A 71801-nucleotide genomic window follows, 5' to 3' on the forward strand; every position below is an offset into this window, starting at 1 on the left:
AAAATTCGTTTTGTGGTTGCTCAAAATCTTTTGGAGAGAGTCTCTAGAACTATGTTAGGCGTTCCTCATTATAATCATTCCTCGGTGTGACGACCTTGAGGCTCAAACATTCAAGAACACACTTTGCAATGTTAGGAAACATGGAAATAAGGTGTTTATATATGGTAATTGCTCAAATTCTTGGGGAGAGCCTCTAGATCTCGGTTAGGCTTTCCCCATATCATTCCTTGGTCTGACTGGCTTCTGGTTCGAACGTTCAAGGACACAATGCAATGTTACTGTTATGAAACAAGGAGATATGGCATGTATACGGAACTTATCTCACGATGGAGATGTCTTTTAACTTACGTGTCCCATCTGGTCCATGTGATTGTTCGTCAGTTTCATCTTCTGAAAAGAAACGACCTGCCTCATCCATTGAGAACCTGTTCCCGGCGAGTCTGGATGAACAAAGATTCTTGTGGGCATTAATGGCTCTGCTTTGCCGGTCACAGACCATTCTGAGTTGTGAAACTTGTACCTGTTATCGTCCGCTGGAATAATGTCCAAAACCAACACATACTCCTCCTTAGGATTTAAGCCGCTTATATTGACCCTGATCACGGGAAACATGCGTCTGTTTACGTAATAGAAAATTAAAATGTTTTTAGTGACGGGAAAATACCCCAAGAAAAGTTAAGTGACGTTGGAATGGATGTTCTTGGTGTTTTCATAACATTTACAGGTTGGATTTTTGTTGATGTTTTCTATTCCCGTCAAATTTCACGGGCGTATTTTCAGGCGAGAATCACGGAATAGTGCTAAACCACTGTGGGTGGGTCTAAACTGGTTTTCAATCAGCTGGGAGAGGGATCAAAGGGAACGTTTTTAAGATCGCGTTAGTTCATGGATGATCACGGTCTTGTTCTAATTCACTCTTTCATCGACTCATTTGCGTCGAATGATAGCAATTTTCTTTTTCCGGAGTTTTTCACATTTACGAGAAACCAAACGACCGAAACAAATATTTTTATAAACTGTGAAGTATCCTCGAAATCGGTCCCAGAATATTACAAAATGGCGTCGTGATTTATGGGTGAAGTTTGGACACGAACACTTTGTTAGAGCGCTTTTGGAGAGCTTGACAGCTACGTACATAAATCGAGTGTAGTTAAATGATGGCTGTTGAAACATGAACTCTTATCACACATGTTTTCTACGACAGCGCTGTCAAGGTTTACAAGTATAATTATTTGTTTGTCTCGACCTCCCATTACTGATTCTGTTTGTCCTGAGCGCGCACTGAAGAGGGAAATTGGAAAGACCATAGCTTTCCCTTAACTTCTAAAATTGTGGGGAGAAAAATTAGTTTTCCGAATGTTCTGCTCGGGAAAAATTGCGAAAGAAACATCAATACGGGAAGTGCTGTTTTATAGCTTTCGTTTGATTTGTTACACACTTTAAACTTTGTCGGTCCACAAACTTTAACGTTAGAGCACATAGAACGAAGGATTTACTCTAAGTTGTAGTTGGGCTCTAAAACGGTTTGCTTTAGTAATTGCGCCGAGGAATCTATCCTTTTTCTGTTGTTTCATACCGGAGAGATTTTTACTAGACATGACATCGGAAATTTGAACGCGCGTATAATACATGGTGCTCTTTCTCTTACCGCCCCGTTTTGGTGATAATCATCTCAGTTCCTATATTGTGAAACTTGTCCCATAGCTCTTTATTCTCGAGTTCCACCTCCATATTGTCCGATCTCAGCTGACCGTGCGGAAGAGACGAAGAAAAACCAAACGCCATAGTGTGTATTTGAGAATATCCCGGGTTAATCGGTTGACTGGGAATCGTAGCAGAACCATGCATGTCTTCGTAAAAGTTTGTTGGGCGGCTGTACGACATGAGGGAATCAACGTGACGATCTGGCGAAAGGAAAGATCATGGTGTCAGTGTTTAGATGGCTGGCCGCATATGCATGTGACTTAAGGTATGTTTGAGGTCTGGCGAGCCATTGTAATGCAACTTATAAGGAAGCCGAAGCCTCGTTACAATTTCCATTACGTCAGTTGACGAAGACAACGTCAAGGAAGCGGGTTGTACAGAGCTTAGCAAAGCCGAGAAATTACGGACGCAGATTAAAGTGGAAAGAATAAATTTTTCGCTTACCGAAGTCAAAATCCTGTCCCTGAAGCATTGAGCTGCTGCAACCAAGAGGCAAACCGGCACGTGGAGGTAACTGACCTTCCGGGCTTTCAACGGATGTCATCATCGCATAAGAAAACTTAGCAGCTCTCTACCTCTCAAGGGCTTCTGACTTTCAAATGCAATGGTTCAGTGACTTATTTTAGTCTTATATTGAACTGCGAACTTGATGTCCAGCAAATGAAGTGGCGGCCAAATCAACCAGCGTCGTTTGCAATGCCAGACAATTCAAATGGTTTGGCACGGTACTCCGGTGTGATTCAATTCAAACATAAACAGCACTCTACGGAGCTCTACGGTAAAGTTTTGCTTTTGCAATCAATCATTAAACGATTTTATTTATACACCATAGAGACTTAATGTCTCTCGGTAAAGGACATTCATAAATCACTTAGGCGTTCTGCTCAATTACAGTAATGAATCTATTAACGCTCTGATTGGATGACCAGCTGTCAAGTAGCCATCAAAGTTGTCTTTGGATAGCAATAAGCGGTGACGTTTTTGTCATTTCCTGTTGGCCTTTAAATAGCTATTGTGTAGACAATCAATTTGCCGTGTGAAGGAGGCGGACTTGGACAGCCCATAACAACGAACATTACACCAAAATTATCCGAGAAAGAATTACTCGGATATTTTACTCTGAAAAGAGAATTACACAATGAATTTGAATAAGAATGGAGGGTCACTCGAGCGCGCACACGACACAATACAGAGGCGAATTTACAAGCTCAACATAACCAAGTATTTCCGGCTCTGCGGAAGCTCACAAATTATGACAGATACAAAAATTCAATGAGCCCACTGGGAAAACGTCCATGCCTGATGTAAGGAGAAAAGAAAACAACGATCTTTCAATTTGTTTTGTACTCGAGTTGAAAAGAATTATGCACTCAGCCACAAGGCTTTGTGTAACTATGCAGACACGGCCATTGTTTCTTGTCAGCTTTCAAAATTTAATCAGTAAAACAGCATGGATTGAAAAGCGATTTTGTACTAAGAAGATAAATCAAACCCTTTTGAAAATAAACTGAAAAACAAATTAGTGGTAAAATGCAAGGCCGAGCGCCCAAAAATCGATTCAAGTCAGCTTTTGTCGTTGATTGACACATGCCTATTTAAACAGCCCAAAACCAACACAGATATCTAGAGACTCACGTAGACATCGTTTGGTACAATAAAATGAAATTTTTAGAGTCCAGTGCTAATCCATTTTGTGTATAAATGCCAATGGAAACCAGACTAAATTGATAGTTAAAACGCTTTGCTTCAGATCGTGTGAATTCAACACACGATGCTTAAAATATTAATTATAGCTCAGTACTCGCAATTTATTCTTTAAAAATACGTGGCGTTCACTTTTGCCAAAATCACGGTTATTGGATTCAGTTGTAACACTCCATTACACGCCGGCTCATATTTCCAAGAAGTGCCCCCTTCGACTCTGTATAAAATGTTCGCTAAAAACTCGGGGAAACGATAAATGTAAGATTATTTCGTACCGCTTTAAAACCACTAAGGAAAACTGACAATGGCAGATGTTTAAAAATAAAATAAATCTACCTCCTAGCTATTTCCACGGCTTGCAAAAGGATACTGTTTTCTTCCGTTCGGTAGGCAACGCGGGCGTTCTTTTTCCGGCTGGATTATCGCAAGCCAGGACTAGTCAGCCAGCAAATCACCTTGGTCAGATTTTTAGTTTTTGTTTTACACCCCGACAGACAGCCATTAGAAAAAGAAACTTTTATCTAGATGTCATTTAATAAGGACTGTAAAAGGAAAAAATTAAAAATTGTTTTAAAACGACCGCAGTTGTTCCATCGCGTTAACAGCTGGTATAAGTGGGAGTGAATCGGTATTAAGAACCTTTTGCAAGCTAAAAGCTTTTAACAGATTAATGAGACCAAGACTAAAGAACACGAAAATGGACGTAACGTAATGCGTGCGCCGTTCAAAACTTTTAAAACTGTCCATCATTAGTTGTTTATTTAGTCAGTATCGTCTTGTAATACACTGAACTGTTAATTGCCTGTTCAAAGCTGTTATAAAATAAAACTTTTTTATTCGGGGCTAGGGATTTCAATGCAGGTAGAAAACAATTCTCTAAAGTCTTTAGTATCGTGCTGCGAGCCTCCTCCTAAGATTCGACCATGACTTTTTGTTGATTTTGTGGTCTACGATTTTGTATCGTCCTTTCGGCACAGCCCACTTTCGACGGAAGCTTAGATGATCATCAAAATGTTTGCCATATTTCTATGCATTGTAGAATTAGTTTCTTTGTTGGTTTGTGTTTATCCAAGTTTCATTCTCAGACACGTACGCGACGACATTTAAGAATCGGTTGAGTCAAGAGCGTGCTTATCCAATTTTACCATCATTTTAATTAGACCATTTACTTCTAACCTTGGCCGGGTTCATACTTGAATAAATCCCCAAATCTCGTTGTTTCAAATATCAAGTCTTGTTTAACAACTCTGCATTCAACTTCAATCACTGAGCAACGCCACGGAAACTGTTTTTTTCTTTTTTGAATGGTCACACTTAAGTATTACATACACCAAGCTCTGGCAAATATTAAAGCCCTCTTGTCCATTTCGAAATATGCCACCACGTCAAACTTCCACAACGAAAAGCGTTGAGTTAAATGAACAATTTTAACTGAATAAACATTAAAACCATCACTGTTCTTTGTTTTTATTTATTTATATTAGAATTTTTGTAAGCAAAGAAAAACACAAAATTGACACTCGACGCGTGTTATGTGTTTTTAGAAACTGAATAACTTTTGAGTCAAGTTGACATTTGTTACGACATTCAGTCAATTTTTTATAACAGGAAGAATAACATTCCACAATTAGTCAAAAGAAAAAGTCCTTAATGAATCATTCAAAAAACGGAAATAACACACGAGCCTGGTATTTTACTTAATCCTTTCGATTTTTTCTCATAAATTTTACTTACGGATATGGCATTCTAGAACATTTCTACTAAGAACTTTTCATCGAAGCTGTAATTGTGTGCGACCGGAAACAATTATAATAAGACGTTTTTAATGCCCCTCTCCAACCCTCTACATGACCTTAAAAGTAATGAAAACAATAGCTACTCAAAAGTTTAGGAATAGCACTAATCCTAAAATCTTGGAAAACTGAGATAGTTTAAAATCAGTTTAGCTTAATTTCAAGTCAATTTATTGTAAGTGACCACTCAAAGATTCACATATTTGTATGTCCCCAGGCCGACTGGTTGTTCTATGATCATCTTGTTGTAACTTTTAAAGAACTTTCATTCGCGTTATTAATGTTTAATCCGGTTATGATAAGAATATTTTTTTACGAATAATTCTCTTTAAAATAACAGTTTTGTTGTTTTCTTTGTCATTAAAGTATTAATTCGTCACCATTGAGAATTGCTTTCTTTTCGAAAATTCTAAATAGTACATGATTTGGGTTCTTTTGTTTATGTGTTCCAAGTCTTGAGCTTTTCTATGGTAAAAAGCGAACCTCCATTCATGCTTCGGTGCTTAACGTCTTACTCCTAAAAATAAATATTTTTCAAGAGCGACTTCCATGCGGTCTCGTTTGTTTAGTGTTTTCTCAAGGGTGGGGCTTGAAAGAAAGCTTAGAAAACTACCCCTCGTATTCAAAAGAAGATTGATCATTTCTTATCAAGATTGTTTCATTTATCAGGAAAGGAAGCAGTAAGTCTTTTGTCAGCGGGCAGCAAAATCGCCACTCTCTCCTCTCCCCTCATACAAAAAGAGTCAGGAAAAAAATCCTTAATAGCGATAATGCGTTCACAGGAAGGCTACTGAATAGTTCTTTCCTGGCGGCAGATTTGACGGCACTCTAAAGAGGAAAAGGATTTCATGCTTATATCATAGAAAGGCAGTACCGGCATTTACCATAAATAGCCGGTTTGATACAGTAATCATATTTGATTATGAACACGTGGAATACATGACGCGGCACTTTCCCTGCTCATGCCTAGAACACATGAGGCGGCAACAGTAAACAAAGATCTAACGGTCAAATCTGTAAACAAAATGAAACTTAAGCAGTAGTACTCTTGTTTCATTCGATTTATTTTTCAGTATTTTATAAAATGAAATTTAGAATTTTCCGTGCATCTTTACCTCAGATCATGACTCAGGTAGTAAAGGTTAGACAAAAAAATACGTGGTGGCCACTCTCAGTCTTAAAAAAATGCTGAATCTGTTATTTACAGCGTCAGTTGATAATTGAAATAATGGCTTCCTCATTCCCATTGTAGTAAGTTATGGAGTTCAACTTTGAGGACTGTAAATTAATTCTTGCTTCATTCTTTCAATGAAAAACCTCTCTTTAATTCAGCAGTATTTTCCATTCTTGCCGTCTTTTTTTGTGTCTCTTAAATTCCGCCATTTTCAGCTTTTGTGTGACCTGAAGCTGTTAGAAGAGCTAACTCTATTAAACGCAGACGGAAACGCCACTGTCGCCTAGGTCGTCTAGTCATCCCTTTAAAACAAAAAGTCTCATGGAGTAATGCCAGTGAAGTGTTGGGGTATCAACACTAAAAGGCGACATTTTCAAGTACCAAGCAAGTAGTTATTCCAGTTAGTTTTGAAGGCGTTAAGATCAATAATTTTCCTGCGTAAACATATTTAATAAAAATCCTTTTAACCACTTGAGAAAACCTTTCATTTAAATTGCTGGATCGCTATTAAAATAAATCACTCGGGGAGGAAAGACAAAGCAAAAGCTAAAATTTTTGAAGAGTGATATGCTCTCTGGCCCACTAAATAGTAAAGATTTATGCCAACAGTCCAAACATTCGCCGCGTAAGTATTGCCTTGAGTTGGTTGTTAAACACCACTTGCATTAGTGGATTCAGTTGTAAATAAATCTGTACGTTTTTAGGTAACATCTTGCGAACATTAACCTTTGTCATAAGTAAAAGTCTCCCTGAGTTCAACTCAGGCTAAAAAATTCAATGGTACATATATTTCTATCGTGTGATCGCTTGCTCGATTTTTCGTTCGCTGGTCTATTCAAAGGGACTGATAGCAATTTCGATCATTTTTATTCGTCATCTTGCTCTATTGTAGTTTAGGGTCCTAATGAATACTGACGGCACCGTTAAGCAAGTGCCGGATCGCCGGCTTGGAAGAAAGCAAAGCAAAGTGTCGCGCTTACTACTTAATTGCAGTCACTTCAATTGTCGCATTTCTCTTATTAAAAAATCATCACATGAACAATGATTTTGGTCAAGTCCTCTGCAGAGCCTTTAAGATAAGCCGTCCCTGTTTATGAGTTAGGAAAAAGTTAGAGAGAGAAGAAACTGAGGAACAAAGGGAAGAGAGTTACAGATGGTGAAAGTGGTAACACCAAGAAGACGAGAAAGTTACTAAGAGGTAGACGAAAGGAGGTAGAAGATAAGAACTTTTAAAAATCCATAGAGAAGGAAAACTGTGCATGTAAAGGAGAAGCCTACGAATAAATTCTCTCTAAAATAAATCTTATATAAGTTTAGCTGCACCTAAAGCATCGTTTTATATGAGGTTGCTGTTTCTCATTAAGAGGGAAAGGGTTAGACACATATACCAAGGGAGGAAACGCACGTGTTTTGAATGCCTATACTTGAATGAAACTGAGGACAGTTACAATATCGAAACAAAACCGAGCTGATATCTGCGCTTTAATGTGCTACTGAAAAGTGCAAATATGATCGATCAAAGTTTCTGTGTTAGCCGATTGAACTAATAGACGTTAGCTTTATATTTCAGTTTGTGTTTGCTTTCCCGCTCTGTTTTTAGTTAAAAATGAAAATGCAAGTATCTTTTTGATACTATGGCTAATCTTCTTGATTTCAAAACGATCTCGCAAATCAAGATAGAAGAAAAAAAAGCGGCCAAAACTGGCGTTTCGGATCCTTATACCCGAGAAACCATTTGATTTGGTTCCCTTTTAGACACGCAACCACAAAGACATCAAGACATCATCATACTGTTACTTTGCCGGCCATAAGCGACTGAGGCAGTTATGTGTCAGTTATTGCAATAGCGAACATGTCAAACCGTTTTTGTCTTTTCAAATTGGAAATTATTTTGAGAAGACCAGCTTCAGTTCTTGTTCTGAATATTTTATTGATTTCATTTCAAGACCTTTTTTTTCAGTGCCAAACTACGAAAAAAATTGTTTCATTTTGGCTATTTAAATAAAGCTTAAAAATGGGTAAAACAAGGCCATTTAAATGGAGCCATATAGATTATCTATTACTTTATTGCGCTGAAACGATCGTTTTGGTTGTTTTAAATTTTCCTGCTCCACGCGAATCGAATCTGTGCTCGGAAAACATCTGTTTTCAATGCCTTAAAAGACTGAATTAAAACCTACCTGGAATATGATTGTTGCGATTTTCCTTTTTAACCTCTACGTCCTTTGGCGCGTATTGTCGTTATGCATTTCAGCATTCGAGAAGCCGTTTCACTAAAGCACCTGTTTGACAAGAGACACGCGTAGGCGCGCCGAGCCGGTTTGCCGTTACCAGCTATCTACTGGCCTTAATGAAAGTATCTGACTGATCAGAAATGGATTTAAAAGTCAAATTCAAGTTCATTTCAGGTTCATCTCAGTTCGTTTCCAATCAGCAACGTTACCGAACAAACAGCGAAGTTGCATTTATTTAATATTTGTGCGAAATATGCGGGTTGCTACGCAAGTAATCTATCAAGAATTTAAAGAGTTAAGTAAAGAACTCTGTTAAGTCTTTTGTTCTTTTCATCTCTGTGCTTTGTAGTTTGAGTTAGTAGTTTATTCCACAAAGAAGAAAACGGCTGGGATTCTTCTGGAGGCTTAAAGACTCGTTAACTGCATGTTGACTGAATTCATGTAACTGAAAGTTTTTAAGCCGGTTCTTGGCACGTGCTGTCTCTCTGTTTATTTTATGGACATTCGAGAAGCCTAAGCACCTGCTCATTTCTTATACATATGTCGGCATTCTTTGGAACGTGCCTTAGTTGGGTACTTAAGCATTCGAGAAACCACTCATAAAGCACCTGTTCAACGAACGGGCAAGGGCAAATAGCACACGTAAGCTAAAAAATATTTTAACTTCTTAATGCACTTTAACTTACAGTGAAGACTGATAACAACAAAAACCAAATCTGAGCAAAATATGGTTGCTATAGAGTGAAATGAAATGAGTTTCATCAATTTGTAGCATACTAAAATTGGTTTTATAATTGTTTTGGCTTTGAAAACGAACAACGACGAAAATATTGTTTCTTTGTTTGTTTGACAATAACGATTGAGAGTCTCTTTTTGTTTCTAGGATAATCTTAATTAATTAACCCTTACTGTTGCGAAAGAACTTCACAAGACTTCAATGGCTAATATTTGCACACTTTTAAACAGTCAGGCCTTTGAACGATTAGAGTGTCCTCTTATAAGGAGCTGGTTGTTTGGGGATATTATATGGCACCAAAGATAGAAAAAGTGCTGGTCGATAGAAAACATTTTGTAGTTTTCCGATTTATAAATAGCCTGCGAAAACAGCCGTTTCTCATCGCGAAACGTCCCCAGCGGCGAGGTGCTAGGAGAAAGGGCTGTTTTCGCAGGCTAGAGTTATAATTGCTGTCGGAAGCTACTGAAACACTATAAAACGCGTGTTGTGAGTGCGTGTTGCGCGTGCTACCTTATTAGGGACCTTAAGCAAAGACGTTTTTGAGCGACGCACGTCAACCGGAAGTGAGGCCTTCTCCCTTTTTATATGCCTTGACGCTAACAAACTTGTATTGCTGAGTTTCTTTTCTCTTTTAAAGACGATTTACCCGAGAGTTTCAACCAAACCGCTCCCCAATGATGCAAAAAGTCCACTTCCGGTTGACGTCCGTCGTTCAAAAACGCTGTTGCTTAAGCTCCCTATTAACTTTGAATAAAGGGACTGACTTAGTCCAAAATGTTGCCGCAAGCCACTTATCGCCGTGAAAAGCATTCTCTGAATCTACTTTAATTTGAGAGTGAAAGGAGGGGTATGGTAATTTTAAAAGATGGTCATGGTCTTACAATTACAGGCCAGGAGATTTTCTTAATTTCAGCGTGTACACCATCACCTGGACAGTTCAGGTCACACGTGGTTAGTGTGTGACCACGTGCCTGAGAATACCATGGTCGCACGAAATTCTTGTGGACTGAATAAAGGCTTACAATAGATATAGGAAAACTGCGAGGAGCACTCAAAACAATTCATGTCTAAGATAGCTCATCGTAGGCAGTCCTCCCTCACTTGAATTGATTTAAAAAATTGATTAAGAAAATGCCTGAAGGTTGTGTAATTGTGATCCCTTGATCCCTTGGGGCCGTCAGACTTCTTGTTGAATGTCCACCTGTGATTGGTACCCGGATGCAATGCGTTTTGGCTTGAATTAGCCTTTAAGACTTAAAAGCAAGGTGCCCCCTTTAGTAAAGTTAATTGTATCGAATAAATTAGTACGTATATTGATATTCCTTTTATCGTAACGTCCCGAGAGAGTCAGATCGGTTTCTCTTATCTAAAAGCCTTAACAGGATTTCTAAATAGCGGAAGAAAAGTATCCTAAGTACCCGTCAGAAACCAATTCAAACATCCGCAAAGAAAACGTGTAACAAAAGGCGGCGTCTTTAATTATGGAAGAATTTGTCCGCTTAGTCGTGCAAATTACGGATCCGTTGGTGTTCTATCCGACTAGTGAAGAATACAACAAAACTAACAGGTCTTTTTCGCCTTGGCGTTTCCTTTGCGGCTTCTTCTAGCATTCAGGCTGTTGCTGAGTTGGCCCAAGGGGTGTCGGCTTCATTAAGAGCAAATGCAGTAGCCACGTTAAACACAGCGGGTCCTGTCGCCTCATCTATCCTGTTGCTACAATAGCTTAAAGAATGTTCACATACGCCGCGTCAAATCAAACAAGCGGAGATTGTTTAATTTTTAATTATTCTGTTGTCCTATTTCATGGAGTGAACTAGCATCGTTACGTCCCTAAGCAGAGTAAACAATTATCAACAAAGTGTTGTAGCACCAATGCGACACCTCTGTTCCTGTACTTAGCTTTATAACACATTCTTGAGGGATATAAGTGTGAAATACTGATAAATTTCCCTTGGTTTGTGAGACGATTTAACTATTTTTCACATTTTATAGAAGTGTGAGGACTAAGTTAAGAGTGAAAACGGGGCACAGGGAAAAAGGAGACAGAATCCGTAGTTGTTAGAGTATTACACACAAATTTTAGACTGCTCAGCGCGAGGTAAGAAGCGCACGTGAGAAGCGCGGGGCGTGAGAGAAGCAAGGAGAGAAGAGAAGGATCCGCCCAAGCGAGAAAAGAGCGAGAGAGAGAGAAAGAGAATAGCAGAGAAGCCACGAAAATGTGTTTTTCTTTTGTTTGGTCGGTTGGTTGGTTTTTTATGCTCTCTGGGTTGCTTAAGTCTTTCTAGGGAAATGATTGCGGGCTACTTCAGGAAAATAAACTATCCGAAGTATTAAAAAACGAGTCCGAAATAGTGGCGAAACATTTTGAGCCTCTTAGTGTTCAAATTCTTTTATTTAATATGTCATAGCCAGGGCAGGTTGAACATGGCTCGTAAATAAACCTGTGAAGTACGTAGGAACATTCAAGTGAAAGCAACTGAGAGGCACAGAATATGTTTGTAAAATACTTTGCAAAGAGTTCATTTTTAGAATATGTACTGACAAAATCCTCAAACAGCGCAGAGCTATGCCCATTCAAATGCTAGCTATAAATACCAGGTATGTCAGATATAGTTCCATTTTGCAGTTCGTATTGAAACTTTAGCTTATACTTTTCATAGCTCTTTATAAACGTTCTTCTGGCCACTATGTCTGTTTGTTTATTTTTTTGCCTTACATTTTGACGTTCAGTCTAAAATTGTAGTCGCTCTGTGGATACACTATGTGCGTCCTTTCAAATACAACTAAATTATTGAAATGACTTTGATACTATTTATCATGTAGCCTGGCTTCAGCTTTTTAATCTGAGAGAACGTAATTATTAATTCCTAAGGGATTCCTATAGTGTAACCATTCAAACGAAGCTATTGACCATTTTCACCGAGACCATAATGCGTCTTAGTTTACCCCCCATTTTCTTCGGAGGGCGGGGGGGAGGGAGTGTAAACAAGGTGCATTATGGTCTCAATGAAAATGGTCAATTTAGCAAAACTACCGCTGACACGGTATTGTTATGTGGCTCTAGCTTTTGAGTCTGCGGGAGAGCTCCTAAGCCCATTCGAATCAGTGAAGACTTTTCAATAGTGCTTTTCCGTGACTGCTGTAAAATTAAAGATATGATTCTAAATTTGAGCCCGTGGATGAAATCCTCGAGTGCGATCATTCCGACCCTAGTCCATCGCTACTTTCTCTTCCTGGTGCTGACAAGTGGTTACAATTATCTAGTCTGTGGGTCTATGACCGGATTGTTCAAAGCAGGATTAAGATAACCCAGGATTAGCTATCCTGTTCCAGGCTCCGAGATAGTCAGGTCTGCGAAATTGAGAAGGCGCGAACATGAAGAAGAAAATGGGACCCCTTTTCCCGGATCTATAGCTGATATTTTCGCGTGCCTCTCACTTACGCGTTATCCCTACTATCTGAGAGCCTGGAACAGGCTAAAGATTAGAGCGAAAGTTGACTTAAAATCTACGTTAGGAACTTTTGGGTGGAGATGTGCCGCTGGGACACTGGAACCCTTATCCTATACCAGAGCTAGTTGCGCTGAATTTTGCTATCCTATACTAGACTAAACTCCCCAGAATTCCCTTATCCTATTGTAGCTGTTTTTCAGAAACTACGGAGGTCACTAGCACAGTCCAGCCAAAAAAAAACCGATTTGATTTTTTTGTATTTTTGAGTTTCAATTTCCGGTTTCCCGAGTTTAGACTAAAATCTTTAACCAATTGATCAGTTTCCTGGAAAATGACCCTAACTCTCTGATTCATACCAGAGTAAACTGCTTGAAAACCATACCCTTCACAGCGGCACATACCTATATAGCCCATATATGCCAGTTTCCCCTAGGCATAATATGGCCTCCTCTTTATTACGGACAGTTGATGGCCCTGACGACTACCGAACGTCAAATGACAATCCCTAACTCTATAATACAGACACCTCTATCATGGGGTCAGTTGTCTTTAACCCACAGATAAGCAAACTTCAAACATCCCTACCTTATGATATATATGGACACCTCTCATTTTTTGGCAGTTCTCTTGGTACCACAGATACCGAACCTCATATAATCTCTATAATACAGACACCTCTATCTTATGGACTATTGTCTTTAATCCACAGATAGCAAACTTCAAACGTCACCTTTATACCTTATAATACAGACACTTTTCAGTCTTTTGAACAGTTCTCTTGGTCCCACAGAAACCGAGCCTCATACGATCATATAACTCTATAATACAGACACCTCTATCTTATGGACAATTGTCTTTACCCCATAGATACCAAACTTCAAACAATCCTTACCTTATAATACAGACACCTGTTAGTTTTTTGGACGGCCCTCAAAGATACCAAGCTTCAAACAACGGCCTATCTCTGAAAGAGGGCCTCTTCGGTCTTAACTAAACTGCAGAATGAATTCCACAAGTAAAATATTCCTTTACTGTGTAGCAGTCGTCTTTATGTAACTCCACGACCTCACGTGCGAGGTTTTCCAATGACTAGAGAGCATTAGAAAAGAGTTTATTAACCAAACCGGCTCTCTGTTTGAGTTGGTGTAAAGGATCGCGACATCTCGGTCTTAGGTCCCGGTTACTCAAGTATTGGTAGCTTTATCAACCAGATAAATCACTGTCCAGTGGATAAGTCAATATTAGGCAAACCAATTGCGCTATCCGTTGAATATAGATTTATCAGGTGGATGGTGTCATCCAAGGGAAAAATACCAAATATTCGGATAAATATCAGTGATACACTTAATATGGGGCTACGGAGCTTATTCGCTTATGTATGAAAAATAACCTGATAAACTACGGGTAAGACGAAGACAGTTGGACATGACCTACTACTTACCCGTATTTCTTGTATTCCCTGATTATGGGGATCAGGGCTTGTGCATGAATGTGGATGGTGTTGTTGCAGTTTCGGTAACAAGATGTTGTTTTCCCGGGTGGGGTTGTTAGCATGACGCCCAATCCCCAACCTGGAGTACCAGGTACTACTTTAGTCTGTCTTCTCCCCTGTAACCTGCCCGCCTTGGTTGAACCTGTTAGGGGCTTAAGCCCCCGCCAGTATAGCTCACATATAGTCATTCCACATTAAAACACACCTGTTAATTTGTGTATGAAACAGTAGGCATAAACAGTTTAGCCCCAAGGCTTTCTCAGGCTCTTGCCCCGTCGTCCGCGCGGTGATTGGGAAGGGTTGGGCGAAAGAGCGCCTAGCAAATATCCCGGATTGTGATTTTAGTTCTCACCGAGTCTCTCTCGGTGACGTCACGGCTCATAGTGGGGTCCAGGTATGAGCAAGCTGAGATTATGCTCAGTATAACAAACAGTCAGCTGCGAAGTTAACTATATTTCTTACTAACACAAGGTACAAAGTAAGTGACCGGACAGAGGTGTCTTCGTCTTATGGTGCTCCGAACTGTCGTCTTAATGAGATTATATGTAAGACAACTAAGTGAATTTGGGCCGGTCCATCCTTTAAAAACTTTTTGGCGTAAAAAAGGTGTGCGCTACAGAGAATGTTGATACACTGATCCTGACACTGATAATGTAAGTGAATTTCGGCCCGAACTGTTTAAAGTTATAGCTGCCTTTAAAAGACATTTGATAATAGAAGTGGGATTTTCACTTAGAAATCGATAAAAATGTGGGTAGAACCCCCGATAAGCGTTGCTGTTACTAAAAATGACAAGGTTCGGTGGTCGGCTACGACAGGTTTCAGTTCATGGATGAAATACGTATAGGCATTTTATTTTGGTGGTCGCCCAGAATTCTAGAATAAGTGATTCATAAAGGTTCGGCTTTATTTACATTCAGTGAAGCCAAAATTAACTCAGACTAGCTAATTTCAGCATTGGTGAGATAAATAAGTGGTGCCCTGCATTGGCACAAGGCGCGAGCGAGAGCAGCAGTGAGCTTGGCTTGAATTCCACAGCTTAATTAAGTCGCCACACGTGGCTTTATGTAAAATTAAAGCTATTCAGTTGTTGTTTAAATGGGTCCTTTCCAGGTGGCCAGTCACGTAGTACAAAACCGCCATGTTGGCGAGCAAAAAAATAAAGTACTTGAACAACACAAATAGAGATCTTAGTTCATTTAAAATGGCCGTTGATTCTCTTTTTTTGTCGGTCTTGTTTCGATGTGTTTCTCGCTTTCCAGCATGGTACTTTGTACAACGTGTACTCAAACGAGACATGTCTCAAACGAGACATTGTGACAAACTGCCATCGAAGTCTCTCGAACAGGTAGCTATTGTTTCACCTGACATGTAACGCTGGCGTTTAACACAGAAGATCCTTCTTTATGCCTTCAAGTTCAAGTTCAATTTCATTTATTCACTCTTATTCAATTACAATACAACAACAATAAGAAAAAAAAGAAGTAAAAAACAGAGCTAACTATACATTGAAATAAACATAACAAAGGAAAAAAGTGCGTAGCAGCTAAAGGAGCCAAGCTTTCGACTTAGCTACTACCACAGAGCGGTGACAAGTGGGTGGAAGTTGTACAGTACATCCTCTGTTTATGACTGACTAAAAGCCATACCGCAATTGTATCGAACTAGACAACCAGTTTGTTTTTTCCTGGTACACGTGCTTGGTCTCACAATGAGACAACAAATTAAATAAGTTTGTCCATTCAATCGGCAACCTTCCGGTGGTACCAAGGTAAAAACGCTTTGCACAGAACAAAACACCAAAGTTTTTGCCAAAGACTGTGGGAATAATTAGAAGTAAATTATTTTAACAGAAATCTGTGAAGAACTTTCACCCTTTTAGAGACTTTGAATGGGAGGGCATTGCTTCTTTCAAAGGAGAGAGGGCTGGAGGCCAAACAAGATAAAGCGAACTGGACACGAAGGGTAGAAGCTAGATCACTCTTTTTTTATGGTTACATATATCGGAGAATTTATCACATGAGCGTGTTGTCTTTTCGTAGTTTTAAGAGAAATTTTACAAGGTTTTTATGAAGAAGTCAAACCCGAAGAATTATAACGCCAATTTTAACGAGGAGGCCCATATACCGAGCCAGGACTTCGAGCCGGGAGTCTAGCTAGGACTCGACAATTTTTCGCTTTCCCGCCATTTTCACCTCCTGCAAGTCACATGACCATTAAGGGGAGGGTTAGCGTTAGAGGTTAGGGTTAGGGTTAGGGTTAAGTCAGGGTTACTGCTAGGTTAGGGTGAAGGGTAGGGTAAGGTTAGAGGGTTAGGGTTAGGGTAAGGAGGTTACGAGTTTGGTTAGGAGTCCTTTTTGTTGCTTTTTGTTTTTGTTGATTAATTATTTTTATTTATTTATTTTTTGCTTACAGAAACATTAGAAAAGTCCTAACTGGAGTCCTGGCTTGAGTCTTAGCTCGAGTCCTAGCTAGAGTCCTGGAGCGAGTTCTAGCTAGAGTCCTGGCTCGAATCCTGGCGTTGATAACACTTCATACCGGCACTTAAGCACTTATAACTTAATTCCGCAGCTCAACTCCTAGCTGAGCGATTTTCTCTGCTGATGTTCTCGAACGTGCAAATTAAGTATGCTTAAAACAAAAAAAGGAAACGTAGAGGACCATCTATCATTGGGAATGTTTATTGATTTACTATATATAATAACGCTATGTACAATTTTTATGTTTCGAGCGAACAAAAACACCTTCTACGTCTTTAGTTGAATATTTTCCCTGGTGTTTTTCTAGTGGAACCTAAGAAAATGTGTTTTGATGGGCTTATTTAATAGTACAAGCTTATGCATGTGCACTAAGTTCTACCTATCAAATGCAAAGTCATATGAAATGTGATTCTACGAATGTAATGGTCATGCAACATAGCCATTGCAAAACCACTGCTATTAATAATAGTTCCTAACTGCAGCAATGTCATGAGAAATTTTGATAAATTATTTTGCAACCTACGAAATTATCTTGAAATTAAAGGAAAATGAATCATTAGCTTTGGCTACATAGGACAACACCAAAGAGGTAATACTGAGTCAACTACAAAGGATGAAGGATGATTTAGGATGGAGAGGTTTAACATGAATAGCAAGTTATTTAAAAAAAAATGCAGAAACCATGACCTAGCTCCTGTAAAACATTTATTACACACCCTGTATACAAAGAAACAAGGAAACATGAAAATTTTGTCCAAGCATGGTTCTGGCTTTAATCAAAAGACGGTCAAACCCAAAACCATAAATAAATATAACAATAAACTAAATAAAATTTCTCGTTTTGAAATCGACCAGCGACAGCTATTTTACAAGCATAATATATTATTTCCCTTTTTTTCTGGTTTTGTTTTCAATAGTCCTTTAAAAATAGCCATCACCATGACTTCGTATTTTCTTCAGGGACTTTGTGTAACCTCAGGCATACATACACGTACCTCCTTAGACTGAAATTAAATAACATGATCTTCAAGACAACAAATACCATTTTTCCATTTGAAGGAAGAACAGATATATCACCAGAAACAAAATCCCCAGAGAAAAAAAAGCCGAAGCTAAGTTTTGATATCACATCGTTACCACAAATAACAGAGCCAGTTTGATAAACAATGGTATTTGTTCTCTGTTCAAAGCTTATATACTAGTTTTCAACTCTTTCATAATCGCTACCAGGTTTTTAGAAAACGATAACAATATATAAAAATTACTTCCTTTAACTCACACAGAATGTGACTCGATCAGATGAAAAGTAAGCATATCTCCACAAATGTGTGGAATTGTGATGGTGTACTAAAGCAACAGTTATTTGTTTTATTACTTATAAGTACTACAGTTCACAGTGGTTTCTGCCCATTGTGTTACAATATATCCTAAATATTTCAAGCTACCTTAACTGTTAGAACTTTCACCAAGAATTTAGCTTTGAGCAACATACTTTGGTCGTAAAAGTATATTTAAAGAAATAAACTAATCTAAACATTTTTACAGATACTGTGAGAGTGTGCAATTGTTACGAAACCTATAGAACTTCATCCCGAATCGTCTCAACTAAATTATCATAAGTATATTGTATATTAATATAATTTTATTGTCTAAATCGAGCTTTGCAATACGATAAGACTTCACTGAGCTAAATGATTTAAATTTATTTGTAATTGATAAGTAACTAGATTCTAAGCAGCTTAAAGTTTTAGTACCACTGGAAATTGAATTTTAGATTTTGACAAAAAGAATCTACATAAAACGTCTTTAATTCCGCAAATCTACCTCCCCAACCAAAGTTGCTTGTGTTGCCGACCAGACTACCTGGGAAGAGTTGTTCAAAGGACGAGTAACTAAGTCTATTGTAAGTTTTCATGACATCTCATGAGTACTGATTGCAGTTACTACTGGCAGTGAAGGAACAACCCATCCCTTAACGGGACTGAAGAGGGGATAAACCTCTTGATTCTTTAGACAACGCTAGGGAAGAAATAGCTAAAGCAGGTCGCCCCACAGAACTTATTTTGACGCCTATTGCTGTGTGCTTGCCAGCATTTGTACACCAATCTACGATGGCCTTAAGATCATCATCACGCTTCAAGAACACAGAATTAAGACCATTTAACGCCTAGAAGAAGAAGTTGTGTTGAAATATTCGATTGGAACTCGCGTTCGAATTATGATAATACTTCTTTGCGGTGAATCTCTTTAGACGGACGTCCCGCTTTTAGTGTCATAAGAAGAACAAGTGGTAGTATAAATATGACTTATTATCATTTTTAAGTTTGATGTCGTGGTGCCCAATGACATGTGACCGGTCTTCTCCACAGGGGTACCACCTAAATCAAAGCTGTTGATGACTTCGCTCGATTGCTGAATTACACTGGACAGCCCAGCCTGCGTCTATTTTCTCGAACGGACATCTTGAGACAGATTGTCAAATTTATACATTGACAGTCGATGAAAATAAAAAATATTCTATGGTATGTAAGTCCTGGGTTGATATGTTACGTTATAGACTTTATATTTTTGTTAAGAATAAGGTCTCTTGTTATCTGAATCATTCATCTGATAAATTGTGAAACACTGAGATCGAAGGTGACCTCAGTGTGACGTTTCGTAAATTTTACACATGTACATGTATATAAAGCAAATACACAAAAAATAACTTAAGCGATACAATGCACGAGATATCCTTTGGCGTTGAAAGTCTGATAGTGCCACTACTTAGTCGATTTGAAGCCCTAGTTAATTCTGCATCAAATAGAATCATATCTCCGTCTAAATAACAAATTGCTTCTTTGACACTGTTCTGATCAGATCAACGCGACTTTTTGTTAAATAACTGATCGTCACCTTTTCATAAATAGAATATCTGCATACAGAGTAAACTGTCGGCATTTATGTCGTTCTGTGCTCCATTCCAGGAGTTCTGTCCACTGATCCCTGTAGGTCCAGGGCTGCTGGTAGCTCCGAAGTTGTACTACCGCTGGTCAGCTCGAGCATACTCGACGAGGTAACTGTTGCGGGGTAACCAAAGCTCTGTTGGTTCACAGTGCATGGTGGGTAGCTTTGACCTACTTGGCATGATGGGTAAGCAGCTTGTGGGACACTGTATGACGGGTACATGTGCCCATGCGTATGTGGAAGGAAGCTCGAAGGCATGCCACCCATTGGGTAGGCAGGTCTTGGATAAGGGCTATAGCGCATGTCCATGTGCATTGCCCGCGCACTTGAAAGTTTTAAGTGTGACTGGGACGAGTACGGAACACTTTCGCTGGAATTTGGTGGTAAAATCACTGGTTTGCTATCCTCTGGGATGTGTAGAGTGGACGGACGCGAAAAGTCGCTAAACGGTTGACTATGATGTAAGATATCTGGTGCAGGAAGCGCTTTTTGTATAGGAGAGGGAGAGTGACTCAGAGTGTTCGCACAGGAGCGACCTTTGTCGACTTGTATCACTGGTTTAATGTCCTCAGGTGATGAAGGAAGACCCACTACGGAGTTTTCTGTTGCCGAGGAACCTGCAAAAAGGCGGGGCATTGATAAGCGTTAGTGTTTATTTGAAGGTCAAAGATAATTGCTAAGAATATTAGTCGTTTGGTAAACAGCAAATGGCATAAACTGAACCACAATAATTAGTGCGATGTAGTTTTTATTGCTATTTAACATTTATTAGCACTTTTCTTTTAAACTTTTGGCAAACAGCACAAAGGTAGGCACTGCTGAATAAACCCTTTGATTAAATTCACGCCCTGGAGTAAACAGAGGCAGAGGAAAGTCTATTCAGGAACAGTCGAAGATGCAAATCCTCTCCCACACAATGTAACAGACACAATTATGCTCTGTCAGTTTGTAGAGGCAGAATTCTCCAGTAGTCTTTATATGAATTGCTCTTTTGGCCTTACAGTCAACATTTAGTCCTATTCTCCACCATTGTCTCAGCTGGTACGGTTATAACCACGCAAGACGTACTACGGTGGACATCACAAAATGTACTTGAAAAAGCTTAACTGAATTGAAACGTTTGAGTTTACATTCTACATATAAAATAAAATATAGAAACCTTCCTAATTACATCTAAGAGGCAAATAATAATCGCATGCAATATTAGAAGAAAATTACATTATATAGTTTGGGGTTGAGTCCTTTGTCCATTTAAAGGAAAATCTGTTAAAACTTGTAACCTCAATTATTAGCACAAAAATAGGGTGTGAACTAGTATTTCTTAGTTAATTTCCTAAGCTGTCTAATGTTTAAACACGTGCTGTGCAGCGGAAAATGAAAAAAGGCATCTCCTTTGTCAATGGCGCGAACTTTTGGCCAAAAAGATCAAAACTGACCAAAACAATCTTGATGTACTAGACTGTAAAATGAAAAGATGAATTTCACAAGTAATGCTCTGTAAATGTCAGTTAAATGGCCACAAACACTTTCTACCACAAGACAACTTGCGAACAAAAAGGCTTTCCGAAAAAAATAGAAGTTAGTAGGAGACTCGGCCGACCTTTAGAGGACCAAACACAGTAGTGCCACAAGAAAACAAGAAAACACTTTTAGTGGGATTTTATCTAAGTGGTCAGATTGATAAACAGTACCAAAAAAGTACTCTTCGATGGCTTTAATTTGAATGGTCAAATATATTATGTACCACAGACTTAATAGTTTGTGCTCTTGTGTATCAATGATCTTGTATATCATAACTCACAACACAGCAAGAAGGAACTCAATGGCTTCCGTTCGGTTTAAGTTGTTTTACTGAAACATTAAGTTCATAGTCCACAGACTCAAAAGTTTAGAGTGAGCTAGCAGGACATGATAAACAGTACTTAGAGGATCTACAACTGTATACTCCAGGTTTTTTGACTTTTGTTGATACAAGGATTAAGAAACAAATCCTATTATACTGAAACTAAAAATTGTAATGCGTTTTTCAATGTGTGTGTGTTTTTGTTACCGAGTGCAAGCAATTAGACTTGATGGTGGTGTAGAAAAACAATAAATACAATAGCCTTTACAATTGTATTGAAAAAGTCAAGATGCGTTGAATTCTAAAGGTTTGTATTAGTACCTTGGCCTGGTTTTTACGTATAACCTTGTTTGTTACAGACCCTCAACTATAGAAAGTAAACACGATAAATAGTCACGATCTTGAATTTTTCAACCAGCATTAAGAGAAACGCGTTGGGAAAAATTAAAAAAACTTTTATTTCAACTCAGAGGGGCAGAGGTTAATTGTCAAATTAGGCCGTCGTCAGAGAAAAACTTTGAAAAAGTTTGGACAAGAAGATAGCGTCAAAGATTGCATTTCAAGAGTCAACACACTGCCGCGGTAGATATTAATGCCTTTCATTTCAAAGTTTCCTTTCACTAATTGTTTACTGCAGCTGAAATATTAATTATTACATTTCAAAAGCTTCCTTTCCGGTACCTTTATTTACACATTTTCCAGCTCGTCAGTGATTTAAAAATAGTTTACTTTTGGATAGGAACGAAAAACGAGAAAAAAAAAACCAGGACCCCATTCTAACTTAAGATCGTTGTAATAAAATTAAAAGGTCGCGCGTTGCTCGTTCAACAATCAACTATTCACCCGATTTTTCTGACCTTAAACTTTTAAGACTTCACAAGGATCATAGATGATAAAGACTAATAAATAAATTGACCATTTCTGTCAAACATATACAGTTCTCATTGGACTCCCGACATTCAGCCTAGAAAAATTTATAGGCGCACGTGTGTTAGTTTACATTTCGAGTGACTCTAGTTTCTTGTTGAATCGCGTTGATTACTATTGAGTCTTAATATTCTGAGGGAAAATGGTTTTGTGACAGTTTGAATTGTTTGGTGTATTTTTGTTCTCCATTCAATGGCGTAATAAGCAAAATTCTCCGCAAATACTTGACATGGCTTAGCAACTAACATCTTTTAAAAGAAACTACCAAGACAAGGAAAGAAGGATTTGTTGGCAATCAGATATAAATAATTAAAACGCTTTCATTACTTAAAACAAACCAGATATTATTTCAAGGCTAACTCGGTTCAATCTTTAAGACCCTTGATTCAAATACTAACTATTAAATGTTGTGACTGGAAGCAAGAGTGTTTCTTTTTTGGGGAGGGGGGATGGTGGTACGTTCAAAATCGGAGGTTTCTGATGAAAACATTACCGAATCTTTAGTTACAATCCAGCAACAAGTAAATAAACTAAAGTAAACAGAGAAGAATTCTCGAACTTAAACGCCATTCAATTACATTATCCGTGATGACTACAAAACATACACACAGAGTGTAGATGGGTCACCCGGGACTAAGAGTTCGTGGCGAAACTGACGGGGAGTAGAATTATAAAATTAAAACATGGATAATTTATTGTACACTGAGACGAATCTTCGGACGAAATGTAAATTAAGCGATGGAGAAAATACTAAGGCAAATAAAAGGAAATTGCGGTCGATACTTTAATGTGATGAATAAGAACCTAACATTTCTCGGTGACGTGATCTCATTCACCTTCAACACGAATACAAGAATCAAAATAGGTGTTTAAAGTTGCGCTTCGCTCCAGCGAAAAAGATGATTGTTTGGTGACGATAAAAACCTGAATGATCTATTGCTGCGTTACTGAGAGACAAACGCGTCGATTGACAGCTTCGCAAACAACAAAGTTAAAAACATTTTTCCTGGTCTTAGTGTTTCCTAGATACCTGGTGTTTAATGAATGCCTAAGTTGACAAAACAAATTGCGAAGACGCACCATTTGTAAAAAAAAAAAAAAAAAAAGAATTTAAACCCGAGGTCCTTTTCCCTTTTCTTTAGAATTTTTTTGTTTCCTTTTAACAGTTTTGTTTTAATTTTTTTTAGCTGGTGAATTTTGGGGGCGAATGCATTGTGTACCATGGTACACAATCGATAAATCTCTTTCCACATGTGATTGGAAAAGTGGTGCGGCAGTCAAACGAGTTACCCATTCAATTCGAGCTAAAAGATATGCTGAAAAAGCTTTTTTCAAGGAAGATTTTTCACCAAATTCTGCTTAAAAGTAAGAATGCCAGATGGCTAAGTAGTCTGTTATGTAAGGCAGATTTTTTTCATCCGCACCTGCGACAAAGTGTGGCGTTTTCATGGACACATTTTCGATTCATTATGTGGGCGGTTCGCTGTTTCATTACAAGCGCCAACAACTCTATTGTTATATTTCAGGCGAACGCTATGGAAAACACTTTTAATGGAGAACACTTTCTATTTAAGTAAAAGGTTCTAAAAAAAACATGGAACAATTTAGTTTGGTATTTGATACGAGAAGGTTGAACACCTTCCCTTCATTTGTGGTTTTATTCAAAACGCAATCAGAGTTTGGCATGGTCTCGATAGAATCAAATCACTACATATATCAACAGAAAGAGCTATCTCACACTTCGCACGTATTGTACCTGTCGAAATATTGTTATGTTTTAATACAACTTTGTGCGACACTGATTGACAAAACTTTTCCAGGCCAGTTCGATGACTTTTTTTAAACGAGTTTTTGAAAACGTCTGTTTTTAATAAGCTAATGAGCATCTATTCGGGACCAGCACAGTTTGTAACGCGTGTGAAGATGGTTCGTTTGGGAACAAAAGCAGAGCATTTTTAAGCTTAACGTCTAAAAGTTTTCGTTCATTAGTTGCTAAAGCTGTCAACGTCTTGTCTAAATGGGTTGAAGAAATTTACACGTTGCCATCAATAAGAATTTAACCTTGTTTTCTACTTTGCCTTAAAAGCAAATAAGAGTGGTTACCAATTTGCATCTTTTTTAGTTTTACCAGTGGAAAAGCAAAATTATGTATTCTTCTTTGGGACTCCCATGCCGTGAAAACTAAATTTTCCACGCCCATTTTCGAAATACATTTCTGTTGGCCATACAACAGACTAAAAAAAAGCAAGAATAATTCTACCCTGCAATCCATCTACTAGAGTAAAAACTACAGGACATTTTTAGAAACTTGAATCAAATCAAAGGGATAGATTTTGAAATCGATGCAGAAAGGCTTTTTGAATCAAACTTTTTAAAGTCCCTCTTGTATATCCCAAACTCTAAAAGAACCTTGTAAGCAATTCTCAATCAAAGTTGATTGTTTTCAAGGATGTGATGTATTTACACCTTGTGTAAGGACACTGTATATGAACAGAATTAAGAGCTTCCAATCTTTCACACTTGAGCACGCAAACACTAGCACCCAATCTATACATCGAGAAACATACGGAAATGAAATTTCCTCCAAGCCATCTGGAACAAAGCAACAACAATATTGAGAATTTTTTTTCCCGTCAAACGGGTTTTTGACACGCCTTTCTAACTGTTGAGCGAGGAAAGATACTTTGACTAACCGCATCCTTTTTGAAGTTCCTAAAAATAAATCAGTGAAGTTGAATTCTCGACAAAACGTTGGTAAATAGTTAGAAACAGTGGCTAGCTCTGTTTCTGTCACTTTGATAAATAGCACGTTTGGTGCTGAATTCAGTGAGATATTTACGATGATGGCGAAAATTATGGTTAAAGGCTAAAGAAATATAATAGGGAAGCTTTAGAGCTGTTTGTGGTTATATATTCCTCCGTGAACATCGTCCTGAAAATTCTAGCACTAAAGGGGGTATTTAAAATCTACTTCTTAAGGGAATCGAAAGGAACAATAATTAAAAGAACTCCCCTGTAGAGATCAGAAGATCCTGTCAAACAATAAACAAATGTTTTATAAGTTCTACTAAGACCGCCTTAACTTTTTCAAGTGGGACTTTGACTAACGAGAAAAATATTTAAATAATTAGTCAAACCAATTTTCGCCATGATTGAGCGAGTTATAGAACGCTTTGAACAAACCAAAAAGAAAAGATATTGATCTTCCAAAAGAAAGGCCGTTAAACGTTAATCCGTTGCTTAGGAATAAACCTTGCCTCTTAATTCAAGAAGGCAAATAATCTCTACCTGTATCACTAATATTAACAAAAAACGAGGGCTGTTTTTAAGTCACACTAAAACCACTCTTTTTCTTTTTTTGTTTTTAGTGAAAACGTTAATAGTGATACAGCTGTTACCATCCACTTTGAATCATTCGTTTCAATTAATTTTCTTGCACGAGTTTTTTTATCCTTCAATGGAAGGAATAATGCAATCCAGCCTGACGTTATTTCCTAGACTTAATAAGTCAAAGCAACGGTAAATGCGTTTTAAGACGAAACTGCAAAATCTAGCGATGCATCAACGCGTTCGACGACAGTAATTATTGATGTAGATCGGAGCGATTTTCGAGCCAGAAATAAAAATTAATGGTGTATTTAAGTAAGGAAATAATCGCAAACGTTACAGAACTCCAACGAGTTCCACTCCTTTAGAGTTGATCACCGTTTTAACAAACTGAATTTGGCTACTGGCGAACCGCACTGAGTCGCTTTTTCTTTGAAGGCGCTGACGGCTATTGATACAAAGAAGGCCGCAGCAATAAAGAAAAACTTTTGAACTTACCGGAGTGAATGTCGTTTGTGGAACCACAAGCGCCCGACTCTTTGCCGTTTTCCTCGTCTTCGCTGTTATTTTCATCGTCTTCGTCGTGTAAGGACCCACTAGGGTTACTCCGTTGCCTTCAAGATGAATGAGGAAAGGTGATAAAGAACGTGTGAAAATCGCGCACGCTGGACAAGTTATTGTGGCTTGTTCGCGGCTTTGTGTGTCAAAACAGTTGTTTTTTCATGTTTCTTTGTACCAAGAAATTTGAGGCCTTCGCCTCAGGTATTAAGTTTTTGTACCCAAGGGGCCAGCGTTTAGTGAAAAAGATTAACAGAGTCGTAAGAGGCCCGAGTGAAAAGGAACCTCAAACAAATTGGTGTTACTTTACAGAACAAAATCATTTCGTACCTTCGTTCAAGCCGCCTACGATGTCCTGCTCCTTGCTCGCGAAAACCTTTCGCAAAAGGATTGTTGTCGATTTTCAGCTTAGTTATCTGCCAAAAGAAAAATAAAATCCAGTCAGTCGGATGAAAAAGTTTGAGACGAGGAATAATTTAATAATGCAAGGGGCCAGGTTGGGCCTGTGAAAGAACGATTAACACAACGTGCTATGACCGTAGAAACATTCAGTTAATTCCTGGAAAGTCTTTATAAGCGTTCAAATCATACAAACCACTTTTTTAATCTCAGAAGAAACGTAAACACCCTAAGCCGCAGAGAATCATTTTTCCTTTTCTTATGTCGCAAGAAACGTGTTCAGTGACAATTCATAGCTATCAGTAAGACCAGAATTTCCTCACTTACCAGAGAACGTTCTAGAACTGCGTTTAAAGCCCCACAATAAAACATCACAAATTAGGAAGAAATCGATATAAACTACTTTGAAATTGACAATGTTGTTTAAAGGTCTTGAAACTTATGCCCCAACCCCGTCAAAATTTTGGAGTTGTAAGTGAAACAAAGATTTCTATTCACATAGAACTATGAGAACGAGATCGCGCATCTTTTTAATCTACTACAACAGGAAAAATTTATTCCACAACTTTTCTTACTCATGTTCCCCTTTTGCGAGATAACTCTACTTGTTTATAGCGTATTACGATTTTTTTTTCTTTATTTTCTTTTTTCTTTTGGCTTTAAAAGATATGAATAGCTATCAATTCAACAACAAAGCTCAAAAGCTTTCTTGAATAAAAATACAAATACTTCAAACTCCCTCTTAAGCCAAATCGAACTTACGATTACCAAATCACTTTAAAAACAAAATGACGATTTGATTTTCAACACAAACTGGAAAGTAGTAATTAACAGTGAGCTTTAACACAAACCTTCTCATTTTGATAAGCCGTCACTCCAATAAATTCTGTTTCAGGAAATGTGAAAATCTTGTAAATGCTGTAGGGATGTTTGTATGTGTCATCCGCTCTTACAACATGAATCCTAGGACGGTACTTGTGCATAGAATTCAAAATTGTCTAATAAAAAGAGAAGAAAAAAAAGAAGTAAATAAAGAGATAAATCGGCCATCAACAACAATCAACAAACAAAAATAATTACAGATGTGACGGCAAATCGATAGATGATCAAAAACGAATAAAAAGACGGGATTTCAAAGGCTTAAAGAAACTCACGTAGCCGTATTTGTCCGCTATGTTGTTGGTAAGTTTCATTTTATGAAACGAGATTGTTTTCTGCATCCACTGTGCCCCAGTGCTGGGGGAATCAGGATGCATGTACAGTGGTTTAGGCATCTCAGGATCAGCCTTGCCCGCCTCCATCCATCTACAGTTATGAAACTTGTATCGAACATCGTTCACGGGCTGAATGTCCATGAGAAAAAAATACTTCGCTCTAGGGTCCAAGCCGGTCACGCGTGCTTTAATCGGCGGAAACATTCGCCTGTTGACAGAAAAACGAAACTGTTAGCCTCGGGCCGATTGAAATAAACATGGGTGATGAAATCAACAACGGTTCCTGGTCGGCTGGGTTAATAACGTTACACCTAAGGAGTCAATGTGTTCATGGGGGGATTGTTTAGCTTTTTTGCAGACAAAATTGTCGGTTTAAACTGGCATTTGCATCGCTTCGAGACCGCTAGGCGTTTAAATCGACACAATTCCTTCGATGCGAAATTCCAGGAGCTTATATCAACCGCACAACAACCGGCCGGGCTTTACTGGTCACAAGAGAATACATATATTTTCTATACCTTCCTGCCTTGGTAATAACCATTTCTGTTTTCTCCTTGTCGAAAGTCTGCCAAAGCTCCTTGTTTTCCAAATTGACTTGGATATTTTCGTACTCGGAATCGTGAACAGGCATATGGACTTGCTGTGGAGGTCCCGGCATGGAACCTGGTCCGAAGTGAGATGGCTGTTTCGCCATTTGTGTCGGATGGTACGGTGAATATGGAAACGGCCCGTTTGAATTCAAATTATTCGGAATCGACGACCCGCTCCCTGGTACGCCAGGAATAAACTGCGAGCAACCTTCCAGCAAAGAACTGACGCGAAAATCTCTCATCCTTGCTGGGTAGAATGGATAGTAAGCCATTACCGTACGTATGCTTGTCGCTCGCTGGTTCGCTGTTCACGTCTCTTCCCGTCTCACTCACGCTCTCCGCTGAACTCGTGTATTGTTTATGAAGTTTTATTCCAGCTGCGTCGTAACAATGTAGTTGTCATAAGAACTAATGAACCCGACTCTCTGATTGGACGAAAATTTTCAAACAACCAATCAGGCTAAGCGACATTAATCCTTGACATGTGTAATTGACATGCAATCCATTGAGGAGGTGACATTTTTGTGTTCTTTTCTGAAAGAATTAGCACCTTTTCCATGTTCCTTGTCACATATTCTAATGTCAGCCAGTAGATTTCGTCGCCTAACCGACAGTGAACCGATCGCCATTTATATCGCAATGTTTTTTACACTAAAAATGCCACTTTCCCTGTATCACAGCGAGTTCTAAATGGTATGCACCGCCAAATTCTTCTCTGAGGACGTGGCCAGGAAACTTGCTCACCTGGCATTTATAGCCTGGGGGCAAATTGCCAGATGTGATGTGCAATTTTGTACGAAATTCCACTTCAAGGGTGGGTGTAGTTACTGAGTTACCGTAAGTCCGCAAATTCCATGTAGGTATTCGGTAGATCAACTTATCGCGGAAGGATAGCTTTCAAAATTCTCACCAAAGGCGTCACCTAGGCGCCAATTCTGTTTCAAAATCCGTCCATAGTTTGCCGAAAAGCATACTTTATTAAATTAAGCCCGCAACGAGAAACCAAACTACTGGTAGCCCTTCAATAAACCTAAGCTGAAATTGATAGTCACCACCCCAGTGTTTTCACTGGTAAAACTCAACTACCTGGTCTGTTTCAGCAGGTTGCGTGGTGTTTGGGCAGGTTTTAAGGTACCATAAAGCGGTCTATTTTGGTTTTCACCATTTCGCATGGCTCCCAAAAGTCCAATAATTACTTGCTTTGTTTGTGGCGTGTCTTTTTCACGCGAAACACATCAATTCTAACGTGTCGAGGCACTAAAGTTTCCCCTGGTGTGTTAAAGAGCTCGCAAATTCTCTAAACAGTCAAACAATTTCAGGCGGATAATTGGAGTCCTTTTGTTCAAGGGCGCTCTTTTTTGCCTAGGCCGTGTGGGACTTGATTAACTCTTTCTTTCATTGTTCATCAAAGAGCCTGATGTTATTGAAATGTATTGACTCATCTAATTAGCACATGGCGCGAGCTATATCTGATAAGGCCAACTATTATCAATAAAGAAACCATTATAAAAGACCTAAGACAGAGAGACTTAATTCTTTTATCCAGTTCGGGTATTTTGCTTGCAATCAACTTGCCCTATTTGAGAACGTATTTGAAAAACAAAAGTCACCCTCAAAGAAGTAAACTTTGTCGAGGCTCTTGAAATTAATATTGTGGGGACGAAATGTTTAAATTTTTTATGACTTTTGACTAAACAGCTGTGAAAGAAATATATAGACCACCTTAAAAATTACCAGAAATTTCTGGAAAAAAGAAAAAAAGAAACGTAGTACTGACGAAGAATCTAAACTGCTTTCACTAGAAAAGATAATTAAATGGAGAAATATTTATTCCCTTACAACTGAGAGAAAGGAAAACCACAAATTTGGGATAAATCCGTCGCTTTCATAAGACATCTTCACACGTTCATTCATTCGAACGTTAAAATTCGACGCTCCTCAGGTTTTCGGTGCGCGAAAATTGTTTGTACTTTGGCGCGCTAACTAAATCGTTTATATAAACCTCTTTGACATTTCTCTTCTTCCAAGAGAGGATATAAAAATTAATCTCTCCTCCTTATGTGGAACACGTTTACATAAAAATCAATCCAATCCGAAAGTAGAATTAATTTTAATAACAAAGCAAAAGCCGCAAAAAGTTTTCTCCCCTGTGTTTACCAAAGTAGGGTCACACATCCGTTGCAACTGGACCACTTATAAAGACCAGGAAATTGAAAATCTGCTCCAATAAAGTCCCTATACAGGAGTCATGGCTTTTGCTCGAGTCTGTCAACAAATGCATGAGAATTATGCTTGGTGTTATGCCAACTTGTGAGCGATGAACCACAAAGACTTTCTATCGCTTTCATAGTGAACTAGTGGCTGGAACTAAGGCGATAATCCGTTTGCACCGCGAGCAGGTGAAAGTCATCAAATATGAATGATTCTTTAACAAGAGTTCTTGCAAAGCGATTTAATACTCTTAAAATTCTTTCGATTTTTAACAGACGTTTGCTTTGTCTATAGTCCATAAATCTGTAAAATAACGACGAAAAATGTTGAAAAGTCTTGTTTTTGTTGAAGGTGTCTTATTCCTCTCTCCCACCAGATCTATTCATAGTTAGTACAAACACAACTGCCCAAAGGTGTTGGCTAGTTTGGCACCGCGACATGCTTGTTCCATTCAAAGAAAATATACTCTTAAACGCTCAAGTAAACATGCCAAAAAAATAATATTCCCTAAGTTGCGATTGTTTTAAACTAAGTGTATAAAGAAGCAGTTGACAGAAAAAAAAAGGGGGGGGGGACGCAAGTTTGTGTAAGATTCTTTTACCACTTCGATTCATTGTTTTCAGCAATTTTGCGAGTAGGTTTGTCCAGTTTCAATGTTATTTTCTATGCATTTCTCAGATTTGATGAATATTTTCTTAAAACTCGGAAAATTCGAACAATAACGGCGCATCAACCGTTAAGTAGGTAAAAAGTTTACCTTCGTAAACTGTTCTGTTTTCTCATTTTTTAAAGCAGAATGCCTTCAACGTGATTTTGATATCCAAACACAAGAAAATTTCCTTGGAATTACGCCAACACGTGTTTGTATATATGACATAAATGTTTGCAAACGACTTCTGAATGATTTTAAAGCTTCCAACAGGTGCGTGATAGTAGAGATGACTGTGTTGTGTAACTCTAGCAGCTTATTCTTTGATCTCTTGTATTATTTTCCTGTATCATCATCACCACCATCGTCGTCGTCATAATGATGATGATGATGATGATGATGATTATTATTATAATAAGAAAGGAGAACCGACCAGTCACTTACGCCTTTTTTGGGGAACTTATTCCACACTAGGAGAGTTAAATTTGACCCCTCGTCTCAATGTTTTACGTTTAAAAGATATTTATTTCAACAACATTTTTTTCGGGCACGTTTGTAGGGCAGACATCAACAACTGCGCCACAAACTGGCAAAGAACTTTCGAATACACTGACCAATCAGATTGAGAGATCGTATCATAATGAAAACATGAAAAGTTCCACTTTTACTGCCACACCTAAAAACTAACACCTCTTACATATTGTCATAAATATCTACAAAATTAAGTTATTTTTTGTAAATTTCCTATGTTTGACTAAATTGAGCACGGGTTTCAAGACATTGCAATTTCAATTAAAGACGGTCTAGGAAATACTGATCTTTACGATTTAAAGGCATCAGTTTTATGATGACCGGTCAGAGGACCTGAATAAAGTCGGGAAGAATTCTCGATATTTTGTGGGCTTTTTTAATAAAACAATTATTTCACTCGCGCTTGTTGGATATGAGATGATTATAGCCAACTCGGCGCTAGGCGCCTCATTGGGCGTCTACCATCTCATATCCAACGCTCGCTCGTGGCATAAGTGTTAATTATTTCATTCACTGACTGTCCTGTCGGTAGCTCATTCAGTTTGTAAAATATGATCTTATGATTACAGATGAGTGATTGAACCGAGATTATACGAAAAAAGAACGTTACAACCATACAAGGCTCAATTGTTTTTATTAGCAACTACAATGTAGTTCGTACTCCACGGGCTCGGTATAAACAAACAAATAAAAATACGTGTAAACTTTCACAAGTCACGGTTGCTGACATAATATATAGACTTAAACGAATATGTACATCAAACACTGAATTAGCTTCATAATTGCGCATTTTCACATTGGCAAACCAAGATTGCATGGCTTGACCTAAGGCATTCTTCGCGCGTTAACTTATTTACATCGGCATGATCGATTGTCTACGCATGTATGACAGACTGACGTAGTCTCATAACATTAACCATGTCCAAGAATTCAGAAGAAAAGGATAATTTTTGCAGACATTATCATCAAAGCCAAGCAGTGGTAAGTCACTTGCAATTTTTCAATTTAGCCTGTTTCAGGCGTTCAGATAGTAGAGCACAGGCGAAAAATTGCCAAGGAAAAAAACCCGGGAAGACCCATTCTCCCTAGTTTTTTTCTCTCGTTTTTCTCCAGTACAATTTAACTCACTCCCCACCATCTGAACGCTGCGCTCTACTACCTAAACGCCTGGAATAGGCGATGTTCAATTATATTCATTGAAATTGAGGCTACCAAGAGGGTTTCCATTTAGTTTTTCGACCAACCTCGTTCCCAGGGCGCTTTTCCGTGGCCAGGGTAAAGCGCCCTGGGGACGAGGTTGTTTTTCCGCAGAATGGGAGATTTGCCTCATTCTATTTGAGAGGCGGGATGCGAGATTTTAATCAAAATGGAGGCAGGGTTTGGCATTGAACGTATGCATGGAATGCGAGATGCCGAAAATAACCATCGGGATTGCGGGATTGCGCGAAAATTTGGGTCGGGATGTCGTGGTTGGAGATCCCGTTTGGGGACCTTCTCCTAATAACTGGATATTCTCGACAGCGAGTATTCCGATTGCATAGTTCTATAACAGATGTTCAAGGAATGAATTTTACCATGTGTATTATGTGTACATGTAGCTGAATGTCATACCTAATGAAAGGAAACCGGCTCAAAATGAAAAGGCTATTCTTCATGGTAGTCACTCCGACTCATTTCACATAAACTCAACGTTTCATAGGTATTAATGAACTAGACAAAGTGTCTACTGACTTTCGATATGCTAAACATCAATAAACCAGCAGCTTACCTCGTGATTCCGAGTAATTTTTAATGGCGGAAGGAGCCAGAAAACGGTAATATCTCTGAAAACGATGGACGCAGTGGTAAACATTACCGCGCTCAGGCAAGAGAATGTACAAACCCGCAAATACAACAATTATGCTTATACAAAACAGCAGTCAGAATTTTCGCACCAGTTTAACACTTACTTGTTTTGTAAAATGCGTGAATCGTTTGATTGGTTAATTCAGTACGATTCCAAGTAACTGTCACGAAGTGGAAAAACCTGTTGTAAAACAAATCTCAACCTTTTTTTTGCAATTTACGTTGGAACTAAGCTTGTGACTGTTCTTTCCTCTGACAGTTTGAAAACGGGTGGCTTTTTCCGTGTCGCACGCGGCGCGTAAGCTGATATCTAACGCGCGAACGCAGGCAGAGCTGAGCTCAAGACGAATTTAGGTTCAAAGCCAAGAGACCAGTGGCAAAGGGTCCGTACAAGCGGTGGCAGTGGGGAAGTATCAATTGACTGACAGATCTTCTATGAAATGCTACCAAAAAACATAATTATTAAAAACTGGCCCTACACAAATTCACTGCCACTTGCGCTTCCCAAGATAATCTTTTTCCTGCATTTCTAAAAATTTCATTATAGAACTACAGTCAATTTTATTGGTCGGAAACATGAAGTAATAGCAACGTGCACCGAGGTTTCAGGAATAAGCGCGCAATTTCTCACGTCCAATACTCGTTCTTCTATTATCGAGACCTTCAGAAAGGGAAAGAACTGTTAGTCTTGACTCAGTGCGAGTAATGCGATATAATATAGTAAAAGGCCAGCAGACTGCCTTGCATATTTGTTTCTTGGAGGGTGCCTGGAAAGACATGAACTGTGAATAAGACTAAAAAGGATTGTAAATTCCAAATCAATTTCACCGGAATAATTCTATAATACTGAAGTCGTCTTGACTCCATTGTTTCAATTGGTTATATCCTTAATGAAAAAAGGATCAAAAACCAAAAAAAAGCAATCGGATTTGCTTTAATCAGAAGATATTAAGATATACTAAATATAATTCTAAAGCAATATTTTTATAGGATCCTTCCTGGCCTTTATATTTTCTGTATCAATACTCTTAAACTAGGTTAATAACAAAGAAAAAAACGTTATCTGCTATCAATATTTCAATCCCAGACTAATCCACCCGGTGTCGGAAGAAAAGAATGAGTTGACAGGTAGAACATTTTAACCGACAAAATATCGAGTTTGAAAACTGCAACAAGTTGCACCTATCAGAAAAAAATATTGACACATAACCGATTGTCGCATTTCAGTTCGAGGGAAAATCGTCTTCTAACGTGGGACGTCTAGAACGAATAGTCCTTTGAAAGGCATCGTGTGTAGTACCATCAATACAGCGGGTACCAAACTACAGACTTCTTCCGTAGAGGTTGAGTCATTAGTATTCTACTAAGTCTTATTTCTAAGCTTTTAAGTTAAATCAAGCGAAAATGTTTTCTAGTTTATTGTCCCTCTCCTTTGCCGGCATTTTTAAGCGTTGGGACGAGTTAAATTTTGGTGTTAGCCTATAAGTTCAAGTTTATATTCTGATACCACCAGTTTATAAGGAGAAGAGGCAGAGACCGTGGGCTATTTTTGAGTCCTAACCAGGAATACATCCCAAAGAGACCGATCATAAAATGAACTACCCGGGCGTGCAGACGGGAAAAGTCCGCGTCACAAACCAAACTACTGAAATATTTCTTGATTTAGCTGGTTTTCTAAATAGCGTATTTCTATCCTCGCTTTTGTGTAAACTTCATTAAAATTTGATGACACCAAACAATAAATTGTAATGGTTTTTCGTTACAGGTGTTTGTGCAAATTCAAAACGCTTCCAGGTATATATTCGATAAAGTTTTAGTTTGGGGTTTGTGCCAGGATTCTTTATTTCGTCGTGAGAAAAAAGTCCGATTTTCGAAGTTCTTTGTGTGTTTTTTGCCTTTTGTCTTTTAAAGATATGTGTAATAAAAAGATAAAAAGATATAAGTTGGAAGTTTTAAATACCTTATTCAGTACTGGAAAATATAATGAGTGAATGTATTAGCTGATGGTTTCAAAGTTTTTGACACCCCAAGGTGAAAAGCTTTTAAGTCTATGAGCTGGAAACAAGCCTTGTCATATTTGTACGATTATGATCGATTCAGAAAGTAAAATGAGAGCTATTTAATTCGAGCTCTACTAAGATTAAGTGCTTTCCGGCCAGGTGCTTAATTCTCGCGACTGACAATTCTTGAAGCTCCTCCCAAAAATATTATTTAACCGTTTGCTATTAAAGTTTGTTTAATTTCCTTCCAAAGATTATCTACATATTTTGCAATAAACTACGGTAACTTTAGGGACAAAAGCTAAATGAACCTTAGAAAACTGCTGAGCGAACAATAGTCTACTAAAACGCTTCTTTATATTCCTTTGTTGTCTCTCATTTGGACAAAAACAAATTTTCTAACAGCCACCGACAAGTGGAGGCTGAAAGAGCTATTTTAAGGGAGAACAAGTGAAAAAAATTAGCCAGTTATATACTGAATTAATTGGATAAATTCCAAACGGAGGAATAAGTTGTTGGGCAATGGTAATTTTTTTGGGGGGGATGTAACGTTCAGTTATCGCCACTAAGAAACAAAACTTCTCATTTTTCCTCCTCAATTTATTTGGACCTGCTGGTCTTTTTATCGCCTACACAATATTTAGTACGTATATAACAACGAGACAGAAAGTGCATGAAGTTTTAGTATTTTACACCCTTCGTTTCCGTTTGGATAAAGTTTTGGAAAATTTACTGCAGACAGTTTCGAGCTGATCTTTTCGCCTTTTCTCTTCTTTTCCCTGACGGTGCTTGGAGGACAACATTCTTGAGCAAGATTTGAACCTTCTTGGTCGCCCTATTAAGCAACCATTTGAGTATAGAAAAAAATGTATGTATAATGTATATATTTGGTGAGTAAAAAGTTGGAGTAAACATCGGCTTTGCTCCTAACACCTTACTAGCTTGATTTAACCACGACGCGTTTCACTGCCGTGCTGACCCGACACGTGAATTGAAAAAGTACACTAAGCCAATCCAAGACCCTCGTCCAAAATAGTAAAAGACGAACAGCAACGAACAAAAATCGAACATGGAAACCTTAACATTAACAGTGTCCTTTCAAAGAAGCGTAATATTCCAAATTTCGTTTTGCCAGGGGACGGCAAAACTGGTAGTGCCGTTTAAAAGTATTGTCGACGAGGGCTCTCAATCGCTTCTTCACAGACAGGCCGACAATTGTTACTCATAATAACTAGAATGATTCTTGAGATATGCGAAATTTGTCGCTCTATGATCTGAATGTGAAATGAGGCTCTTCTATTATGTTTGCGCGAGTAGAGAGACCATGTGCGAAAACACCTCTTCAACGATTGGGATAGCTTTTGTGCACAGTTTTCTAGGCCCTTAAAACGAGATTCTAAATAAAAGGAAAGCCGTCATTTTTTGTGTTTACCAGTTTTCTTTTAAAGCAGCGTCGACTCTTTGAGAGCCTGGAGAAGGTAATAATTGATTTAGAAATATCGCGTTCATGGCAAACAGTAAACGCGAAGACTTCATGTTGGCATATTCCCAAATTAAGAGATGAGAAGTCAAAAACTGTCAAAATAATTCTTATGGATGAACCTGACATGGAGCTGCTTTTGGGAGATATAATAAACAGTAGATGAAAAATTAGAGGATAACTTGGTCACGTGGCTCAGATTGACGTTTGCCGGCCGCCAATTGACCACTACAGAAAATACCATAACATACCATAATACTCTTTGTTTGTCACTCCAAAATTTTGCATAAGCATTTTCTTCAGTTTCTTTTCTGTAGTGGTCAATTTGCACTTTCCAAATGCAACAATCAGAAGCGTAGAACTTAACGATCAAGTGAAAACAGCGTTCTGGTTCTTCTAGCTTCTTCTGATTCCCCTTACGACTCCGTCGTTTACGATCAAGTGAAAACTGGGTCGTTGGAATCGCAAGCAACAGGCCAAACACAAAGGGAACGTGCATTGTGATTGGTTTATCCCTCCGCTTCTGCTTCCGACTCCGACAATCTGGTTTTCACTAGATCATAAGCGGAACGTAAGCGACGGAGACGTAAGCAGTCGGACGAAAATGGAAACGTTCTGATTCTACTGAAGCTTACTGACTCCGATTGTGTCGCGCTTATGACTCCGCTTACAACTATACGAATTTTGATTTTCACTTGGTCATAAGCGCTCATATGATTCATTGTGAAGTTTTGAAGCTTAATCAAGCACCAGTTAATGCAAAGCATATTTTTCATCAGCACTGCTATAGCTTGTTTCGAAGCCCTTTTTCTATTCCGGTTATAAGCCCCCTCGGATATGTCCCTCCGCTTATAAGCGCTCCTAAAACCTCTTACGAAGATGCATAGGCCCAGGGCTTATAAGTGACAGTTAACGGTGTTACAGTGATATGGGCATCCCTGCGTATTGGGCATCCCCATTCCCAAACCTTAGTGATATCGGCGTCCCCTGTAACCCTAACCCTAACCCAAATCGCTAAGGTGATATGAGAAGGGGATGCCCATAGCACTAAAGTTTTGGGAATGAGGATGCCCAAAACGCGGGGATGTTCACATCACTGTGACAGGGGTATTCAAAAATGATGATTAGTTCCCAGTCCCTCCCGGAGAGTACCACAAAAAATAAGGAGGCCAAAAGAGAGAATTTTTATGTCCGTAGTGAAGCCTTGATTAAACATTTAGCCTTTTTCTTAGGTATAATTTCACCCAACCGGAATAAATTCACATAACTAATGCGGATTCACATTAAGATGATGCAAAATAAATATCTCCATCTCGCACACCAGTCTTTGGTATTTACTGCGCTTTTCACAAACATGCGAACTCTAAAGTTCAAAAGCCGCCTTCACAATGGCGTTTTTCGCTGCCGTCAATCATAATTACGATCACAAACAACGAACCTTGAAAGACAGAAACACACAAAATGGATCCAAATTCACCAATCACAAATCACAAACCTTGACCTTTTGAACCCGTTAAAGTAAAGTTTTGTTTCCTAAGAGGTCCGTTAAGATGATTAACAGCAGCGAAAAACGCAATCGTCAGTTGGCTTTTGAACTTCAGAATTCGCATGTTTGTGAAAAGCGCAGTAATACATTTAAGATGAATAAAGATAACAAATAGAAAAAATAAATAAATAAACGTATGGAATTCTGTAATATACGTCAAGTCACATTTACTGGGCCGAGCTGATCGAACCACGGATAGCGGCAGCCTCGTCCCCATGCCGACCCGGCGAGTGAGTGAAGGAGGCTCGGAACCAAGCAAATTCTCAAGACAAACTTGACGGGCCCTGACAGGCGGCGTCACGTCCGAAATCACCGAGGATGACTGGGAACGAGGCTGTGATAGCGGTAATCCTGGGTTAACTGCAAACCGACAAAGCATGCAAGTCAGTTGTCATGGTAGCTAGTAGCATGGTAGCCTGGAATATTGCTTACCATCTTTTGAAAAAGTCAGCCCTGTAGTTTTAGTGTATGCTCTTGAGGGAGCTATGTCACTGGTCTGCATCTCGAAAACTACAGCCAGGAAAAACTTTCGTACCCAGAGCAAAGATAGTTTAAACCGAAATATTTCGACTCTATCTCAACGTCTTCATGCCTTCATCAGTTGAATGTTGAATTCAGCTATGATCTGGCTAAAGCTAGAATTTCTGCTCTTCTGGAGAACAACTCGTAACAACTTAAATCTTAAATACAAACATCATAAAACCGCTTCAAGACAAAAAATCTTCCATGAACTTTAATGATTTGTAATATTTATCTGCATCTTCCTTAACATCAAATCACACTTATTCATTCTATTTTTAATTAAACGAAGATCATGTTCAAGTCTTTTTGGCACAGTACGTTACTTGCCAAAGTAATGGACAACGAGTCCATAATATTGTACGGTAATACTGTTATCACTAGAAATACACGTCTGTAATTGGACCAGCCAGGTTTGATTGACAGATTACATCAGACTACCACAGCGCCTGACAATCTTATATATTATTTTCTTAGGAGTTAATATTTTACGCCATTCGTTAATAATAACATTAGTATTATCTCTAACTTCATTGAGGTAATTAATTTAACAGTTTTTGTGTCCAGTGAAGCCCCCCTCTCGCGCACACTTTAACGAGCGCGCGAGCGGAGCCTCAGATAAAAGATAATAAATCCAGTAATTAAAATCTTTACGAGAGCTTGGACCAGTCATGACCTTCTGAAGTCACCTAGTGTATATGTAGGCGATGTTTTTAAATAACTTATCGTGAGAATATATTAAATTTTACATTAACCTGGCCTCTGAGTTTTTTTTTCTCCTCTCTTCATGACTGGAGCCGCAGCTGAGCGACAGCAAAGGGCTCGTTGACGAGCGGTCTTTCTTATGCGGCTAAAGCTTGTTTCAGAAGAAAGGAAAAAGTAACCGAGAAGCAAGTGGATAGAGGGTAAACTTCCATAATTAAATGCCCCCCATAATGAGTTAACTCTTTTACTCCCAAGAGGACAGAAAGCCGTAGAAAAAATCCAAAAAAAAAACATAATCGTGTAGAAGAAACGGTTGATAACATGTAAAAGAACTTCTGACGAGGTTTTATCTCAATGGTAACACCAAAGGATTTCATGTACAAAGTCAAAAGTTGCGCCTTGTGTAGGCTCGATTTCTGCCGCTCTTTCGGGTCCGCCCTAAGATCAGAGGGAAGAGCGCGAGCTCATTTCCCGAATAGCAGCGGGCAATCGAGCCTACACCTTGTACAGCATAATAAACAGCAACACAAGAAAGTGCTGCCAGAAAATCTCATTTAAATAGTGATACTGAAGGATTTGCCTCACGTACTCAGACATCAGGAAAACAAACTGTTAAGAGGGTGCGGGAGCGTAAGAATCAACTCTTAAATATACCTACTTTTTAAAGAGAAGCTAAGTCTTCAAAATATAAACTAAACTGGGAAGGAATACATTACAACTTAGTCTTTGATTATAGATACATGGTAACTACATTTAACTTAAATAATTTAATATTGAAACCTCTCAGTCAAATTTATATGGAACATTTTCACCGAACACGGGACTGTTTATAGAGAACAAGCCGGAAATTGTCACCGTAAGTTCAAAAAAGTGATTGGGACGCAGCGTGACGTGCGTGAATATACATTTCGATTGGACGCTGGTGCGTCACGCACTTAAGTCTAAACAGGAGTACATATAGTAACGACCAATACTATCCTACATTATTTAGTTAAGAAAACGATTACCCTGAGAAAACAGTGGACGTTTCGCGACGCCACCACTGGTTTCCAAGGCGAAATGACGCCTTAGAAAAGAGTGCAGAACGCGTCACTACTCAGATCTGGGTAGCGCTTCTGATTGGTCGTTCGCGTGGGAATTTTGCTTCAACCAATCAGAAGCACTATCCAGATCTGGGTAGTGACGCGTTATCAGTACGGAATTTCTGCGCTCGTTTCTCAGACGACATTTCCCAGGGAAACCAGCGGTGGCGTAGCGAAACGTCGGCTGTTTTTTCAGGCTAGAAGACGATGGGATTGCAAAAAACAAAACAAATTGGAGGCAATGTTCGAGTACCTCAAATCTGTGACCTCTGAACCAACGTGGAACGCAGAACAGCTCTGGAAGGTGGGAGCACGAAGGAAACGTTTCTCCGTATTACTACCTTAATGACACACGAGGACTGTTTTACAGCCGACAAATTTCCAAGACGACCGAGATTGAGAATATATTTCATTCCACAAATTTAGGGCGTGTCCTTTAGAAAATATTTTGCCTTTTATTTTAGGCCGGCCGGGGTTATGGAAAACACGGAGCTCTAGAGCATTCAATCAAGCTGAATAGTGTTTTCAAAACATCGATAAAGGAGTCAGTCTTCTCTTCAAGTTTGTTGACCCGTGTGTTTAATTTCGACATCGGCTTTTTTTACGCCCCTGTTTTCACTCGATGCCTTCTCTGCAAATGAGCTGACCACCGCCGTCCACTCAAACCTTAAGGGGGGGGGGGGGGAAAGGGGGGGGTGCTTAATCACACAGCGAGGAACTGGGTCTGAGCGAAGGATGTACAAAATGGCGGCTGACAGGAAGGTATTTCAAACGCTCGAGAATCGCAGGAAAACACGGATATAAGCACGATATGATGAAGAAATTAAAAACACAGGAATGAAACAGCATCGAAGGTAAGATTCATTACTTCACGAAGGTTCGATATTTGTTTGCATGAGGGAGTTCTTCGAATCTGATGGAGTTCACTCGAGCTCTAAGGTCAGATATTTTTCATAGCTTATGATTCTCGATTATGAACCTCTCATAAAGCATCGCTCTTGTGCCACCAATCTAAGCCGATCCGTTGGTTATTTTCTACTCGAGTGCAATGGTCATTTCTAATAGTCTTGATCAAATTTATTCATAGACCGCCCCTTGGTGTGTCTAAAGGAGGAGTAATTAAAGAATCCTGATAAAGTTGAACTTTCTACGTCAGAATCGTTCGACGGCTTATCTGAAATGGAACGTTTGATCTTGTGCCTTGCCTTGGTAGTCCGTGATTGAAGACCAAAGCAACCTCGCCTGATTATCAACCGGGAATTTCCAACAGCCGGCCTGGAAATAGGTTGATTGGACAGGAATGTTAAATGAGCTGCATAGCCGTCCTTTAGGAACTAAAGAAAAGAACAAAACAGCGCTATCAGTTATTAAAAAATATTGCTCTAGAAATATTGCCAGGCTCTCTTGTAGACCCAGTGCCAATATTTAACGTCCGAGTACAAGGTTGAGATCTTGTTATCAGGCACCATGCAGCATCGTGCCAGAATTGTTTCCTTATTTACGTTTTACAAAGTGCAATGGCCCGCAGGTAGCTTGAGCTAATCTTGGCGGGCCAGTCAATTTACGTGTAGAGTATAATTTTATTCTTTTATGTACATTTTTGTCTATATATAATATAATGCGGAAGAATTGTACAAAGAGAAAAAGAATTTACAGTACACCTTGTCTTTGAAATTTTCGAAATCCTTTGACAGATTTTTAATCTGGTCTCGCAACTTGTCGTTCTCTCTTTCGAGTGATTTAACTTTATCTCCCATTTACCAAATGAATTAATATCAATGTTAAACAATTTGACTAAAATCTACACGTCCGCGCGTTCTCCAGTCCGCACGACCTGGGTTTATGATAGGTAGCATGGGTACTTGAAAACACGTTGTGTTTACATTACTTCCCAGCAAATACACACCGCACTCGGGCGACGAGCTCGACACCGAGTGTGAACATAGTTTAAGAGACTGGACAAGTCTCAAGGGGCCACCTCTTTTAATTAGTGTCAACGGGCGAATAAAGAGTAAATAACGGTGTTACTAACCTGAGCCTGGCTCGCGTATTTCCTCGGATGGTGTTTTCCTACAGTGTAAATCTGATGCGACTGAACACCGATAGATGTGTAAACTGAAATGTCTTTCACTGATCCATACGCCGCGTGAATCAACACTTGACACTAACGACAACAAGGAACAGTCATTATTTAATTACACCAGAAAGCTGAAAAAATTCTAATAAAAAAAAACTATTCAAGAATATTCAAAAAGGTCATTTCCGAATTCCAAAAACCCTCAATTTCAAAATGAGGCTAAATGCAGAACTGTTTAGGTGAAAATGCACAGAAAATTCATATCAAAGACTTCGCCTTTCCCTCGTTATGAAGCAGAGGCTCGGGACAACTCGAAAATGGCCCATAATGAGCTGAACACACAGGATACAAAGATCGATGGCACAGTGCCTGAAAATGCCTCACTAATTTACTGGGTTTTATTGTTTCAATTAGATTGTGAATTAGAGATGCATGCGTCACTTGACTCAGCAAACGAGCGCAATAACAGTAAAACAGAAATTCGTTTGGTATGAGCCTTTTCCTTTGGTGAAACTTAAGAGTTAAAACATAAATAACTCACATCATTGACGAGGTAACGGAGAAACTCGGTTTTATGTCTCTGGAGATCCTTAGTAATCCCGTTGCCGAATGAAACTAATCCGTATGGAAAGTTATGTTCTGCAAGCCAAGACATAACTTTGGTCTTCTGAAAGTCTAAACGGCTTGTAACGTAAACAATCAAGAAACCCAATTCTTGCCAGTGTCTAAAAGAGAAACCAGAGAGACGCTAAAGTATCTAGTAATAGCAAAATTGCGCTGTCTGATCTGCTGAATGGAGACGCTTTAGGATTCCCCCACCCCCCACCACCCGCCCCCTAAAAAAAACCGGCTTTCCTTTACACTGAGAGATTCCAAGGAGAATCTCGGAATCGAACATAGGATCTCCGCGCCTCAACAACAGTTTTTTTTCCATTTATATTCGTCACTTTACAGTTATTTCTGCCGAGGTTATGTCGTTGTTGTTGTTTTTTTTTTACATTACGCACGCACAGAAGACAACACAGCAAAGAAGCTACGCTTTCAAAGATCGTAGCCACAAAAAGTTTGTTAGGAGGCCACGGGTGTGCTCCTTTCACTGTGAAAACAAAACTCTGTTACCTGACAACATCCACAGCTCCAGCGCGAACTTTTGGGTCTTTACCACGAATGGAGACACTGGCCGTGAATGAGCCGTCGATACTGAACACAACAGCTTCGGTTTTAGGCGGCAAAACGGCTAGGTTACTATCTACCCACGTGTGATCACCTCTAGAAGGCAAAAACAACAAAATGCAACGTGAAGAGCCTTAATCAACCCTTCTCTATACCCCAGACCCTCCCCCGCCACCCCGTCAGTACACACCATAGGGAGGAGCAAGAGTGTACCAGTGGTGATAGCACTTCCCTCCAACCGAAGTGGCCTCAGCTCGAGTGCCGGGACCGACTTAGAAATTGCATAAGATAAATTCTCTACCGAAAAGTAAATGTGTCGGGAGCTGTCCTCGGAAGACAGCCCCTGTGGTTGGAATCTCGTAAACGACCACCTCCCTCGTCTCCTTCGCCGCCGTTCTTAGGGTCGTCACGCAACGCTTCGTCACGTAACGGGAGGAGCGTTGCGTGGCGTTGCATTCTGGGTGGAGCTGTTATACTTACTTGACGACCAACTTGATGGGGTAGATTCCCACCGGAAGTTTCTTATCTTCAGGAATAGAGCAAGATAACTTTCCTCCACTTCCGGTCAAAACGGTGTCAAATAAAACATACTCTCCAGAGGGAGGTTGGGTCATGACGTAGATGTCCACCTGAAAAGAGCGACATTGGATCAGAAAATGGTATATCTACGAAGCACACATGGTTGCTTATTCCGGCCTGAATTAACTTGCTTTTCTACAGTGAATCTTAACTGCAAATAGATGTACCGGTTACATGGAGGGTAATTTAAAGTATACTAAAATTCTATACAATTCCAGTGTGGGATCAGATATCTCTCTACCTTTTTAGCTCAGTCGGTCAGCTAACGGTATTCTTATCTAGAGGTCGTGGGGTCTTTAAATTTTAGGTGGGGTCGAGAAGGTGTCCAGCTTATGAGAGTTCACTGTACCGTAGAATTACATTTCCTCCGACTTCCTTTGTGTCGACCAAATCGCGAGGACTTAATAAGACGAAGGCTTTAAAGCGTACTCTCCTGTAGTACCGTTAATATATGTACAAGGTGGTTCTGGCTTTGAATCCGAGCGAAAACTTTGTTCGTTACTCCTACCTTCTCTCCGCTAAGCGAAACCATATCAAGTGGACCATACATAAACCTGGCCGAAATGGTCTGGTCCTGACCTTCTAGGGTCACCCGATCGTTGGCCCGATGATTGGCGCTCAGGTTCTGCAAGTAGAACAAAATCAAGGAAAAGTTCCAAAAGTCACTGTTACCGACCCGTAACGTTTTTTTTTTCTTAACCGTCTGGGTCGGAGCATTATCACATAATTTAGAGAATCACAAAAATGTTTTTGAACCAACTGCAACAACCAAAAAAGTTTCCAAATTTGTTAATAAGAATTTCTAAATGTGAAACTATTTCCGATTGTCTTTGGCCACGCATGATGAGTAGAAAGTGAACCACAACGCCCTTAACCTGTTTCATGCATGCACGACACAGGTCACCCAATATAGTGCACAGGACAGCGGAAGTAAATACCTTAATTTTCATAGCCGTTCTTCGTTTTAGCCACTTCTCTCTGGGTTCAGCAGGGCTAAACGTCTGACATCTTCTACTGGGTGATGATACACTGACACTGTCCAACTCACCATGAAGAATCTGTGCAAAAAGGAAAACAAAACAACTCAGTATTACCGGACACAGTCGAAGTCAACTAAACAATGATAATGGAAGAGGGATCATGTTATAATGGCTCATTAGTGGGCTGAAACGACAAAACTATTCTAATTTCTTTATTTATTTCTTTTCAAAGAAAGTCCGGGGCCGAAAGGGATTCTTGATACTTTCAAGGATTCTGGCCCGATAAGTTTAAAAAAGGGAAGAAATGGAGGAGGGAGAACTTGCGAGAGAAGCGAGGAAGGGAAAGTCGATTCCCTCCTTCTCCCTCGCCCTTACGAGATTTCCTTTCCCGCAACCGTTATGAACCCCACCGTTAAGGCCCGGTTCAGACGCCGAACTATTCATGAGCCAAACCTAATTCGAATTGAGGCCGACCCAAACTATTTAGACCGGCTGAAATCTTAATTCCAGCCGAACTAAATTCAAAATCAAAAGAAGAAAAATGCTCATTTTGGTCAAACTGCTTGCAAAATACGTTATTATCATCTATGCATTGGGTTCGGTACATGAAAGTCCGGCGTTTGAACCAAAGCCGTTCAAAAGTCGTTCAACAGTCGAAATTCCCGGCCGGGCTAGGCGTGAAGAACGGCTGAGCCGTTCCAAATTGAAATAGGCGTTCTTAATCACGTATTCATATGCCAAACTTTTCATGTACTTAATTCAATGTATTAGGTTTGACTCATGAAAAGATCAGCGTCTGAACCGGGTTTATATGTGTCACCACTAACAAGACGTAACCAGGCTAAAAAACCACAACGAACACAAGGAGAAGCAAAAGCACCAAACCGGTCGAGTACCTGTCTGACGACAAACGCGGCCACGTCGCTTGATTCCCAATAGCTGACATGGAAGAGAGGCGAGAGAACGGCTGTTGGAAATTGCTGAAGTCCCTCGGGACAGTACAAGGCAAAGTCAAGTCGTCTGGTGCCCCACCAATTAGCGACCGCTGATTACGTAAACAAAGAAATCAGTGAAATATCCTGTACTTGATCAAAAACTTAGCATTAGAGCAAGTCAGTAAAAACAACGTTGCGTCCTTCACGAGTCAGTACAAATAAACGCCAGACAGGTTCGGTAATCAACTTACTGTTCGTGAAACATTAAGGCTGTCATTTTCAGGAATTTGAAGCAGCTTCTCGATCTTGTCACGTATTCAGGATTATCGGATATCTTGTAAAACCCTTTTAAATACAAGAATCGCGCCACCTTATAAAAACTTAGACATACCTGCATCAAACTCTGTACCCCCTCTTGGGCTATCCGAACTGTCACTAGATACCAGGCTTACTGTGCTCAGATTGCTGTCCCGTTGAACCAAGCCCGGGCGAGACTGAGAACGAAAATAACCAGGCTGGCTAACAAAGAGTTCTGGATTATCAGCAAAGACCTTGTTAAGAAGATGTGATTGGCCATCTCCAAGCGGGAACCGGTGATAACGAGGAACGCTTACAGCCGGGATCTGTGCAAACTGCGGACTGATCAAAGGTTCGATCCGAGACGCAGATGGGTCAAACGGGTGAAACAGGTTGTAGACCTGGTCGCAAGCAGGTTTGGGCGGTACAGCTGTAAAGAAAGTAATGAAATGATTTGGTTTGGAAATAAAATACTCCTTCGTGTGAGTAGACCCAATTACCAGCCGCTGATCGAGAAATGAGCCCACGCTCTTTTCCCGAAAAGGAATAAGACCGAAGGCCCGTTTCTCAAAAGTCCCGATAATTAACGGGCCTGAAAAGCTGTTGTCGTTTAAATTTGAGATAGAGGTTTCAGTAGGTTTGTAGATAATATGATAGCTAGGACATGCGTTTTTGTTGTTTAGATTATGATCTGAAAATCTGATATCGGGCCGTAAAGTTACCGGGACTGTTGAGAAACGGACCCCCGAATCCGAGAGAGCGACGGAAATCGAGCGTATAGCGTGGTGACTATGGGAACTTATTGTAAGGAAAACGTTCAGTTTTATTTACAGTGATAAGTATGGTCATTACCTGTCCTGTCCTCTCCATGCATGAATCTACGATAAGCCAAAACAAGTCCGATAGGCGAACCAAATGCGAAAAACTTGGAAACTTCAAAATCGAACATAGCATGATCTACGGAGTCCATCGACAGAGAGGTCTCGAAGGAAAACTTTTGTAGCCGCTCGGCTCTGCTTAGCTGATTCGGTGACTCCAAAACGGTGTCTTCCAACTCCTCGACTGGCGGAGCGCGCATGATTTCGTCGGAATTTGGATCGACATTTTCTCGAATATTTCCGCTACTCAGACTGAGTCTGAGATTGTGTGAGACCTCCAAGCTTTTACTGGGCGGAGTATGGCTACTTGTGCGGCGCGGTTTTTTCACCACGCTTCCATTGGTTTCTCCGTTGTTCCCTGCAGTCGTTGCAGCCAGAGGCGAGAGCATCGCTGTGTTTGAAAAGAAGCTTTGGGTGCGTTTGGACAAGGTGTTCTCGTTACTGATTAAGGCGTCGTATGCAAGCAGGGCGCCCATGCAGTCACCAAGAACACAAACCTACAAGTCAATAAAACACATTATCATTAATTCCACATATTTTCTTATTGGCTATACAAATATTTCTTACTGGCTATAATCCCTCCCCCCCCCCCCCCAAAAAAAAAAAAAAGATTCTTCATAACCAGCTGGCGCTACTGGCGCTGACCAAATTTGGAAAACGCTTAGGTTATACAATCACTGATGTCAGTCACTAAGAAGTCGATGATTGTATATGACGTCACGTGAAACAGCGGCCCGGCAGCTTAGCTGTTTAAGCGTGAGTGCAGACCACAAGAAAAGGCAAAGGAATTTACAGCTTTGAGAGGCGAACACTGCCCTCAATCGTATCATACTAGCTTCATTCAGTAATTGTTTAAATTATGTAGGTAACCTGCCACAGTTTTACCATATAGCCAAACTTTGCGAGCGAGTTGAACGATAAATTCCAATATTAATGAATGAAGGTGTAGTCATTTCTTCATATATGTCAACTATTTGAGTAAATCAAATATTCCTCGCCACTTCCCTGTAGTGTTTGGGGTTAATCCATCCCTCCACCTCTCCCCCGAAATCTAAGCCTGGTCTTTAGGGTGTCCAAATACTGGAGGTTACACTGGGCATAAAGGTTATTCTTTTGTCTCAGAATAATTTTTGTATTCACCTCTCCCCGAAAACCTTGACCTTCTTCAGACTTGAGAAAATCACGATAAGCCATGTTTGTGGCGGCCACCATGGAATTAACGGCGTCAACATAAAAAGGCGAAGATGAGACCATCAGTGAGATGGCGCTTAAAGGAAAACTACTTGACACGGGAGTAAAGCCACTGTTGACGCTTGCTGCATCTGAAAACAAGGAAAAGGAACATATTCAACTCTAATGATCAAATCGCGGTTCACTATAACACAATCGATTTAGGTAAGGGTTTTGGGCATACAGAGTCACGTAATCCTTCGTTATGATATGACCATTCTGATTAAGCTTCTTACCAGAACATTCGCATGGTACTATTTTTTTTCTCAGTAGTGTGGGTTGTGCGCTCCGGGTGTTGGAAGGTCAGTTATAACCGCGGAAGGATTAGCTTAGTCGGCAGAGTGCTGGCCTGGAGAGTGGGAGGTAGCGAATTCGATTTTTAGGACCAACTAAAACTCAGAGTCTTAATGAACTGAAGAAGAAGGTACTGCCTTTGCACTGCAAACGGTTAGACCTTCACGTGACGCTCATGACCACGTAAAATGGTGGTCCCGTATTACAGACCGCTTGCCTGCTTAATCCATTGACACTGGGACAAACATGCGTGACGGAGAATAACTGTCTCAAGTCAAACGCAGAGGTTATGATTGGTCCATTAAACAAAAAGGACGATGGTCCATTTTGCTTAAAACGAGGAAGAATGGTGTCAAATAGTCCAACAATAGACTAGCGAACTAAGAGAACTTTCTGCCTTCGTGGGAAAGAGCGTGATGCCGAATCGTGAGGAGATTGACAAAAAGGAATTGAAATGGTCCTTTAGACTGTCGGTTTTCCCGTCTACGGTTTGCATTTCGACTCTTGTTTATGGCCATTCAATTCTTACCCGAATCACTTTCAGAGTAAGGACACAGCTGAGACAACAGATTCAGTGCTTTGGAGCAAATAGCTGGGCACTCGACGAGCCTCAGAGCGATCCTTCCCACAGCACCTTTGTAGTGTGAATTAATCACCGCTTCAAATGCATCCTGGAGGAGTTTAAAGTCCATGGCACGTGACGTGGGATCCATGCCCGTGTCTATTTGCGTCCCACCGTGGATGATGAGAATGAGGCTAGTAATGCTGGAGGCTGGTAACGAACAAGTAGAAGTATCGCTGACCTTTTTACACAACTTTTCTTTTCTAAGGAGTCGAGGAGACTGAAAAACAAGGAGCAAAGAGACAGAACTTGGTGAATAAACCAGCCGATAGTCAAACAAGAGAGCGAGTATTTTGACTAATTTCATTTCTTCAGTGGAACGAAACTGAACTAAGCCATTCAATTGAGCCTATTCAAATGCGAACTACAGAGAAGCAAGTGGCTTGTAGCAACAAAAGGTCCTTCATAAAGCGTTGTACACACAAACTATGAAAGCGAGCAATTCAACCCTTTGTTTTTATACTTAGGGTTTAAAGGGATGATTTATTTGCATTCTGCACTTTATTGGCTTTATCGAGTTCCCATTGGTTTTATACGCATGGTAAAACTTTCTCCCTACGAGACAGTGATGTTTTCGCCTTTACGAAATCTAAAATAGTGAATGGACTGTTTATGACAGTGGCTGATCGAGAATGACGTTTCGACAACCTGTACGGTAGTCATTATTGGAGTCTGCGAATTTCGTCGTCTTACCTTATCTAAGCTCTGTTCATCAGTAAGTGAAGAAGCTACCGAATCCAAAGACTCTCTACTGCCCCGTGAGGAATCCGTGTCTAACTCAAGGCTTTTAAAACTGTTGCTGAGTTCCACGTGACGAATGGACAGCAGATTTGAATCTAAGTTATCTTCCAGATCCTCTGCAATAGAATTATATGCATGTATGAAAGGGTCTTCAATTTGATATCAATCAATACATCAATTAAATTTGTTTACGCAGGTACGATCTATGAGCCAGGAAGCTTGTATAAAAGCCCTACATGTAAGAGGACATGAATTAAAATATATGAAATGAATCTTGTTTATCCGCAGTTCAAAATACCCCTTAGGACCGCTTGGGTTGTTTATTCTACTGCGAAGATCATGTTTACTTTCACAAAAAGACATTCACATACACAAACACAAATCAGTTCAATAGTCATAGGCAGGATATCTAAAAACAGGGACGTTGCTGTTGGTATCTAAGCTAACTACGGAAAGGGTTAGGGTTAGGTTCCATACCATACCTTGTGCGTCAAAAAACTCTTCTTCTCCAGAATCGGATTCAACGGTTTCTATAGTACTCATTCGCCATCCCATCAGCATCTCAGCTCGCGACAGTCCCCTCGCGGACGAACTATCGAAAGAAGGGCTCCGTTCCTTTTGTCCTAAACCATTACATTCTAAGCCATGAGAGATTTTCATGCTCAGTTTTTCATGCAGAATTTGAGACGGATTCTCTTCATCATATCCGAATTTCTCAACCGTTATAGCAACAGGTGAAGGAGATATACTTCCTTCACTGTCATCTAGTGAAGTTTTAGAAATTAAATCCAGCTTTGTGCCGTTGTTATTGTCTTGGACATAAACTACACTTCCTCGTCCTTTGTCGCTGGCAAAGCCGATTTCCTGATCGGAATCGTGATCTAAAGATAAACTGCTGTTTACTTTGTTAGTCTCTGAAAGTGTCCCCATTTTTCTGGCCAATATTCTCTGTGTTTCTTCCTCTAATTTCCTAATATCTTCAATCGTGAGTCCGTACCACTCATCTTGCCACACCCACGCTTGTCTATGGCCCATTAACATGGGCCGCCTCAGACCCGAGTGGATGAAATGTTCAATTTTGTTCTACAAACAACAACAAATTCAATCAAATTAAATACTCAATTATCCTCACTCCTTGTGAGACTTTTCAGGTATAACAAAACATATACATTTAACTAGAAAATAATAAGGTTAAGAATCCCCACTGGTAAGAGCCGAACTCGAAGGTTATTTACCAGCGTGGCCGAGGATTTGAGCTCGGGACTACCGAGAACAAATCCGGCAGCTATCGGTTAGGGATGGACTTGAACTCGAGGCCCCCCCATTACAAGTCCAGCGTTATAACTACTCGGCCACGCTGCTTCCCTAAAAAAGTGAGTTACCGCCGGTTTTCTCAGTAGTCTTAACTCTAATAGTAAACTGTTATTTTTAAGTAACAAAATATAACTGTCATATACCATGCAGTATTAATGATTGAGTATTTTCGCGGTAATGTTCTACACTGCGCGGCTTACAAGGAAACAACGCACAGATAATTAACTCTTGCAGTTAAAGAAATGAAAAGAAAAGAGGGATTTCATAATAATTCCTGTTTATAGCCCCCTCAAACCTTATGTTGACTTGTATGAGTGTACGGTTTGGACCCACCACTACATTACGGATTTACCACTGTCATTAACCTTCAGGATAAGGTTTATTTGGAATTGTGCAGAAAAATCCTTCACCACAAGTTGCCAGTTGTTTACGAAAAATCCTTTTCATCGACAAATTCTAAAGCACCCACTAACGTTATGGTGGCTAAGAAACAGTAGATCAACAACCGGAGTTTTAAACAGCAGCTCAAAGAATAAGTTTTTGCTATTGTATCTAGCTTATGGATCCTTGTTTTGTAAACACATGCGTCAAGAATTCGAAAAAACGCATCTTCGTTATTTCGTTTGAAACGATGCGCAGTGATACTAACATGCAAGCGGGATACTTGCAATTTTAGTCGTTACCCACTACGAGAAACGCGTAGCGAGCGATACGATTCTTGTAATCAGGCAGCATTTGCTTTGACGGGTACTTTGGCGGGGGTTGCAGTGTCAAACCCTACCACTAGCGACTCAAAAATAACCAACTGACACAGGTCAGTCTCAGTGGTTAATTCCTCACCTGCATTCCCCAATATCTGAATTCAACCTTAATAAGCTTATAAGCACACATAACATCGGAAGGAGGATTCTCTACTCTGTAATGTTCTAGCCAGTTCTCCTTCAGGGGACCGCGTCCTGTTTTGCTGGAGATGTATAATAAGGGGTCTTCTTCTTCTCTGTAATCTGATAGGGAAACTGCATCCTTTATTGGATCAATTATGTCTGCAGGAGCAAACAAAAAACATTTTCTTGAACCACGTTAAAGTGAATCTCAGCTTTATTACTAAATAATAACAATACGTTTGAGCCAAAGATCCGTTAACCTGCGAAAGCAAACGCCTTTTTTGGCTCTTGTTTCACTCGCCGAGAAAAGGGCGTCTGTGATCCCGAGCTGGGAAACGATTTCTGTGACGTCAGTATTTTTCAACCAATTATAGTTCAGGTACGCATGTAGCATGTGAGAACAGACGCCTTTTTCGGCTCTTCTTTCATGGCGAGTGAGTCAAGAGCGGAAGAAGGCGTCTGCTCTTGCAGGATAACGACCAGCGATCAGAAAGTCTTTTCTTAGAGACGTCTATTCTTTTTAGTGGAAGTCCTCCCAAATGACCTTGTTCCCGAAGAAATTTTTTTGTTTGAACAAAAAAAAAGGCCAACTCACCAACTTCCCGACTCTGAAGGTCAACAGCTGACAGGTTGAAAACGTTTTCCTAAAAAAAAAAAACAACAGGAAAAAGAACTGGATATGATTGTTATATGGCTTTAATCTTCACAGAAACTGGTTGTGAAAGTTAATAGGGAATGTAGCTAGTACAAAGGAAGACGACAACTGCAGAAAGTCAGACATGTTAAGACCCTTTGCGACTGCAGGTAAGCACACCACTCAGATTCCAAAATTTAGTCATGGCATCTAGCCCAGCATGCTATTTTCTTTCCTTATTAAGTGTTTCCCCTTAGTTACTTCTCTTATTCTTTGTTTGGGTGGTACCAAAGAGAAATATGAGAGGTGGATAAAAGAACACGTCTTAAAAATACATTAGCGAGCTTAAGCAACGTAAACCTTCACGTCCTGGAAGTCAAAAATAACAACCCGAAGAAGGTCTTTTCTCTCTTTTAGTGGTATGAGTTCGATAACATCAAACTACAGGAGTAAAAACAAAAGGTTTCAAATTTGGGTGAAGCGTATCATTAAGCGAAAAGCCAACAACACTTCCCGCTTTCAGTCTTGACATCGGGTATGTCTGCGTTCTCGTTGCTTCAGCTCGCTAGTATAAATAGATCATCGCAGTTATAGATGCAACTTTTGCAGAGTTTGAATCCTGAGTAAACAAGCCTGAATCTTTTCGGACTCCCCTTTTTGGAAAATATACAAAAGTTGTGCCTATAACTGCAATAACCATCCTCTGTGCATTTAATTTCATTCTGCAGTTCTAATATCATTATCATTTTCATACTTTCATTATTTCAACACGTTTTAATTGCCCATGTAACTAAACTGAAAGGAGAAAGGAACTTTTGGTTTACAGTGTTAAGAATCGCCCCATGTAGGGGAATCCAACACAGTCTTGGATTCTGGATTCCTTGCCATGGATTCTGGATTCCAGGTACCGGATTGCGTCTTTGTCAGTAAAACTTGGGTTCTGGATTCCTTGAGCTGTATGCCAGATTCCAAATCCCAGGATTTCGGATTCCACAAGCAAAAATTTCCCGTATTCCAGAATCCAGATTCCCTTATAAGGGACGATAAGAAAACAGTACAAGTTTTAGAACAACATACGTGAACTCTACCTGTTGTCCAGCATCAGGGTAATAATACGTCTCTACATCAACAAAAAATTTCTCCACAAAGGGGCAAGTTGTCCTCATCTTGGTGTAGGGATATGCATTCCAAGCTTCTTCTTCCACTCTCAACGCAGCCTTGGGCAGAATTGCTTTAAGCCAGCCCGGTAGATGGCTTCCAATGTGGTAGATTTTCTTTGTGTACTGTCCACTGCCTCCTGGTCCATTTGTATAAGGTATGTTTTCAAGAATCTCTACTCCACTTCCTTCACCAACGCTATCCAGCCTGCTTTTTTTCTAAAGAGTTGTTGACAAAAGAAATGAACACTTGGTCTTTAAAAAAGCTACAAAAACTTAAAGGCAAAAAACTGGACAGCGATGCCTAGCCAGTGACAGGCGTCATTTTTTGGCGTTTTTCTGGCAAGCAAAGGCAAGTGCGTTGCCAGCACGGATCACGAGACACGCAATGAGAAGAGTTTTTTTCCTTTGCCTTCACCCCCTCGCCCATGGCACTCCTCGTTCACTTTGCGCTTGTATTCGCTTGCCTAAAAAATGCTAAGACATAGCACCTGCCTAAAATATGGTGAGATAAGGATTTTTCATCACTTAAACAAGAAGACTTTTTAAGCACGATATGGTGTCAATATTATCATAATATTCTCAAAGGTTTTATGGCTTTCAAAATTAATTTAAGACTTTTTAAAAGTATACATGATTAGCAAGAGCAGAAAGCAATATTTATATTACTTGGGAAATATTAATTGAATACATGTAAATGTGTGTAAAATACATGTAGTATATATGTTGCATCATTATTTATTCACTAATTAATCTTATTGAAAAAAAAATAATTATTTGATTAAGAACCTCAAAAATGAAACACAAGTTGATTATGTAATTCTAACACAAGGGGCATCTGAACTTGTTACATATTGAGAGAAATAAATTGAATTGAATTGAATAATTTTATTGAATTACACATTGAATTTTAAGAGTAACTAATCTATAAATATATTAAATTACTTATTCACAGCTGTATCCATAAATAAGAGAATTAAACAGCTGTTTGGGTGATAAGAAGCAAGCTCCACATTTTTGAGGAAGAAAATTCAAAACCTATCAGGAGTCTTCCACAGCCATCATTTGAATGGTGCCTGTAATAAAAGGCATAACTGACTTCTGATAAAATCTCAACCTGTCAATTCTCTTTTCAATAGTGCTGCGCACAGATTCTTAAAAAGAGTTTACATCAGATGAGACTCCCCTCAAGACTCAGATAGTCCTTGCTTCTCACTCAAAGGCTTTGTATGCACGTTCACCGAGTGTTGAGTCAAAACAAAGTTTTTTGTGTATTTTTATCGGGAAATGGTAAACAGCAAGAAGTGTTGTAGCTGGGTAGAATGTAAGAGGGACTCAAGGATCTCTGAAAAGTCAAGTCTGAGTCACTAAATAAAAGCGAAAAATCCAGAAAGAAAGCAAAGTGACTAGCTGGGAAAACAATAGGGATTATGACATAACAAGGCCTCTATCCCTGAAAACAATGAAAGTGCACATTAAACGGGACCAATGAAATAAGAGGTTTAGAACGGTGCAGGTCAACCACCATGTTTGTCTGAAGCTCGGTAGGGCTCACAATTTTGCTGTGACGTCATCTGTGCGCAGCACTATTTCCCTTACTTAGACATGATCAGCACTTGTGAATCAAAGAGAGTATTTCAGATCAGATGAGATCAGATATCACTCGTGGCTTTATTTCATGCTCCCCTTTAATGAGCCCTTACAATGTACAATGAATGATTGCTTCATTCATCTTTTGGTGATCATTATACGTACCCTATATCCTCCAAACGATGGTACTGCATATTTTGTTATTTCACATTAATTACTGGTACCTGTAACACTGAAATTTAATTCAAGTCTCCAAAATTAGGGAGAAATTTGCCACCTATATGATATTATCATCTTATTTGTTTAGTCTTTAAAGGGATACAAATAGTCATGCTAAGAAAAAAATACACAAACAAAAAAAGAGAGAAAAGTAACACCAAAACTTTACAGAAATAGTTTGCTCAAAAACCATCCAGGATTGTCAATAATTAATTAGTAATTAATATTAATAATTAATAGTAATAATTAATATAATTTATCACTTTTCAAAAAAACTATTCCATTCTTGTAAGCAATGTTAACAACATGGCACATGGCAAACAGGCCTTAAGAAACTTTGTGTTAAAGTGATCAACTCAAAGCTTTAACACTTATGAGCAACACCCATCACAGGTGCTATGGTCAGGGAGCTCTTCAAATTCCATGACTTTCCATGACATTTTCCATGACCTTTTCAAGTTTTCCAAGACTTAAGGTTTAGAGGTCAGTTTCTAAAAAATGTTAAAAAATTTCCTTGTTTTAGGGTATTTTATGACCTCAAACAATCCAACAGACACAAACTCTGGTGGCTACCAAAATCCATGCCATTTGCACTGTTTAATAACTCCTCACTATATTACATTGTCCTTTCCTTGTCATCTGCAGTAACTCATTTATCAAACAAAACTTTAATTTTACATGACTTTCGAGGACCGGCAATTAAATTCCATGACTTTCCAGGCCTGGAAATTGAAATTTTTCTTAAAATTCCATGACTCCCCAGGTTTTCCATGACCTATATGAACCCTGATGTTTTATAGGTTCAATTTATGTTGAGAACTCTGTCATCCCCCTGCATTGACTGCTGGCAATGCAGGTACTGCTGGCTATGTGTAGGTACTGCTTCATATTATAAGACCCCCAAGGCATTTCAGCTGAAGTATATCACCAATATTGCAAGTACAAATGCTTGCAATCTCATATTCCACAAAAGGTTCGATTTTTAATAATAATAATAATAATAATAATAATAATAATAATATAATTTTTTATGCAAGGAAACCACTCGCCTTAGCAGTTTTCAGTGGGTCCCTGCATTTTCCCCCTACATACATAGTGAAGAATAGTAAGTTGTTTGATCACTTCTAACACTCATCAGTAAATGGATCTACAGGTAGCAGCGGTACTGGCCACACAAAGTAATTATCACAATAAAAAGAATTCCCACATTGAATTTTACTATCAGTTTTTTTGGCCAAAACAGTCCAAAGCCTATGGATTTTCATTCCTTCACTCATACATGTAATATGCAAACTTGCAATTCATACTTTAAAAAAAAGTATAAAACCATTCAGCTTCTTCTTTGGGTTTTAACTTTATCACACACTGCTATTTGTTTTTGAATATTGCATGGGGGATATGTTTATACTTGATGAGAAATTTTCACTTGCTTCTTCTTTGCAAATGGGTAAAAATGCTCCAACTTTTCGATAAAAAGACAGAAATCTTAACTTGTTACCATCATTAAAAAAAAAATGTTGATTAAGGCATTTACTACTGTAAAACGAATACAGATGACAAAAAATCTTAAAATATGTATGGTGATCCTTGTGCAAAGAAGATGAATTTGCCAAAAAAAAAACTTAAATAACAATAATTTACATAATTAAAGTAAGAATGGGCAACATTTGAAAAGAATATTTAAAGGATTTTCCATGTTAATGCTCACATATCATAAGCTTATTAAGGCGCATAATACTATTGATCAAAGCTATCATTGCTCTTGAAATTTATAAAAAGTTGTTTCATAAGTACCTTTCTTTCCACTCTCTTAGAAAACCTCAATTTCTTTATATGTTTCCATAAATAAAACTGTTATCAATGGCAAAAGTTGTAGATGCACTAATTTTTGTTTACTTCATTTCAGACTGAATGAATGCACCTGCAAGTGGTAATTATTTATCACTGACCATATTCTCTTGGCTAAAAATCAAACTGGACATCTGGGAGCAAGAAGGTATCCAAGATCGTTTTATCTTAACTGAATAAAATGTCATAAAATTATGAATATTATCTTGAATGGGTTAATATCAAACATGGACCGCTACAGAGTCGTCTTTTGCAGTAATGCCAAAATATTCAGCTGGAACAAAGGTAGTAATCAAATTTAGAGAACACTATTTTTTAGTATGAAAGCTGAACTTTCAATATTATTGGAAGCTTGCTTCTCTATTACTATATCTTTCGTGGCAGTTAATATTACTTTTTCTTTGGAATACAACATACAAAAATGACCTAGCATTCTAGGGCACATATGTGTGTATCTGGAATTCAAAGAATAGAAAATAACAGGTTTTAATGCAAGGACATGTCCGATCGCCCACGCTAAGTCAAATGTGTTAGCGCAAACACTAGCATTGCATACAAATGGACATTTCACGCACATAAGCTTATATTTTGGCATTTATAAGAAACTTGACAAACATGTACCTCTGCACGAAACGAAAAGAAACGCCATAAATATCCACTTATTTCTACCACTGACTTCTTGATCTCACCTTCGTTCTAAATGGCGTTTAATGAATGAGTTCCAAACTTTGTTTTTAAGCCTGAACTACAGTTAGTTTACGTCTGAGATAAAAGATTCGTTCGTTTGTAGCGAAGGTACGTTAGTTTTAAAGCTGTCACGAAAGTGAATTATTGACAGGCAAGTGATGCATCATGCTGTAAAAGTTAATGTCGTGCCAAGACTTTTTTCGATCAGCTATGAAGATGCTGTTAGTGACCTCAAGTTTAAACTCCTTTCAGGTACACATATATACAAGAAAATTTCGCCTCTTTTCGGCTGTTTGCGAGTTTCAGACATCGAAGGCCGGTACATAAATTCTGACATTAGCAAACAGTCATTTGCGATCGAAGGTTCTTTAACGAAGTCGAACCTGGTGTCACTTTCAAAGGCAACGAGGAGAGTCCTTTCAGATTTGTACTCAGAAAAACTGTTTTGCATCAGATCTCTTTTAAAAAAATTGGCTTACCTGAATCATATACAATTGAGCGATGCGATATTCTTCAACGCTCATCGGCAGAGGAATTCTGTATTCCTTGATCAACATTTTCGTCCACGATAGACAAGAGCTGTTGATTGAATCGTGGAATAATTGCAAGACCTGTATTAAACACAGGCCATCGTTCTGATCTCACATGAAAGCAAAAAGTTAAGAAAGTCGAACAGCTTGCAGACTGTTCGCGACGAAAATAAACACACAACTAACACCGGCCGGAAGCCATCTTGAATGACGTCACAGCGCGTCGTCGAAACAGATGGCCTTGGCCTCAGCAACGGGACCAGACCATTGCGGAGCGAAGTGAAGTCGGATTTGGTGTAGATCACAATTAGCAGTTTAAAAAAACAAAATGCAAGACTGATCGGACAGCTGAAAAGGTAATTTTATATTGCCCGATATTTCATCGAGCATCCCCAATAGGTTTTTCGGGCTCGGGATTCGGGATTTTGAAGCATATTTAGGACGATATTCGGGATTTCGTGCTGGAGGTATTAACCCTAAAAGAGATTCTCTTCGTCAGCAGTGACTGCAAAAAGCTAACTAAGAATTGAATGAAATGATTACGAGAGAGTGTTCAAAGGCCATGTCCAATTACAAAATTGAAGCCCGAAACGCCGGATCTGTCTTAGCCAAGAGAGAATGAGCTTGGTCTTAGCCTATATCCTGTTATTTTGTAAATCCTGTTGAAACACGCTTCTTTGTGTTTGATTCAAATCTGCACTAAATGTCCTCTTTTCGCCTTAAACTACAGCCACACAGGTAGCAATGGAGTAAAAGGAAATGTCTCCTGTACGTGTTTTTATTAAATTTGTCCTCCAAAAACTAGTTTTGGAGCATGAGCAAGCTCTTTACTTCCGCGGTTTCCTTCCTCACCCCCACCCCTCCCTCCCAAGTCGAAAGCTTTATGCGGACCTATGTCATTTTTGTCGTATCTTTTTTAGATGTACTATTTTGATTATCTGTGTAATTGAATTGAGTAAATAAGATAAATAATCTTCAATCCATATTCCTTCCCCACCGCTCCACCTCGACTTAGAGACTTTAACGGTATGACTACAGTATATACGTGATATACGTATCTTCTACTCTCTTTTCCTTAACCACCCCCACCCCAACCCATCCGAGTCGAGAGTTTTCCGGGACATCACAGACATACCGTGAAACCTGCATTAAGCGGACAGTAGCCGAAGTCCCCAAATTTATTTCCCTTACTTACTTTAAATGAAACCTTTATTAAGCGGACACCTCTACTGTGATAAGCGGACGCGGACCTGAAATAGTCTTTTCTATTGCGAACCTGTATTAAACTAGCCTCCCACGCAGACGTTCTTAGGGGTTCGTCACACGTTCCTGCCCCACGAACGTTCGTGGGGCAGGAACGCGTGACGAACTCCTAAGAACGTCTGCGTGGGAGGCTAGTATTTTAGACACTTGTAACATGAAAGACACCGGAAATGCGAAAGATGGCCACCCACAAATTTTCGATTTTTACGTTAAAAAACTTGACTTGGCAAACTTATTCGATTACTTTCACAGTACGATTGTTTTCTATCTCGTTTTGTTTGTATAGAGCTTGTTTTACTCACCTGATGTCTTCAAATTTGAGTTGCAATCTATGTTTATGGTACTATGATCAAATGGTCCCCTTTAATAAAGAAATTAATGCAAACGTATATCGTCATGGTCTCTGGGAGTATTCTAAACATTTCCACGCATTTGACACCTCATATGACGTTATCTATCGAAACCTGTATTAGGCGGACACCCTGTATTAAGCGGACTCTACAGCATTCCCCGAGGTGGTCCGCTTAATACAGGTTTCACTGTATCTTTATTCCCTTTTCGTTCCTCACCTCTCACCCCCGAGTGGAGAGCTTTCAGTATACACTGCTGTTTAAAAATATTTCATTGAAGGGGTTAAGGGGAGAGGGGGGGGGGGGAGAGGGAGAGAGGCGACTGAAAATGCAGGCGCACGTGACGGTCAGATAGGCAAACCTTGTCACTTCCTGGGTGTAACCTTCGCTTTCGCGAATGATTTTTCGAAAGTCTACGGTTTCACGTCATATTAGGGAGAGAAACTATGAGGCGCACACATAACAAGCCGAACCTTTTTGGGAACACGAATATAATGAGTTCATTATTGAAAATGCTGAAAACTATCAGACACTTATTCGGCTTTGGGTTAAGCAGCTTCAGATGTAAAATTGCTGACGAAAAAAGTACCCACGGGGCAGGAACGCGTGACGCACCCCCAAGAATGTGAGGTGCGGTGGTAGCCTCCCACGCAGACGTTCTTAAGGTTCGGGAGGCTACTGCGGCGGGGAGGGGGGGGGGGGGGGGCGCTCTTTCAGTTTCTACGAGATCTATTAAAATAAAACAGGCATATACTCGTGGCTAATGTTCCATGTACTGTCTCAACATTTACATGTATTTACATCAATTATATGCAATACAGCTACGTACACAAACAGAGATGACTGATAAAATCTAACGCTATATATTATGATACATTTGGGTTAAAGGCACGTGCTCAATGCGTGCACGTGCTCAATGCGTGATATGGGAGTTTAAGTTTATCCGCATACAAATTAAAATTTAGAAGGAAGTAAACCACAGGTTTGGGAGCGATTTGACAGTCCATTGTTCAATCGGGTTTGCCTTCTGATACAGGTTAAACTGACAAGCCTCGTGTTTAATTCTTAATGCAGCCAGGTTTTTCTGACGGCTTGGTCGCTCATATTCAAGATCAAGTTGGTTTTGTTGAAGAAGACTGCAAAGGGACAAAATACAAATAGGTTAACTAAGTACTTTTCCCCGGGACCTGGGGCACCTTTCAAATTATGCAAGAGGCAATTAGAGAGGAAAAGTGTGACGTCACTTTACCATGGTAGCACTATTTCTGGATGAAAACAAAACCGACGACGACCGCGGCGGCAAGGAGAACGGCAAAAAATACTACGACATGAAACTTCCTCATTTCTCGAGCCCGCTTTATGGAATAGGTGAACAAAGCACAAAAATTGTCGCTTTCCTTTTTTAAACTTAGATAACGATAGATACGGTTCCAAAGAAAATTTCGCCAAGATTTACCAAATTAAATGAAATTGAATAAGATCGGTGAAGTTTGAAATAGTGCGAATAGACTTTTAAGAGCGACTCCGCGTAAGTATCAACTAGACGTGGAAATAGCCAAAAAAATGACCTGGCCTCAAACTCGGCCAGAATAAAGCCCTATTGGCCCTAGTTACAAAATCGTTGGTTTAAGTACGATCGAGTGAACAGTATTTTTTTAACGAATTTTTTTCTTCCCGAGGCCTAAAATGGGCAAAAATCATGCAAAATTAGAGTCATATTCAGTGGCTCGTATATTTTAAAATAAAGTTGGCTACTGAAATATAATGACACTTCACATTTTTACTATCTTTCCTCTATAATTTTAACTGATTAGTTCGCGATTTGGTCAACAAGAGATTTTTTAAGAAATTTTCAAAGTTGTTGACTCAAAATCGCTTAATCAACCATCAAAATTTAGCACTTTTTCACGAGCTAAAAAAGCGGATTGGTACATGGTTTTGAACACCAAGGCTTGTTTAGCCTGAAAGAGCATTCTTTTTTCTTCAAATAAGCGAAATAAAATTTTTGGGTAAATGAAATCACGAGCGCTGACAAAGCGAAGCAAATGTAAATGTTACACTAAAAACAGGCGAAAAACGTGACCTCTGACCGGAGCACAACCAAATGCGAATTACGGTAGGCGCCAAACCTTTAATTATTCGGTAACTTCTCGAAACAATATTGGTCCGAAACGTGTATAGATTTTTTTAAATAAAGCTGCGTTAAAGTAGTAATTGTCAAAAAGTCCACAAAGCGGTAAAAAATACAACAAAAGTCAAAAGTAATCTGTTCCGTTTTCTGAATTTTATGCAGCGATTTAACGAATCAACAATTTTTAATCCAACGATACCCACCTGAGACTGTGTTAGTTTAAGAGTCCATAGAACTTCTCAGAAGATTCCTCGGAAAGACCTCCAGAAGGAAATGAATGAAGAATTTGAACTTATAACTGTAACAATTTCACTTGCCGCCACCGCAATGAACCAAAACAGCTGTCGAACTGCCACAGGCAAACCAGCTTTCAGTGCAGTCATGCAAAGCATGTCACGTCACGTAATTCTGCCCAGCGCATTTGGGAAGGAGGGAAGAAAGAAGAGCCATAATGGGTCTTGGGAAGAAATTATTCCACGCCGTGCGCTAAAACATTTATTTTTCATTTTTGCCCTCGCTTGAGGGCAAAGGTGCCTCTTCCGCCTCGGACTTGATGAGCAGGCGTTTTTAGGGGATTTGTAATTTCTCCCTCCCCACAAGCGAAAAGTGTGAATTTTTTTTTCATCTTTGATCTCAACAACGTTACCCTAAATTTTCTGATTTTCCCTTCGCTTTATTTACAGACTGGTATAAATGACACATATCTTGGTCTCAAGTAAGGGAGGAAATATGGGAAAACATGACTCCCCTGAAAAGCCACCAAGGGAGGCTAAATGTTTGGTTGCCTCTTAGGCCAAATTCGCTTCATGGATCCGGATTTCTTGTCAGTGGAACTTGTGGAAGGCACAAGTGCAATAACTGGATCCAAGTGCAATAAAGGTTCATCCGTAACAACATTTGAACCCAAGTGTAATAAAGGTTTCATCTGTCACGACTGAGATAATATGAGACATGTCCACAACGTCCTAAATATGGTTATCTTAACTTAAAAAGCTGACATCACGGTTCATGTGACCAAACTGAACTAGAAAAAAAGGGAACGAGAAAAAATACCATAGAATCTAGCAATGGCTCTCAGTTAAAGTTTTGGGAAATTTTTGCTATGAAACGTGCTTTTAAAAAAAATTCATCGCTCCAGAACAAATAAATATGTCATTCCCGTTCGCTTACATAAAATGTCAGGAGAAACAATTTTAAACCCAGTGGACTGATCTGTTATTATTTTTCCCCTCAGTCTTATGTCATTTTCAATATTTCACTCACGGCTGAATTTTATTGATAGGATTTCATGACTGTCAGTACTTTGCAAAAATAAGTTCCCGCAAATAAAAATTACAGCAAAAATATTTCCCGCAAAAATTTACTCCAGAGGAAATACTGTATTCCCTAACTTAAATTCACTACACAAGAATACAGTGTCTGTTCAATTACAACTGGTCTCTTTTTTTCAGAAACAAATACTGACACACCCTTAGTATTGTTTGAAAATATGTATTTCTATTGCACGTACTCAATGAAAACGAGAATATTACAATGCTGGGTACTGGGTACTTCCTGAAATCGCAAAAATTAATCCCCAACAAGAAAAACCAGTCTGTCCTAATCGCAAAAATTAGTTCCCGCAAAACAAAAAAAATCGCCAATCCGCAAAAATAAACTCCCGCAAAAATTTCGTTCCACACGGTACTTGGAAAAATGATCGGTTTTTTCATCAACTAGGGTCAGGTCGTTATTTTTGGTTTCTTACTTGCGCCAGTTCAGGTTTATTAGACTACCTTTGTTATCACCAATGATGTTTATAATTACGTACTTTAGTTTCAAATTCAATTTTGGTAACGACCCCACAGTATCAGCCCCCGACAAAGGTTTATGTTGCAAACCGACTAATACCGGGAAAAATGATATCATGTAATATATTCTTAAGTTTGTTTGTACTGGCTTTCTTTTCTCTTTTCGTCGATCAGTTCCTTCGAATTGTCCTTTCAACTTATCCAAATCTTTTTTTGAGATCCGGATGTGGCCACTAGTTCATTGGCTTCCGAAGAGCTCAGTCCCTGTTGTTGGCTTTTAGTGGGGATGTTTCAACACAAGGAACCACCGAACCACAGGAAACCGAATGATTAGAAACGGCTCGCAACAAATATGTCTCTTGTTCTTCTAGGATGCACATGATCAGCACAATTTTCATAATACATTAATATATAACTCGAAAAAAATTGATTTACTTACACACGCCAGCATAAGCCTTGATTGGCTCCGAACTCAGAGTAACATCTTTGCAGGGGGAGATCCAAGAATTTTTCATTGAGGTGGGGGGAGGTCCAAATTTTGGTTCAGAAAGGACTTTTGAATCCCCACACCCCCTCCCAGTAGTCACTGAGAAGGCAAGAGACGACTACGTGTTTCTCAATCTGTGAAAGTCAGTTGCCGTTGGCCCGGGAAATACACAGACTACGAAGGGTACCCAAAGACAATCACATTTTTGAATATCCCTGGAGTTAGTTTGGTGGCAAAATACAACACGCGTTTCAGCCAGTTAAACAGTGATATACAAACCTATCGTTATAAGGACTTTAGTCTCAAACAAGTATCAGGTCTGATGGGGGGGGGGGGGGGGGGGGGTTGGGGGGGGCTCGGATCCCCCTGGATCCGCCACTGCTTTGGCGCCCTTTGATATCCTTTCTACAGCATTCGGTAATTCGAACAAACCAATTGCTAACTACAGGTGCACGTTCTGAACTTGAAACACAATAATTATAAACAGCAGATAAAATAAAAGAAGTGCACTGCGCTCCTCGAGCAAAAACAGGGGAAAAAATTATTCTTTTCTTCAACTAGTTAGAAAAGATACAGTCCAAAGCTAGTTTTATGTCATAAATGTTTTAGCGAACAGCATGGAAGAATTTCTTCCCTCCTTTCCAAATGCGCGGGGCAGAATTACGTGACGTGACATGCTTTGCATGACTGCACTAAAAGCTGGTTTGCCTGTGGCAGTTCGACAGTTGTTTTCGTTTTCCCGTGGCGGCAAGTGAAATTTTTACAGTTATAAGTTCAAATTCTTCATTCATTTCCTCCTGGAGGTCTTTCCGAGAAATCTTTTGAGAAGTTCTATGGACTCTTAAACTAACACAGTCTCAGGTGGGTATCGTTGGATTAAAAATTGTTAATTCGTTGAATCGCATAAATCGCTGCATAAAACTCAGAAAACGGAACAGATTTAATACTCGTGACTTTTGTTGTATTTTTTACCGCTTTGTGAACTTTTTGACACTTAATACTTTAACGCAGCTTTATTTAAAAAAATCTATACACGTTTCGGACCAATATTGTCTCGAGAAGTTACCGAATAATTAAAGGTTTGGCGCCTACCGTAATTCGCATTTGGTTGTGCTTCGGTCAGAGGTCACGTTTTTTCGCCCGCTTTTAGTATAATATGTACATTTGCTTCGCTTTGTCAGCGCTCGTGATTTCATTTACCCAACAATTTTATTTCGCTAATTTGAAGAAAAAAGAATGCTCTTTCAGGCTAAACAAGCCTTGGTGTTCAAAGCCATGTACCAATCCGCTTTTTTAGCTCGTGAAAAAGTGCTAAATTTTGATGGTTGATTAAGCGATTTTGAGTCAACAACTTTGAAAATTTCTTACAAAATCTCTTGTTGACCAAATCGCGAACTAATCAGTTAAAATTATAGAGGAAAGATAGTAAAAATGTGAAGTGTCATTATATTTTAGTAGCCAACTTTATTTTAAAGTGTACGAGTTACTGAATATGACTCTAATTTTGCATGATTTTCGCCCATTTTAGGCCTCGGGAAGAAAAAAATTCGTTAAAAAAATATTATTCACTCGATCGTACTTAAACCAACGATTTTGTAACTAGGGCCCATAGGGCTTTATTCTGGTTGAGTTTGAGGCCAGGTCATTTTTTGACTATTTCCACGTCTAGTCGATATTTACGCGGAGTCGCTCTTAAGTGACTTTATCGGTTTGTTATCATCCAAAAATTTTGCTACTATGGCAACGTGACGTGACGACTTCTGGGTAATCCAACACCAACCTCGTTCCCAGGTTCTCTCTCCTGGACAGAACCTTGGGAACGAGGTTGATCCAAGACAGTCTAGGATTCTGGATTCCACTCTGTAGATTTCGGATTTCCAGGTAGTGGATTCTCGATCAGTCTTTTCAGTAGAATTTATATTCCATCAAATCCATTACATGTAGCAACCACTCATCTGCTATTGCCAGCCATGTCATCTCAAGTGGTGATAACATGAAAAGGGACCATTTTGAAATTTTGGCAAGAGGGCGGTCAGACACCCATTGTAAGATAAAGGAGACTCGGCTGATTAGGTATTTAGAACCTTCCCTAGATGAAAGTGTCAGCAGTGAAAAACTTTACCTTTTTTGGTTTGCACGCTTTTTTTATTTGCAAATTTTCCAAAGCCCAGGATAAATCCTGAAATTCGATCGCGACTCTGAACGTTTATATGCGTTCTTGACCAAGCTAGTCGGTCAAGACGGCTGGATTTTTCCTTTTTACGTTTTTATGGACCAGACGAGAGGTCAATAAAAATGCAAAAAAGAACAAGGCCAATATACAGCCATATTGACCAAACAAGCTTGGTCAATAAAGGATTTATTAAATGGCCAAAAAGAAAAGATTTTCTTGCGGGACCAACGCGGGAAATCCCGAGCCGGCAAGATGGGCCCATATCTTGCTCGCTTGGGTAGCCAATCAGAACGCGGGATACACTACATCTTGCCCGCTCGCGGATTCAGCCATATAAGGGACCGTTCATTTTTTATGAGAGAGGGGGGGCTGGTGGGATTTGGGGGGGGGGCCACTCGAAAAAAATTGGCTTGAAAGGGGGGGCCAGCCGAAAAAAAATGAAGGAAAGGGGGGGGGGTCGGACGAAAAAATTAGATTAAAAATAGGATAAGAGATGTTTACAAATCGAAGAAAAATTGTGCTCTTTTATTTATAACAAATATGCTAAAACAGTTCCAGGGTAACAAGAAAACTTCTCAACAGCTTTTATATTTTATAAGGACAGTGAACATACCATAATAACAGTCTTGAATAGCAACAACTTTCTTTTCATTCATAAAAATGTTGTTGTCAAGCTCATATAATTAAAACCAATAATTTGAGTCCTGAATTGGAACTGACCTCGTTACCAGAGCTTTTCTCTGAGAAATTTAATGGGAGGGGCATGAAACTACTACGAGGTGTCCCCTTCCTCATTTTCGACGTTCTCCTCGATCTCGTCGTCGCTGTGTTCCTCTTCTTCTTCCTCCTGTTCTTCTTCGTTGTCTTCCTCTTCTTCCTCTTCTTCGTCGTTTTCTTCTTCCTTTTTGTTCGTGTCTCCGACGTTTGAGCCATAATCTTCAGGATGCAGGAAGCAATACATCCTGTTTCTTACTTCTGGCTTAAGGTTGGTAATAAGCCTGCTTTGTGCCGCGTTGCTGAAGTAGCTTGATTGCAGTAGGTGAGCGATGAATGCTGCATCCCGTGTTAGCAACAATGCTGCTACATCTTCAACGTTTATGCACGCTCCTGGAATTGTCATGGAGGGAGGATAAAGAAGACAATTGGGAAGCTCTTTTGCAAGGGGATTTGCAACGCAGATATGATACACGCGTAGGACGTTGTTTTCAAACCGTTTGCGTTTTCTGCCCTTTGATTTCCTACGGTTTTGTTTTAATTTTCTTTTTTTTGACACATAGTGTCCTGTTAAGCCCTTGAAGACCTGGTCAAAGGTCTCCTTCTTTTTTTCGAGGTTTTCTAATTCCCCTGAAACCTTGAGCTGCTTTGCCTCAATCCTAGCGATGTGCTCCACATTGAAGTCATGGTGGAATTTCTTGTCAGGCTTCAGGGTAATGCCATTCGCCTGGAAGAGCGTGGAGTCATGATCACTCAGAATTTTTAACTGCCCTTTCAGTTTCTCAACAGCCTCTCTGTGTTCTTTTATAACATAGTTCAGTCTCCGTCCATCACTAGGTTTTAACTGGTACTCTGGTTGTAGCAACTCTCCTAACCTCTCCGAGCAACCATCTGCGCTTTGAAAAGCGGCCTCCTCTGACATCAAAAAATCGAACTGCCTGGATCGTTCAGCAGTGAATCGCTTTTTAAAGGATTCGTCGCTTTCACCATCCTTTCGCATCTTGGTGTGAGCTTCCTTCATGATAGACATGTATAAATTTTTACATGTAGTAAAAAGAAGAGACTGGCGGAAAGGGCAAGGGAAAGTAGGGAGGCAAGAGAAAAGTCCTATGATGATTATCATTGGGCTACTTTGTGCGAAGATGCCGCCAAGCTAAAAAAGCTCCGAGTGCCAGAATTGAACAAATACTTACAACATCATGGGCTATTAAAACAGCATCAGAAGAGCAGCAAGAATGACAAAGTGAAGACAATTATGGGACACTTCCTGCAGATGAATACTCTCAGAACAGGTCAAGCCGAAGTGAGAGGCAGCAATGAATCAGGTCAACTAGACAGCAGTGGTGAAAGCAGTGAGGGAGAAGAAACTGATGATGATTACAAGAGTGATGCCCCTGACTTTGAAGACGACTCAAATGATGTCGTTCTTGCTTTTATCACCTCAGACGAGGAATATGTAGACGAGCGGCCAGCTACAACACGCTCAGGACGAGCAGTAACAAGAAGAGCTGAAATTGACTTTTCATTCTTTTGAGTGAGGATTTGTTAAAAACAGCTTTCTAGCTTTCAGCTTTCTTTCACTAAATTACGTGAAATGTAACAAAACGAAATTTTAATGCAGTAACTTTTTTAATACCTTATGTATTTTTTTATTCATCGGGGGGGGGGGCCTTCCAAAAAATTACTCTGATGAGGGGGGGGGGGGGCATGCGAAAAAAATCGGAAATTGGGGGGGGGGTCATACAATTTTCAAATTACACTCCTCCAAATCCCACCAGCCCCCCCTACCCCATAAAAAATGAACGGTCCCTAATAAAATCTGACATTCAACAAGTATTTCGCGGCAAAAGTACCCAAAGGTCTCTCCAAACCTATGGACAGGTAACGAACTATCAATAGGGCCTAATAGAAACGGACATCTGAGAGAGCCCGGAGCGATACTAAAGTTTTCTTGACGTACATATCCTTACCTTAGATTTCTGTCCAGAAAGTTGCATCTCTCGTCTGTAACATCGAGTGCAGTTTCTTCAAGGAAAAGTTTTCTCTCCAAAGCTTCAACTTCTTCCGTCATTTCGATAGTTTTGCATTCTTTGCCATCTCTAGGCTCTAGACGTAAGTCCGGCTGATACACATAATGCTCTTCGAGTATTCTAGAAAATAAGGAAAAACACTGGGCGTTACCGTGATCTCACCTCAAAGGGGTCGCAGGTAAAGAATACAGAGTGGAGAAGACGACTTAAATTGAATTATTTCATCCTTTTCCACGGACCTACATCTCTACCCCCACCCCTTTATCCAGTTCTTTGTTTGAAACTGTCCGACGTCTGCCTAATTAGTTTCTAGTTAAAATATGAGACATTTAAATTCTGCTGGCTGGTAACATGTCATTTTAGGCGACTTTAGTCAACGTACTCAGTTAAACGCTGTTGTTCTTCCTGAAGACGAACAATACATTCTGCTGCTTTCTTTAACTGCTCTCTTTGCCACCTGAGAAATAGAACAGAAAATCTATGCAGTTTAAAATAAGGGCATTGTTGTTGACTGAATAATTCTTTTCAGTACCTATTGCCAACGTGAGCTAAGCTTCATAGCCCCAGTTAGCAATTATTATTAATCCGATACTCTCTTAGAGAATGCAGTTCACTTCACCAATCAGAATCGTCCGTTATGGGAACCAGGCCGTAGATGTACCTCGCGTAACTGCCAGATGGCCTCTATAATCAAAAAAATAGGCAAAGCATTTCCCGTCTGGATAAGTTCCTCCTTGGTTCTCAAAGGATGATCAGAAATTAACGCACAAAATAAAAGCGGGACCAAAAGCGAGCAAATTTAAGAAAGAAAAATTGCGATTTCCTCTCGGTTTGGATTTAAAGGAAAAACTCTCGCAAACGCCTGAAGAGTAAAAGCATGAAAAAACCAAACATGCCAAAAAATGAACAGGTCATTCCTCATCTTGAAAAAAGATTTTTGAGTTTGGCAAATAATCTTGAGCAGATTACAAAAACGCAAACTCTTACTTTTTGCGATCAGCTTTTTCTCTTTTCTTCATCTTATAGGAGCTGTAAACTTGTCCCATTTTTACG

General features: G+C 39.4%; 4 protein-coding genes across 4 annotated transcripts in view; all 4 read right to left on the reverse strand.

Annotated features, from left to right (window-relative positions):
• The window catches only part of LOC140952511 (uncharacterized), a 20002-nt gene extending 15972 nt beyond the window's left edge, over positions 1 to 4030 (reverse strand). The window contains exons 1-3 of the mRNA XM_073401933.1: positions 2149 to 4030; positions 1649 to 1904; positions 349 to 616 (exon numbers count right to left, since the gene is read on the reverse strand). Of these exons, the coding sequence (XP_073258034.1) occupies positions 349 to 616; positions 1649 to 1904; positions 2149 to 2251 (627 nt within the window). The 5' untranslated portion in view covers positions 2252 to 4030. The remainder of the gene's footprint in view (positions 1 to 348; positions 617 to 1648; positions 1905 to 2148) is intronic.
• Positions 4031 to 19709: 15679 nt separating this feature from the next.
• LOC140953218 (T-box transcription factor TBX3-like) lies at positions 19710 to 28845 on the reverse strand. The gene is made up of 6 exons (XM_073402717.1): positions 28502 to 28845; positions 27924 to 28191; positions 27621 to 27767; positions 26701 to 26786; positions 26311 to 26426; positions 19710 to 20332 (listed from the first exon to the last, which is right to left on the reverse strand). Exons 1-6 carry the CDS (start codon positions 28843 to 28845, stop codon positions 19710 to 19712), a joined length of 1584 nt encoding a protein of 527 aa, XP_073258818.1.
• A 10696-nt stretch (positions 28846 to 39541) lies between these two features.
• Positions 39542 to 60025, reverse strand: LOC140951392 (protein retinal degeneration B-like). The gene is made up of 18 exons (XM_073400633.1): positions 59760 to 60025; positions 54868 to 55155; positions 53741 to 53789; positions 53102 to 53304; positions 51430 to 52030; positions 50900 to 51063; positions 50114 to 50426; positions 49201 to 49382; positions 48035 to 48557; positions 47277 to 47612; positions 46847 to 46995; positions 45909 to 46028; positions 45479 to 45595; positions 44872 to 45020; positions 44338 to 44487; positions 43760 to 43943; positions 43174 to 43305; positions 39542 to 42475 (listed from the first exon to the last, which is right to left on the reverse strand). The coding sequence occupies exons 1-18, from the start codon at positions 59835 to 59837 to the stop codon at positions 42200 to 42202; spliced, it is 4014 nt and encodes a 1337-aa protein (XP_073256734.1). The 5' UTR covers positions 59838 to 60025; the 3' UTR covers positions 39542 to 42199.
• A 2309-nt stretch (positions 60026 to 62334) lies between these two features.
• Positions 62335 to 71801, reverse strand: part of LOC140952881 (uncharacterized) — a 9536-nt gene continuing 69 nt past the window's right edge. The window contains exons 1-4 of the mRNA XM_073402331.1: positions 71736 to 71801; positions 71131 to 71205; positions 70689 to 70868; positions 62335 to 62559 (exon numbers count right to left, since the gene is read on the reverse strand). The exon at positions 71736 to 71801 is cut by the window's right edge and continues 69 nt beyond it. Coding sequence (XP_073258432.1) covers positions 62385 to 62559; positions 70689 to 70868; positions 71131 to 71205; positions 71736 to 71794 — 489 coding nt within the window. The 5' untranslated portion in view covers positions 71795 to 71801 and the 3' untranslated portion in view covers positions 62335 to 62384. The remainder of the gene's footprint in view (positions 62560 to 70688; positions 70869 to 71130; positions 71206 to 71735) is intronic.

Source organism: Porites lutea, chromosome 11 (genome assembly GCF_958299795.1).
Source record: "Porites lutea chromosome 11, jaPorLute2.1, whole genome shotgun sequence".
Classification (NCBI taxonomy): Eukaryota; Metazoa; Cnidaria; class Anthozoa; order Scleractinia; family Poritidae; genus Porites; species Porites lutea.

What these genes read in the sequence shown, in the direction of transcription:
- LOC140953218 (XM_073402717.1), bottom strand. Translation starts at nt 28,845, where the DNA reads ATGGCTTACTATCCATTCTACCCAGCAAGGATGAGAGATTTTCGCGTC. An exon ending in CGGCTTATCAAAATGAGAAG is followed by an intron (nt 26,787 to 27,620) that starts GTTTGTGTTAAA and finishes TTCTTTTGGCAG; the next exon opens with ATAACTAAGCTGAAAATCGA. An exon ending in CGTAGGCGGCTTGAACGAAG is followed by an intron (nt 26,427 to 26,700) that starts GTACGAAATGAT and finishes TTCATCTTGAAG; the next exon opens with GCAACGGAGTAACCCTAGTG.
- LOC140951392 (XM_073400633.1), bottom strand. Translation starts at nt 59,837, where the DNA reads ATGTTGATCAAGGAATACAGAATTCCTCTGCCGATGAGCGTTGAAGAA. An exon ending in CCGCGTTTGTCGTCAGACAG is followed by an intron (nt 46,029 to 46,846) that starts GTACTCGACCGG and finishes CTTTTTGCACAG; the next exon opens with ATTCTTCATGGTGAGTTGGA. An exon ending in CCCATCAAGTTGGTCGTCAA is followed by an intron (nt 44,488 to 44,871) that starts GTAAGTATAACA and finishes TTTGCCTTCTAG; the next exon opens with AGGTGATCACACGTGGGTAG.